Raw genomic sequence first — 64,207 nt, 5'->3', positions numbered from 1 at the left:
TAGGCAACACCCTTATACCCGCCTTATAGAGCGGCTTCGTGAATGAGGCCTACTAACGGTAAGACTAGCATTCTAAATTTTATATATATATATATATATATATATATATATATATATATATATATATATATATATATATATATATATATAGGGTTAAGTTCAAATGAGAACACTATTTAATGTGAGAACGTGAGAACACTACTTTATGTTACTATTCTACTATGAATTTAATATGTATAGTATTGTAGTAATTATAATATGAATATATTCAATTTTATATAACTATTCTACTATAAAAATTATATATATGTGTAGTAATTTAGTAAATTCTAATGTGAATGTTAAATATGTGATTGTTCATATATTCGGTGATGAATAATATCATAAAGTTGTACATATAAAATTTTAATGTGAATATTAATGTGTGATTGTTCGTATATTTGTTGATGAATAATGTCATATCGTCGTATAGACAAAATTCATAGTAGAATAGTAACATAAAGTAGTGTTCTCACATTAAATAGTGTTCTCATTTGAACATAACCCTATATATATTAAGTTCAAAAGAGAACACTATTTAATGTGAGAACGTGAGAACACTACTTTATGTTACTCTTTCACTATGAATTTAATATGTATAGTATTGTAGTAATTATAATATGAATATATTAATTTTATATTGCTATTCTACTATAAAATTTATATATATATATATATATATATATATATATATATATATATATATATATATATATATATATATATGTGTGTGTGTGTAGTAATTTAATAAATTCTAATGTGAATGTTAAATATGTGATTGTTCATATATTCGGTGATGAATAATGTCATAAAGTTGTACATACAAAATTTTAATGTGAATATTAATGTGTGATTGTTCGTATATTCGTTGATGAATAATGTCATATCGTTGTATATACAAAATTCATAGTAGAATAGTAATATAAAGTAGTGTTCTCACATTCTCACACTAAATAGTGTTCTTATTTGAACTTAACCCTATATATATATATATATATATATATATATATATATATATATATATATATATATATATATATATATATATATATATATATATATATAGAGAGAGAGAGAGAGAGAGAGAGAGAGTCAAGATCAAATAAGAAGGAAATTTTTGGTAGGAAGGTAAGAAGCTTTTTTTCTACATATTTTTTTCGCGAACAAACAAAATGAATCATTAGATGATTCACTTGTAAGATGATTCACAAGAAAAAATTCTAAAAAAAACATCTCAATGATTCATTTATACAATGATTTTGTTGTTATTCACTAAAATTATCATAAAAATAAATTTTTTCTTAATTTACTTAAAAATGAATCATAAAGATGTTTTTTTGAGAATTTTTTCTTGTGAATCATCTTACAAATGAATCATCTAGTGATTCATTTATTTTGTTCGTCAAAAAAGTATCTAGAAAAAAAACTTGTTACCTTCCTACCAAAAAAAAATTCTTACCGGATATATATATATATATATATATATATATATATATATATATATATATATATATATATATATATATATATATATATATTAAACTTGTAATAATATAATAGTACAGGGTTGAATTTTAAACTTGTAAAATTCTAAGGCTTTGAAATTTAAATTATTCAAAATTAAACTTTTAATCACAAAATTCAAATTTCAAAACTTATGGGCAAGTTTTGAATATTTCAAAACACAAGGGATCAAATAACAAATAATTTAAAGTAAACAATTAATTTCATAATTATCTATATTTGACCTAATCCTATTTTAGTCATAGGATAATTACCAAAAAGCTTTAAATAGTCCATATTTATCATATAAACAACTAATATTCAAAAGATTTGAAGTTCTCTATTGTTTTGGCAGGGATAATCATTTAAATACAATAAAATTCGGATTTTATCTTCAAAAAACGATTTAGGCATTAATCCCATGACAAAACAGCAACAAAATCTCGAAATATCCTCTGACGCACAGACTCGCCGAGTCCAGATAATAACTCGTGGAGTTGAGTCGGGCAGAGGCAAGAAAAAAGAATTTTAGCAAGCAAATAGTTAAAGCATCACATACAATTGAAACCAATATTTTTCAATAAACATACCTCGAACCCCACCCCTCACCTTACCTTACATATCCCAATATTTTTCTCTATTTAAATAATATTTTTTTAGATAAAACAGAGACCAAATATGTAACAAAAACAAATATTAAGGACCAAAAGTATAACAAAAACAAATAGTAGGAACCTTCCGAATTAAAAAAAAAAATTATAGACCTAACATACAAATTACCTCAAACCATAGGGACCATTCGTGTAATTTACTTATGTTTTTTCCTTGTTTTTATGATTTTATCATTGGTATTAAAAACTTTTTTTTGGTATATCTTCTATTTGTCAAGAGATATTTGAGCATGGTTTTAAAATTTTTATTTTGTTTTTTGTTTTTTGTTATTCATCTTCAATTTTCAGGGTTTTTTTATTATTATTATTATTATTTTTTTTGTATGAGCTCACCAAGCAAAGATGACCTAATATGAGATATCGCCTGAGGTTCGAGATGTCGAGGTGTTAGTGGCTGGAGATCTGGCCATAGGAGGCACGGTCGTTAGAGATGTCACCTGAGGTGCAACTAGAACCCAATAACAGGTTTACGTGAAATAACCTCTATGACAATAATAATAGTGTGCTTAAAAAAAATAAATTAATTAAAGGTTAATCATGCACCAAAAAGAATAAGTGATAAAAAATGTACACAGACTATAATTTGTTATCCTAGCTATAAAATTATTAACCCTATATATTAACATCTTTATTAATGGACAATTTGGGGGATACCAATAATAATAATAATAATAATAATAATAATAATAATAATAATAATACATCGTCAAGTCTAAATTTTCTTGTCTTAACCTGATAACTTACTCTTTTCAAAAAAAAAAAAAAAAAAAAAAAAAAACCTGATAACTTTTTTTTCTTTTTTATGAAAAAGCTCAACTAAAATACACTCCTATAGATTTTCTTACCTTCGTATAAAAACCAATATAAAAACAATAAAAAAAAAAAAAAAAACACCTTAATTTCTCCAATCTCATTTTTATTAGACTTATATTCTGTTATTATTATGTGATCAACATCAATTTAATGATCCTGCCAATCAAAAAATAATAGTAATAACAGTTTAACGATTTATATACCATTATGACTGAGAAGAATACATGATATGATGAACCCCAAATTTGTTAATGTGGAAAGTTTCTACGTGTGGGGCCTAATTATGAAAGAGAACACATATTCGAGAAAAGGGACGTCCATATGCCACCAAAAGTTCACAAATTAATGAAAAAATAATAATAATAAAACATATTTATTAAAAAAATAATGATTTCATCTGCCATGAAACCCTTTGTATTCAAGTAAAAGAAAATGATATATTTGTCATTGTAAATAGACTTAACGCATAGACCCCATGGACGGAAAGTGAAAGAAAAAGTCCTTTGGAGGATGAAAACGTTAGAAATGAAATTGAAATACTGCACCGTGTCCATAAAACATAAGAACCACAGGAATTATTTACACCAATTTAAATAAATAAAGATTTCATCGACGACTTTTGGAAAAGAACTTGCAACTTGAAACACTCGACATTTAAATAAGTAAATAAAAATTGTAATCATCACGAACTTTCGTGTAAATTAGACACCCCACTACCAATGAATTCTTGTGCATTATAAGTAACTCATTCTTGACATCTACATTATTGCGACAACGAATCTTTGAAAGCTTCGTTCAATCGTCTTCAACATCCGAAAGAAACACACCAGAAAGTTTCTTAAAAAGAAACAAGAAAGAAGATGAGCCAAAAGATGTAAGCTAGATTTGCATCGATCTTAATCTCTTTCATCATAAAAATATCGAATCTTGAAAATAAGTTTCATAACAACTTGCAGGTTCAACAGTGAAGTCGAAGTGGGAAAGTTTCTTGGCAGCATACATGTCATTCAAGATGCTTATGGAGCAATTTCTCAAACTTCTTCCACTTATCAACTTCACACGAGTCCTTCTGGGATCAAAGTCTTGGCTTTCAACTGTTTGTCTGATTATACAATTCCTTTTCGTAAGGGAGAAGATCTGGTTTCATCAGATAATCATAAAGTCGTTGACTTCATTTCGACAAAAGTCAACCCCAAAATATCCATTAACAAAGCTGCTGTTGAGTTGTTTGAGCTTCATTTTAAAGAGCTTTCCGAGCTCTCAAATCAGGTATCTTTTCTTTAGCAGATTCAGAACTCAAGATCAAATGTAGTATATGTTCTTAATGGTTTAAATCTTTCTTTTTTCAGCTTATAAATGATCAGTTGGTTGTCACCGGATGTGGTCTTGGTGGATACCTCGCCATTCTTTACACCCTACTACATCAACATTACGCAGATTTGGAAGAATCTAACGGTTCAAAAACCGCCAAACGTCCGATTTGCATAACGTTTGGTTCGCCCCTTATTGGTAACCAACATCTCCAAGGCGCCATCTCTGAACGCCCACAATGGAAATCATCTTTCCTGAATGTGGTCGCGAAGACAGATCTTCTTGCTAGTTTTTTCTCATCGACTAGTCAATACAAGCCTTTCGGCACTTTCCTTTTCTGCACAGAATCACGTGGGCACACAGCTTTTGAAGATCAAGATGCGATCTTGGCAGTTCTTGACGTTATGGTGTCACCAAATGCTGGAAACTACCAAATGCACGATTATAGTAAAGAGTTGGATTCAATCAGAAAGACAGTATTTTATCACGGGGCTTCCGAATCCAACGAATCCAACTTAAGCCCGTTGAGGGCCGGAATTGTATTCCAGTTTCAAGAAATCGGTGCGTTAAATGAGATTTCGAATGATTTGATCGAGAAAATGGAAAAGAAGCAAACAAAGATGATCATCAGAAGTAGGAACGTGTATGAGCCAACAAAGAAGCTAAACGACATGAAGATAATCTTGACGTACATAGAATGGTACATGAAGACCCGAAGACTTACAGGGGGTTACTACGATAGCTACAAGAATGCGGAAAGCACAAACGAACTCAAGGGAAAAAATGAAGCCATCAAACATCAACTAAATTTGAACCATTACTGGAAGAAGACTGTGGAAGAAAATGACCTAGTGCCCCAAAAAGAAGGTGCGAAGTTGCGTAAGCGTTGGCTCTATGCTGGAACCAACTACAGGAGGATTGTCGAGCCACTAGACATAGCCGACCACTACAAAAGACGAAAAACAAACTACATGGCGGTGAGACCAAACCACTATAAGTTATTAGAGAAGTGGTCGGAGGAAGAAAAGAAGGGTCGTAAGCCTAGCGACCCAAAAACGAAGGCTGCTAGTCTTACCGAGGATTCTTGCTTTTGGGCGCATGTAGAGGAGGCATTGATTTCGCTAAGAGACTTAAGGAATGAAGACCCAAATAATATTGCAACTGACATCGAGAATTTTGAGGTATATGTTTGGCATTCGATAAAAGATTTCTCGGTGTCGCCTGAGATTTTCGTGGAGGGGAGTAGTTTCATGAAGTGGTGGAGCGAGTATAAGGGCTATAAAGGAAGTTCGTACGATTCTGAGCTTGCTCGATACATGAACGATAAGAACTACATGTTGTATAATTAACATGTTATTTTAAGTTTAATGTTGTAATACCACCAACTTTAATCATCGGCAATTAGCAACATGACATCATTTGCAATAATGTCTTTGTCGAATGGAAAATGTGGTCCAACTTTTTGCAATATATTATTCAATAATGGTGTCATCATGGGTGTAACAAAACATAAAAGACATAATGAACAATTGTACAATATTATAAGGTCCACTAAAATCATACGCACAAATTAACTAATGTTTCACGCATGCTAATCCTCGGGTCGTCTAATTCTTCACAAAAGGTGCATCGTCACTTCTCATTAAGATTTGTGGAACAATGTCAAGTAAGTTGATACATGAGATAAATAACGTCTCTCTCGTCTCTCTCGTGAGTACATGGATTTTAAGACAACATATATTGTTGTAATGGTTAATGCAATTTTCCCATCAAAACAATTACAACTAATGGTAAATGTGCCATCATTTTTTTTGTGGGTGTCAAGCTTACAATTAGGGACTTTATACCCTTATTAACAAGTTATATCTACAACAAACTATAGTGACTTCCTACCCTTTAGTTCAAGCTATAGGGACTAGATACCATTTACGACAAGTTATAGGGACAATATAGAAGGGTGCATAATCTCATGAATTACTTTCAAATTCAGAAATCATATGTAAGAACTATAAAATTTCGTAATTTATTGGAAAATTCAATTTAATTCTCTATCAACCAGTAATGTGTTATCGTTCACATGGTTAAAACTAAATCGTTTGAAGTCCAGATACAGCATGGTACTCTTTCGACCACTATGTTAGTTTTAATATAAAGATGGTTTCAAAATAAATATTTTATCAATATAGAACACTCGTATCATAAAATGATTTAAACTATTTAATTGGGGATTTTATCCTCTTTTTTAGCCAATACTAAATCGATGACCTATGTATTGTGTAAAATAAATAATAAATAGATAAATAAAACCATACCCTTTACAACAAGTTATATTAATCATATACCCTTAACATTAAACTATAATGATTTAATAGCCTTAATGTCAATCTACATGTCTCATAATAACACATTTCTACACAAATTATCAATTACCGAAGTGTTCCAAACCCAAAACATACAAATGGAATTTTTTACTCCTAATGTCACAATAATGTAATTTTCTACCCTTACTCTAAAATACTTGGTTTTATACCCCTTATACTAGTACATGGATATTAAAACATAATCACATTTTTATAATGTTATTCTATTTTTCCTAACAAAATAATATTACAATAAATAATTTCCAATTGCACAAAGAGCTAGAACTAGAACATCAATGGAGAAGTTTATACCCCTAACAACCAATATAAAGACTTTATTTATACTTCTAATTCTAATATATGGGGACATCTTAGCCCCATGAACCATTCATATATTCCACTACTTTCTGAAGAGGGGTAACATCTCACTAGTGCGGTAGTGCCTTACACTAACTAGAAAATTCATTACATGGCCATGTTTCATTGGAGACTTAATACACTTTTTCTATTGTGTAACGCCTGCAAATTCGGATTATACATTTAAGATATAATAGATAATATTAGCTAAAGATGTAATACTCGTAATGACTATCACGTGGATATAAGGGGCGCTTAAATCCGACTTTGTATAAAGAAGTTATGTTGTTCGAAGTTTTGCGATTAAACCAACACGGCTATGTACGTCGTAAATACTGCATTGGAGATAGGTTGGTTATTAGCTTATGTAATCTAAACGAAATCCGTAGTATTCGTAAAAGCGAACCCGTTCAAATAAATAACGTCCAAATTTGATTGCATATAAGTTACGATTTTTAAAAGATTTAGTGCAGCAGTGTGCGACACAAAAACGGAAATTTGAATCGGTCGATTGTTAGGCAAATCAATCTAAAAAAGAATCAAAGATCTCGTGAACAAGAATTCATCAATATAAAGACAGCCGAACGGAATTCGTATGATAGAGTTATGATTTTAATACGGACTTTAACAGTCTGAGTTTATTAAAAATATAACTTTGAAAACAAAATAATAATTAGTCGACAGAGTCCAAATGAAACTTATAGTACTCATCAATGTAACATCCCAAATATCAAGGTAAAATTTTTCAGTTTCAAAACCAACCAAAAGCCATAATTGTTTACAAAACATGGTTCCAGTTAGGCGTATCAAACCTAACAAATAAAGGGGTACGATATACTCCAAAAGAACACTACTATATTGTACTAAAAGGTAGTACAATGCAAGTAGGCTCGATCCACAGAGACGCAGGACAATCAGTCTATACATCTTTGCACAAGGTACTATGATCACCAATAGTAAAGAAGGGGGGTTATAATGTAATGATTAAAACAAACAATTAAAAATACAAGTGATCAACTAAATAGGTGAATTAAATTCAAAGTTTGTAAGGACTCCAACTATATGTATGACAACTTAGCAATGCATTCAAAGATAACATTATATTTACTCAATTACATCTAAGTTGGTATTTGTAAATGTTAACAAGCTCTAAAACTTCCCATTCACCACATTATTTAACCAAAATAAGCTCTTTGATTAGCCCTAACCTTACTAACCTAGTCTAAACAATCTCTTAGAATTAGATTAAAAGGTTGCATTAAGCTTTATGTGAATGTCCAACACCACCCAATACTCCTCACAAGCTCGGGAGTGTAAAAGTGTGTGAAAAGATTTACACTAAATTCATTCAAGAGAACTCAATTTAATGCTTTTTACTTAGTCCAATTCACAAAACAAATATGGATTTTTCAAAATGAATAACTTGAATGACCTAACCCTAATTCAAATGGCCAATAATAGTCCCAATTAGAATCAAACATTAAATTGAAGAAAAATCAATTTCACTAGATAGAAATCAAAAGCAAACATCAAGTCATATGATTGAAATCACAACCAAGAAGTCAAAATAAGAAGTTGGAGAAACTAGGGTTCTAGCCACACATGGCTAGAACAAAATCACAAGTTGTAAAGATTGAAATGATGTGCAATTACAATTTACAATTAAGGGAAATAATGTTTCCAAATGATAACCGAATAAATCCTTGCAAAAACCTCTGAAATTCCTTCACCCAATGTGCTCTGGTATCATGTGTGTGTCTAAAAATGACTCAATTCCCGTGATATGAAAATAGGAAAAACTGCCAAAAGGCAGTTTTGGGGTCGAACACGGCCCATGTCAAAATAGAAAAAATCAACAAGGGTCGTGTTCAGTGTAGTCAGCAACCCCCTTTTCTGGTCACACGGCTTGTGCTCCTTTTATAATGTAAATCCAACACGCCCCGTGTACCCCTCTAACTCCAATTCCAAACTTCATTTTCAAACTTTTCCGCTATTCGCCCGATCATCCTGAATTCTTCACCAATGCATCCCGACACCTTCCAAAGCACAACCCTGTTGGGTTTTGGTCATAAGACATCCTATGTGCTCATACAAACCCTAATGCTTGGATCTAGGTTTCTCTATTGTACATGCTTTGAATCCAAGACTATAAACCCTAATTCTAGCATACATATAATCATATTAACATGAGAATAAGTTTATAGTGTTACCTTGATTGTTATGTAGCAATAACAATCCCAAATCTCCTTGTATTGACTTTGGAATGCTTAGAGTCACAAGTGTCACTCCTCTAATGGCTCACAAACACCATAAGCAAGTGGAGAAGGTATAAGGAGAGAGGTGAGAGGTTAGAATTCGTATCTAGGACCTCTTGGGAAGGGATTTTCGAATTCATGGCCCTAGGGGTGTTTATATAGGTGTAGAGATAGGGTTTCAGTCATTATCCTTATCTAGTTGATTATCCATTAAGCAACCAATAAGATAATCCTTGAATCCTTATCATACTCGAATTCTAAGGGATTTACACCTCAAATTCGTTCACCATATATATAAGATAATCCTTACCTTATTTTGTAACTATCACATAATTACAATTCAGCCCCTCTAGTTTAATTAATTACATTTGATCACAAAACTAATTCTTAATTAATTATTGACCAATATTAATTAAACAAATATGATTTCTCCTTTAATGATTATTCCTATAACATATTAATAAATCATATTATCCTTTCTCTCTTTATTCATTTCTCCAATCAAGTTGCTTTGGTGAAGGCAACCCAAAAGGACCATGCACCATCGGGTCAAGTACATACCAAAATAGTTATGGACTTAGACACTAATCCAACAGTCTCCCACTTGGATAAGTCTAACAACTATTCTGCGTATGACTTCAGATCCTGATCTGCAATCGTAGCTTTCCAAAGCCGCTGTCAACTCTGATCATATCAGATATGCGTGTCCTTAGATAAGGGATCATATATTCCTCCATTCTAGATATCGTATGAGATATGATTTCAAATCATTCTCTTTGTACTCTATCTCGATTTCCAATTTATGACGACAGACTAATTGAACAAATCAAATTAGCCCTAGCCCGGCCGAGCATTTACGTATGTCATCACTAAACCATCGAGGGGCCTAAAGATATCGCTTTTATCCTACTTTGGATAAAAGGAACGGATAAACTTTGATACAATGCTTGCTTGCACTCACTCACCGAATTACACACAACAATATGTTTTATAACACCAAGTTACTGGTGCGTTTACATATTATCAATGTGCAACCGATTCGCAAGATACAACTCACACATCTCGGTTTCAAGAATATAAGATGTTATCGTCTCACCAATCACTCGTGATACAATTCATGGAGTGATCCAAGTGAGCGTGGGTTTAATCCAATGCTCAAATCATATTCATAAGCACTCATGAACGTTGCAGCAAATATTTGCTTATGTCTAATACTCTTCTAGACAATCCACACACCAATTCACGACAGTCTTCATTCATATCTACTTCCAACATATGAACGACTGTGGCCCGTTTGAATAATTCGATTATTCTTAATAAACTCAATTATTCTGGAAGTCAAAACATGCAAGGTGAAACACAAGAATAATACTAATCCCATATGGCCTCAAACCTTTGAGTATAAACAAAACACGTTTTATTTATCACCATATCGATTACTCATTATTTGTCGTTTCGGGTAATCAACTTCGCATTTTAATTCCAACACTTGTCCCATGCTCCTAGTATGCACACAATGTTTACCTATGGTTCTTTCTTTTGCGAAATAGACAAATTGAACACATTTCCAATCATTCTCATTTTACAACACCAAATCCATTTTCTTAAGTGTAAGAATTTCAAATTCTTGTTATTTATAGAATATACTAGATTCTAACACTTTATGCAACGATCCTTTTGTAATGTCACTGCACCAAAGTCTCAAAGACTATTGCCAATGATATTACAAATTCCTCTATCGGAGATTGTTACAAGACAATTCCTTAGATATGATGTCTCTCACTCAAAGTACATTCCTTTGAACATCCTTTCGCATAAAGTTTCTAATCTAGACATAGATTTTACTTCCCAACATGGACACACTTCCATATTTTCTATATGACAACTCATTCTTAATAGAATCTTATCTATTCGTAATGATGTCGATATCGTCCATCCAATATGGAAACACTTCCATAATTTCCAATACTATACTTCCAACTACTCGCAAGCGACCAATCCTCGTCGAACTTTGGATTGTCCTTTGATAGTTGTTTAATTATTTTAGTCAAAACCAATTCTAGTCCCTTTTCCCTCTAAATGCACTATACATTTGGAAAATTTTAGAATGGTCAAACATTAAAGCATTCGCAATCGATCCTATACCCGAAGCGTATGGGACACAACGCATAATGTTTTATTTGCTATGTTCTCAAAATTCGAATTGCGAAGAGGAATGCCGTAATCACAATCGAAATTTTAAGAACACACTATGTACCTTTGACTAAATTTATCAACATTTCGCAATCTAATCCTTTAGATTTGAAATGAAGCATAATATTCTCTCCCTTAATTATAGCAAAACAACCTTTCAACTCTTACAACTTTGCAAAGTATGACTCTTGTTTTCTATAATTAATATTGCCAACTATGCAATACGTGCCTTAATAATCATACAATCATAACATTTATGCTCCCACTATCATGATGATTATTATAAAACATAACACTTATGCTTCCACTAGCTTCGACATGTATTCATAAACATCTTAACTTCCAGAAAAACAATACTTATTGAATTTCTTAAGTTCATGTTTCTAATACTTAGTGCTTTGATAATCTTTTATCAAGGCTTCTTGAACTTATACACTTTTGCCTTAGATAGTTCATATGTGTGTCTTAACAATTAAGACTAATTGCCAAACCTCACAATTCAAATTATGGAAAGGGATGCCGTAACCATGATCGAATTTGAGAATGCAATTTTACAATCACTATCTTTTAAAATCTTTCTTAGTGAAAGCATTTTCTCACAATCATTTTCATGAAGGAGGAAATCTTATGACACTTAGATTTAAACGGTGTATGTGTTCCTATCCATGCGAATTTGTTAAAACCAAAGTTTACGACAAATTCAAACTCATATGGATCGAACTTTCTTAATCTTGATTTCTTGCCTTATAGTAGCACAGCTGCCCACCACGTCTTCCAAGTAGTTAAGCATCTTACCTTTTTCCTATCAATGTACCTTTCATTGATCAAGGTCCTTGCCTTTTACGCATTCAAATGAGAACTCATAGGACTCACATGCATAATTAACTCGATTGGATTGGCACATAAACAAAATAATGTCTTTACGATAGGTTGTAAACCTCAACTCGTGTGCTAGTGATGATCGATAAGGTTTATTTGATTTGTTCTTGAAACTTTTCGAGACCATTAAGACTCCCACTGACTCCTTGACATATAAGATTCTTTTGTCAATAAACATTTCTTGACAAAAAAATTTTCAAGAGTTAGTGTAGCTTGTATCAAAACACTTCATAAATTGGTCATAGTTGGTCTTTGTCTTATCCAAGACATCACAACGTTCCACATTTGATGAATGTTATAAACCTTTAATACCTTTTACTCATTGTCACAATCTTAACTTTAAGACTTGTTATTGGAACAAAGTATGATTGTCTTCTTGATTTGACCATTTCATCAATCGTTGATTCCTCTTCTTTAACATACAATTGTACCAAGACTCACTTAGAGGATCAATTGAGATATGGTTCTTAATCATTAAGACCTATCATAAAGCATAAAAGCCACTCTCCCTTCTTCTTAGAATGGAGAAACTCTTATCTTTCTGCCTATTTGATTCTTCTTATTCGTTTTGCTATTGATCTAAACCCTTTAATCAATTCAAAATTACACTTAATCTTGTAAGTATAATCATATTTACTAAACCTTTAGTAAATGATGACAAATATCTTTGTTACTCTTATGGTGAACTTGATCAACACACAACTTTGTGTACTCGATCTCCTAGTCCTTCACTTGACACTTTGTCAACGAATTAGTCTAATTATCAAATATGAAATTTCTCATTCATCATGCAACCAAGTTGCATGATTCCAAGTTTCTGTTCAATTGAAACTTGGGCGATGAGAAACTCTCCCTATTTGGTAAATTCTTGACTTTCCATAACACAATAAGAAACAAATCCATTATTGCTAATAATTTTAACATCAATTTTTTCATACATGCCATTGTAAGGATAAATAAAATTTAAAATCAAAATTTATTTTATTGCGGAAAAATTTGTCCTTCACAATGCAACTCATTGAAAAACTTATGCGAATACATCTTTCTTAGCAATCTAATTCTAACTCTAAGTAGTAGCTCAAGAATCTAATCTTCGAGAAACGCAATCGAAATCCATTCCTTCATGGTTAGATTCTGCTCACTTCTTCCCTTAAGCTTCTTTTCTTTTCTTTGATCCTTCTAAACATCAATTGTAATCTTATCACATTATGTATTCAGAACCTAGAATGAAGCTTAAAAGAGTTAGTCAATGGATTTTACCTAAATTAGAGCCATACGTTTCGACTCTCCCATCTCTTAGATCTCTTAGGTAAATAGGGCAGCTTCGTCTCCAATGCCCCTTCTCTTGGCAATAAAAGCAAATTGACTCTTTTTGGAACAACACATGGAACTATTTCAGACATCGCCTTTCTCTTATGATCAAACTTTTCGATCATTGCATGTCTTTCATTGCCATTGTCTATATCCACAGAGGTCTCGAAGGCAGATTCACCAATCAACTTTGCTTTTCTATTGCGCCAAACCATTGCTGATTCAGCAGCAATAAGCATATAGGTGAGATCTATAAGGGTCACGTCGCGGTTCATCATATAGTACTCTCTTACGAACTCACTATAAGAGTTAGGAAGTGATTGAAGAACCCAATCAACAGCCATCTCTTCACCGACAATGGATCCTATCATTCTTAGTCTATCAATGTGTGACTTCATCCCTAGGACGTGTGCACACACCGACTTTCCTTCTTTATGTTCACTTGCCAAAAGGGCTTGAGTGATCTTGAACTTTTCAAGCCTTTGAACTTGTGGGTTAGGGAGAATAATTGGAGGAGGAGGAGGAAGTGAAGCATGATTTCTTGTTCCTTGATCGAATCGTGGAATATCATCTTCATGTGGAATGCTTGTTCCACGGAATTTGCGAAGACCATAGTTGTCGAACTTTGACATCGGGAGAAAAACGAATTCAAGTTAGTTGATTGATTGAGTCCTTGGTAAATCACCCAAATGAAATTCCAAGGCTAGGACCCAACACAATATCCTACAACTCGGGAGAGGGATGCCGTAACCCAAATCGCAGAACATTTGAAGGTAAGTGAATGACGATTCACTAGTTTGTACCATGAGAAACGAAAAAGGAATTTAAGTTTTAAATCTATGAAAACTCCTAGATCCTTTGAGATTCATTGAACATTTCAATTGCATGTTTAAATCTCGATATGCCCCTCTTGTTTGTGACTGGGATGCCGAGGATCACAAAGCGGGTGTGAATAACCATGCAAACTACATGGTGCCCTCACATGTTACAATCACCTATTCGATGTGCCGGTAAACCACACACGCTCCACCGAACTATGACAAACATTGAGTCACCTTTTGCTACCTTTGCTTAGAACCATTTAGTGTGCCGGTAAACCACACACGCTCCACTAACGTCTTCGCAAGGGCACAAAGTGTAATTTCATGGAATTGCATCAATTCACTTTTGCCTAAGTAACTAAGATTGGGAATTTGCGAAACATTTAGTTACTTTGTATTTCATTATACTTATAATGGAAGGTTTCGTCCTATCCTACCCGTTCGGCTAACGACCCTCCACTAGTCAAGAGTGCGGTGGGTAAGAGTGGATACCCATTCAATCGCCATTTTATAGGCAATTTCCTTAAACACCCCTTATAGACCAGCTTCGTGAATGAGGCCTACTAACGGTAAGACTGACTTTTACTTATACATATATAATGTTAGACTTTTAATGTTATATATAGTATAGGGTGTACTTTATACTTTTAAAATACTATATGGTTAACTTTAACAATTACACTTTTAATTCAATTAAAAGGTTAACCTAAACTTTTATGGACTTATTAAACCTCTATTAATTATACTCATTAATTAATTAATAAAACCATAAGGGTGTGATTTGAACTTTTCAAGACATTACTAGAGTTTTAGAATTTAACATTTCTAATTAAACTTTTAATCAACTTTTAAATTCCAAAAACTTGAGGGCAAGTTTTGAAACCTTTTTCAAAACATTAGGGTTTTAACTATTTAAATTTCAAAACAACAAAACTTTTGGGGTTCAAATTTAAACTATAAAACCTAAAGGGATTAATTGAAACTATTTCACAAGATAATTCAAATCTAAATTACAAATAATCAAACTTTATCTAATAAAACAAGTGATTATCTAAATTTTGACAATTATCTTCTATTTAGGTAAGGATAATCACATAATAATGAAAAAATTCGGATTTTATCACAAAAACAAGTTTATGGTAATTATCCAAAGCCAAAACAGGAAGAAAATCGCGAAAACGAGCTGTCAGACACTTTGACTCGTCGAGTCTGGGCTTGGACTCGTCGAGTACAGCTGACTCGGCGAGTTCACCAAGTGACTCGGCGAGTCAAACACTCAGAAACTCAAAAAATCGATTTTCAGTGCTTATTTCGATCAAATATGCATCAATACAATTGAAACCAATCTAGGCTCTGATACCACTGTTGGGTTTTGGTCATAAGACATCCTATGTGCTCATACAAACCCTAATGCTTGGATCTAGGTTTCTCTATTGTACATGCTTTGAATCCAAGACTATAAACCCTAATTCTAGCATACATATAATCATATTAACATGAGAATAAGTTTATAGTGTTACCTTGATTGTTATGTAGCAATAACAATCCCAAATCTCCTTGTATTGACTTTGGAATGCTTAGAGTCACAAGTGTCACTCCTCTAATGGCTCACAAACACCATAAGCAAGTGGAGAAGGTATAAGGAGAGAGGTGAGAGGTTAGAATTCGTATCTAGGACCTCTTGGGAAGGGATTTTCGAATTCATGGCCCTAGGGGTGTTTATATAGGTGTAGAGATAGGGTTTCAGTCATTATCCTTATCTAGTTGATTATCCATTAAGCAACCAATAAGATAATCCTTGAATCCTTATCATACTCGAATTCTAAGGGATTTACACCTCAAATTCGTTCACCATATATATAAGATAATCCTTACCTTATTTTGTAACTATCACATAATTACAATTCAGCCCCTCTAGTTTAATTAATTACATTTGATCACAAAACTAATTCTTAATTAATTATTGACCAATATTAATTAAACAAATATGATTTCTCCTTTAATAATTATTCCTATAACATATTAATAAATCATATTATCCTTTCTCTCTTTATTCATTTCTCCAATCAAGTTGCTTTGGTGAAGGCAACCCAAAAGGACCATGCACCATCGGGTCAAGTACATACCAAAATAGTTATGGACTTAGACACTAATCCAACAAACCCAACCTCCGGTTTACCTGAAAAGGACATGAAAGTTTACAAATAAGGTTGTTCTAAAGACTAACATGAATATGATGACTTTCCAGAAAAAGGAAGAACAATAATGCTAAATAGATGCATGAAAATGGAATAAAATGTGTGCAAAAAAGGTGCATAAATTGCACCTAACAAATCTCCCCAAGCTTAGACCTTTCTTGTCCTCGAGAAAGAGCAAGAACTGGACAAACAGGACGATTTCTAGATGGCAAAAAGAAACATAGAACAAATAGGGACATAAATATCATAAAATCTAATAATGAATGCATGCAATGAAAACCATGAAAAAGAAACATTCGTACAAAAGATACATAAGGAAAAAATGAACCAAAGAAAAAAAAATTAGAACACAAGTAATCTTTTTTATATTTTATAATTATGGACATATACGATCAGACTTTACATCATTGGGGCTCTAATCATTAATACCTAGGTGACCATCATGCTACCTTCCACATATCACAAACTCCCAAAGTGAGGAAGACCATGAAACGATGTAATCTAATAATCCAACCATAGTTTTATTTAAACTTTATACCTTAATTAGCTTTTGCTAAAGAAAATAACACAGTTCGAGATCTCATGTCCTTAAGACTAGATGGTGAAGAATTAGAATCGACGCATTCTTAAGAACCCGTCACGGCGAATCAGCTTTCGCTGAAACAGTAAGCCCAACCGAAGGAGACCAACTCCTATGCTTTCACTTTTTCAAGAGCCACAAGTATCATATCACACAATTCTTCATTCGCCAGATTTGACTTTGAGATGGCTGTTGATTTTGATTAAACTTGTATTTGTATCTTCGTTTTGAGCTTTGAATTCCTCAACCAACTTGTGAATTTCTGAAAGTTTCTGTAACATCCCAAGTCTAGGTATACTTCAAGAGCCTTGATCTATTGAGCTATTGTCTATTTTAGCCCTTATTATAAAAAGAGTAAAAAAACGAGTACGCGGGGCGTACCTGAGGTGTACGCTTAGCGTACGCATGCATGTGACACGGAGACCACCTAGAATGTTGGGTATACCCGTGAGTACGTTGGGCGTACTAGGCCTAGAGTGCAACCCTAATTTGGGGTGAGTCCCCTATATAAGGGATATGATGGCCTCATTTCTGGCCACCATTCCCAGAGAAAAAACCCTAATAGTGCCCTAACCCTCATTCTAAAGCTTGTGTGTGTGTTTGATTGAGCCTTGAGAGTGTTTCTATCATTTTTAAAGAGAATAGAAGGTCTTGAAGAAGAAGGAGTTGGAGTCCAAGCTTCTAGATCCGAGCAAATCTGAGTGGGAAGCTTCTTATTAAGGTATAAAGCTTCAGACTTTGCCTTTCCTTTATCATGAGCATGTTGTTTGAGTATATTAGGGTTTTGTCCCAAAAGATGGAGACTTTATGAGATAATGAACTCCAGAGACCTTGATCTGCCCCCATTTCAGTGTATTATGTGTAGTAGAGTCATAAAAATCCAATCTTGGGCATTAGGAGTGAGCCATGTTTTGAGTGTTTTTGTAATATTCAGCCATGCAAAGGCTTAAAGTCACTAACTTTATGGACTAAGAGACATTAGGGAGCCCAGATCTGAGATATGAGCCTATGTCTTAACTGGTGAAGAACAAAAATGAGAGGAATGTGAAACTGGGGCGTATGTTGGGCGTAATCCTAGTATGTGCGACGTAGGGGTCGAGCATCCACGATGTCTGCATGGCAGCCGAGTACGCACAGCGTAGTACTCCCTATCATTGACTTTTGTTAACTTTTAGGGTTTTGTCAAATTGTGGACTATTAAGCCTATGAAGAGGTAAAATTGTCTTTTTCGCCCTTCTGTGAGTGTAGAAGGGTTAGTCTAGTTCTTGAGTGTCGATATTAATTAGAGATTATTATGTGTTAGGCAGAGGCTAGACCGGTGGGTAGAGTTCGAGGTTTCATTTGCTAGCTTACGAGGTGAGTCTTTTCACTATACTTACCTTGTGTGGTAACTTTATGTGTGACCAGAGGATCTTATGTGAATGAGTTGTGTTTTGAGTATCATGTTATCTGTTTTGTGTTATGCTTACTATATATTATATTGAGCTGCTGAGTTGAGGGACCAGAGGGCCCATCTGAGTTGTATGGCCGGAGGGTCCCACTGAGACACATTGACCGGAGCGTCTTGTTGAGTTTTAGCCTCGAGTGGCTGATGTGTTGTGTGTGGTATTTTGGGGAACTCACTAAGCTTTATGCTTACTGTGTTATGTGATATGTGTTTCAGGTAGTTCTGAGGATCGTGGCAAGGCACCGACATGATTGTACACACTGGCGGAACACTGTTTTTTTTTATGATTCTGGGATTGTGTTTATTTGATGACATTTGAGATATATGTGCTTGTGAGAATTAGGAAATGAGTTTTATTGTGTTTGAAATTGAAAATTTTGTCTGAAAATTTACGTCGTTACAAGTTGGTATCAGAGCCTTGGTTTGAGGGATTCGAATGCACCCTCGGGTGTGTTTGGACTCAAACTGAGGATTTGAGAAAGATTTTCAAAAGAGATAAATTTTTCTAAAAATGAGAAAGAGTTTAAGAAAAGACGAGCCGGAGCAGTGTGTACAATCAGCCAGAGCCCGAGCAGTGATTTCCCAAAATACCCTCATTTTGTGTTACGAGATATTTTATGAAATATATTGCATGCTAGAGAATAGGCTAGGTAAATCATACATTAGGACTAGGGTGGCCTGATTTGTGATGCCTTAGCCTAGGGATTTCTGCTATCAGTGAATTGTTTTAAGTATGAATATCTAGCAGGAGCGAGCCAATGATAGGATTACTGTGAGAGTAGCTTATGAGGCATAGAGTACTTGTTATTGGGATCCGAGGAAGAGGACTTGGGGTGAACACTGATACGGTGTGGAAGGTGGTATTGGGCCCGTACTACTGGAAACTCATGACCAGTGAATGATTCAACTAATAATCCTTAGGATGCTATGGAACAAGTAGGGGTGGGTGATCGAGTGTGAGTATGCTCGAACGAGTCCCTGATGATTTTGTGTTGTGTTTCAGAGACATCATGGTGGGTACACGCCACAACCCTAGAGGTAGTGGGAGTAGTGATGAGGAGATACAAAGGATGATCCACGAGAAGGTAGCTGCAGCTATCCGAGCAGAGATTCCAGATATGTTTGGTTCTATTAATACCACCTTGATACAAACGTTTGATGAGCGATACACTGCTATCATTAAGGCCGCTGCTGTCGCGGCCACTGCAGACGTCACCGCTACTAGGCCTCAGGGAGGTGACTCATTGCTGTTCTGAGAGTTCAGCAACACGAAGCCACCAGAGTTTGATAGGACGCATGATCTGATTGTTGCGATGAGGTAGATCTCCAATATCGAGGGGTGTTTTTACACGTGTTCATGCACCGACCATTTGAGAGTTTGGTTTGCACTGAACCAACTTCGCTTAGGAGCGAAGGGCTGGTGGAAATTTGTGACAACTGGTTTTAGCACTGCAGATCATGCTGCAGTATCATGGGAGAGGTTTGTTCAGATGTTCTGAGATAAGTATGTTCCCCCGGTGGAGAGGGAACGGTTGGCTCAGGAGTTTCTGTCTCTCAAGAAGAAGACAAAATCAGTGATTGAGATTTTGAGGATGTTCCATGAGAGGACGATGTTTTGCCCTGAACACGTGACCACTGAGCAGGCACGTGTGATCTGATACCTAAGCATAACGAGGAGGGAAATATGAGAGTTTGTGGCGAACTCATCATGTAAGATATTGACCAAGCTTCAGGCCAATACCAGGAGAAGAGAGACTGATCTTGAGTTGCAGACCAAGGAGGAGGAGGAGGAGTCCCGAGGGAAGGACCGGAGACCAGTGCATTCACAGTCGGCGACGAAGCGGGCCAAGCCCGCCAATTCTAGAGCTGGGGCTAAAAGGGCCGCACTTGTGGCAAGTGCGGCAAGAGTCACGAGGGTTCTTGCCATACGGGTATCTGCTACAAATGCGGCAAGGAGGAGCACATGGTGAAGGATTTCCCCAAGGGATTCTCGATTTGCTTTCATTGCAACCAGACCGACCACCGGAAGGCCGACTGCCCTCAGCTTGTGTAGGGATCAGCCCAGGGATCTACACCTACTTATGTGCATGCTACTGAGGTTCGGCCAGCGAAGGCTGAGACACCGAGGGTTCGTGGGAGAGCCTTTCAGCTGACAGCAGAGGAGGTCCGTGCAGCACCCGATGTTGTGGCTGGTATGTGTTCTTATTGTATTCCTTTGAGATATTTTGTGCTTATATTGTGATTATGTATAGGTACTTTTCTTATGAGTTTTGTGCATGCCTTGGTGTTACTTGACTCGAGTGCGAGTCGACCCTTTGTATCCTTAGCATTTAGTCGTAACATTAGTACCTGACGAGAGGTGTTGAGTCAAACTCTGAGAGTCTCCATAGCCGATGAGCATGCGGTATTTGTGACTGACGTGATTCGTGGATGTGTGCTCGAGATTTTCGGAGTTGAGTTTCCGATAGATCTGGTTCCGATCGCGATGAGGGATGTCTGTGTCATCGTGGGCATGTATTGGTTAAGTCGATTTGGAGTTATGATTTACTATGAGCGTTAGCTGGTGACCATACGAGACCCTAGTGGGGGAGTGCTTATAGTATATGGCGAGGGTACCCGATCTTGGTTGGCATTTTTTTTGCCGCCAGAGCGAGATAGAGTCTACAGTAGGGTTGTATGGGATTTTTGGTGTATGTGATGGATACGTGGGCTACCGCATATGGATCAAGTTCTATCTCCGAAGTTCCGATAGTGTGCGAGTTTCCAGATGTTTTCCCTGAGGAGTTGTCGGGAGTGCCTCCCGAGAGGCAGGTAGAGTTTCGGATCGATGTAGTGCCGGGAGATGCACCTATTGCCAAGGCACCTTATCACCTTGCGCCTCCGGAGATGCAGGAGTTATCCTCACAGCTACATGAGTTGTTGGGGAAAGGTTTTATTAGGCCGAGTAGTTCGCCGTGGAGAACCCCGATCCTTTTTGTCAAGAAAAATGATGGTTCACACTGAATGTGCATTGATTACCGGGAGTTGAACAAGTTGACGGTCAAGAACCGTTACCCACTTCTGAGGATCAATGATTTGTTCGATCAGTTGCAGGGGGCGTCTTGGTTTTCCAGATCAATCTGAGGTCTGGGTATCATCGAATGAGAGTCCGTGAGGAGGATGTCTAGAAGACGGCCTTCAGGACACGTTATGGGACTATGAGTTCATGGTGATGCCTTTTGGGCTCACCAATGCACTGAGAGCGTTCATGGACCTTATGAACAGGGTGTGTAGGCCCATGTTGGATCATTCGGTGATTGTGTTTATCGATGATATTTTTGTGTATTCGAGGTCCAGAGAGCAACATGAAGAGCACCTGAGAGAGATTCTGGGTGTACTGAGATCGGAGGGGCTCTATGCCAAGTTCTCTAAGTGTGATTTCTGGTTACGAGAGGTCCAGTTACTGGGACACCTCGTTAACCAGAATGGTATTTTGTTCGATCCGGCCAAGATTGAGGCAGTTATGAGATGGCAGGTGCCGAGATCCCTCACCGAGATCAAGAGTTTTTTGGGACTGGCTGGATACTATTGGAGATTTATTAGAGATTTTTCCAAGATTGTCATCCCTCTCACCAGTTTGACTCGGAAGGGTGTTGCGTTTACTTGGGATCCCGAGCAGCAGACCTCATTTGATACCCTTCACCAGAGATTGTGCGAGGCTCCCATGTTGGCCCTTTCGGAGGGAATGGAGGATTTAGTTGAAGAGAGTGCATGTGATAACGTACACATTGAGGCCGTTAAAGCCTCATGAGATGAGATATCCCACCCACGATTTGGAGCCGGGGGCAGTGGTGTTTTCCCTCAATATCTGGTGTCACTATCTATACAGGGTTCGGTGTACCATATACACGGACCACAAGAGTTTGAAGTATCCTATGGATCAGCACAACCTTAACATGAGACATAGGAGATGGTTAGATGTGGTGAAAGATTATGACTGTGAGATCTTGTATCATCCGGGCAAAGCTAATGTGGTAGCCGACGCCCTAAGCCGTAGAGCAAAGAGCACCCCGGTCCAAGACGTGTGTATGAGGATGACATTGATGACTCCAGTCTTAGATATCATTCGAAAGGCCCCGTGAGACCAGAGAACCGCAAGAGGGAGTGGGTGATTGGGCAAGAGTCCGAGTTTGTGACGGACAGTAGAGGAATTATGACCTTCCGAGGAAGGATTTGGTTGCCTTATATGGGCGGAGCTCGACGCACATTGATGGAGGAGGCACATAGATCGAGATTTTCGATCCACTGCAGGGCCACTAAGATGTATTTGGACCTGAAGAGAGATTATTGGTGGCCATGTATGAAGAGATACGTTGCGTGCATAGTCGAGAGGTGCTTGACCTGTCACTGGGTTAAGGCCGAGCACTAGTGTCCTCATAGCAAGTTGCAGCCATTGGAGGTTCCCCAATGGAAATGGGAAAAAATTTCTATGGATTTTATCACCAAGTTGTCGAGGACCACGCGGGGTGTCGACGCGATTTGGGTGATTGTGGATCGGTTGACGAATAGCGCTCACTTTCTTGCTATCAGTGAGAGCTCTTCTGTTGAGAGGCTGGCAGAGATATGTGTGCAAGAGGTGGTAGCTCGACATGGGATGCCGACATCTGTAGTGTCCGATCAGGATGTGCATTATACTTCCAGGTTCTGGAAGAAGTTCCATGAGGAGTTGGGAACGCGATTGCATTTTAGCACAACCTACCACCCACAGACAAACGAACAGAGTGAGTGGAAGATTCAAATGCTCGAGGACATGCTTCGAGCATGTGTTATGGACTTCGGTGGAAGTTGGGATGCATAACTACCCTTGGCTAAGTTTTCTTACAACAACAACCACCATTCCAATATCGACATACCTCATTTTGAGCTTCTTTATGGGAGGAGGTGTCAGACCCCCATCTGTTGGGGAGAGGTAGGGAAGCGAGTGATGGATGGCACTAAGATAGTGATCAAGACAACTGAGCAAATTCAGCAGGTCAGACAGAGATTACTGACGACTTAGAGTTGCCAGAAGAGTTATGTGGACAAACGACGATCTGAACTTAAGTTTCAGGTTGGAGATTTTATTCTCCTGAGGGTATCCCCGTGGAAAGGGGTAATACGATTTAGGAAGAGGGGCAAGTAGGGCCCCTGATACATCGGTCCTTTCAGGGTGGCCACTAGAGTGGGTAAGGTAGCATAACGCTTAGAGCTACCTGCGGAGTTGAGCCAGATCCATAACACCTTCCACGTGTCCCATTTGAGGAAGTGTGTGGTTGATGAGACAACAGTGGTACCACTAGAGGACATTCAGGTGGATGTGATCCTGAATTATATCAAGAGACTGATCGCGATTATGGATCGAAAGGTGAAGGTTTTGAGGAAAAAAGAGGTGCCCCTGGTTCAGGTTCAGTGGCAACACTGGAAAGGGTCCGAGATGACTTGGTAACCGGAGTCCAAGATGTGGGAGCAGCATCCAAAGCTATTTGAAGAGCATGACTTCGAGGGTGAAGTCTGATTATAGTGGGGGAAAATTGTAACATCCCAAGTCCAGGTATACTTCGAGAACCTTGATATATTGAGCTATTGTTTATTTTAGCCCTTATTATAAAAAGAGTAAAAAATGAGTACGATGGACAATCCTGAGGTGTACGCTTAGCGTACTCGTCAGCGTGCATGTGACGTGGAGACCACCTAGTACGCTGGGCGTACTAGGCCCAGAGTGCAACCCTAATTTGCGGTGAGTCCCCTATATAAGGGATATGATGGCCTCATTTATGGCCACCATTCCCAGAGACAAAACCCTAAGAGTGCCTTAACCTTCGTTCTAAAGCTTGTGTGTGTGTGTGTGATTGAGCCTTGAGAGAGTGTGTGTGATTTTTGAAGAGAATAGAAGGTCTTGAAGAAGAAGAAGTTGGAGTCCAAGCTGCTAGATCCGAGCAAATCTGAGTGGGAAGCTTCTTATTAAGGTATAAAGCTTCAGACTTTGTCTTTCCTTTGTCATGAGCATGTTGTTTGAGTATATTAGGGTGTGTCCCAAAAGATGGAGACTTTATGAGATAATGAACTCCAAAGACCTTGATCTGCCCCATTTTAGTGTATTATGTGTAGTAGGGTCATAAAAATCCAATCTTGGGTGTTAGGAGTGAGCCATGCATGAGTTATGAGCTACATAAGGAAAGAGAATGGGTATTTTGAAAATGAGCTTAAAAGCTTCAAGGTGGGTTAAGGTTAATTTTCTAGGGCTAGAGAATGATGGAAGCTAAAGATGGGCAACCTAGCCTCCCCACTTTCCTTTAAATACCCGAAAAATTAGGGTTTTCATGACAGAGAGTCTCCACGTTGTGACTAATAGATGTCACATTGTGGGGATCATTAAATGATCCGGTGAAACTTCCAGCATCACCATGTTGTGGGATACTCTCACTACAACGTACCCACTCCCAAAGATCCAAAATACATTAAAATTAAATAACTCCAACAATCCGGATCTTACAATCGATAGTTATGCATGAATTTAAAGAACATCGAAAACAGAGCTCGTACGATGAAGATATAATTTTTGGAAAAGTCAAAATTTAGTATGCGCATGTACGAGAGGTGTGGCGTGGAACAGGTTGTTGACATTGTGACATAGGCAAATCTGGTGCTAACTTGTGGAAGTATGGTCGCAGGAGCAACGTCACTTGAAGGGTGTAGTGCCCCTCTAGTCGAAAAGCGGCGAATGCATGTTCAAATATAAATACTCCTCGAATTTCCTTCATTTTCTCATCCCAATGCTCATATCTCTCTTTGAAATCTCTCTAGTACTTAAGGTCCGACTTTTTCTGTACTTTTGAGTATTCTAGTAGGCTCTGGAGTAGATTGATGGGTTATGAGCATAACTACATCCTATGTGATCATGCAACCTAAATTGCTTTGGATCTAAGTTTTTCACTAGTTGAACATGCAATTGAATACCAAAGCAATAAACCCTAGATCTAGCATACAATTTCGAAAATTATATAAAAAAAGGGTTTTGATGATTACCTTACTAGTTATGTAGTAATAACTAGAACTCCGTGTAGATCCTTGACTCTTGAAAGCTTAGTGCCTCAAATGTTAAACCTCTAATGGATCACAAACACCTCTAGCTAGAGGAAGCAGATAGAATTTCGGCTAGGGTTTCTTCTTCGCAAGCATTCGCTGAAAATCCTAAGCCTATTGGGTCATTATATAGCTCGGCGATGTTAGGGTTTTCTGGAGGAAACCCTAATTTCCTGCTTAAGGCTTAAGAAACCCATGGACTCTTTACCAATAGTCCTTGGGAGAAATCTATAGGGCCTCCCTATAGAATTTCGTCCACTCCATTCTAAGGAGTCCACCAGCCCAGTTTCACAACTATCAATGATTTTCAAAACAGTCTCTATTCTTTTAATTAGTTCCTTTAATCCCAAAATTAAATCCAAATTAATTTCTGAATAAATACTAATTAAATAACATGAATTCTAATTAATGTATTATTTTCATAATACATTAATAAATCAATTTATTATCCCAAATAATAAATTCAACCTCTCTCTCCAAAAGTCATCATGTCAAGTTGCTCGGTGAAGGCAGCCCAAAAGGACCATGCTACTATCAAATCAAGTACATACCAATTATAGTTATAGCCTTAGACACCTAATCCAATAGTCTCCCACTTGGATAAGTGTAATAACTATAATTGCAAGTATGACTTCAAAATTTGACCAACAATCGTAGCTTTCAAAAGCTGTTGTCGAACTCTGACCCAGTCAGTTGTGTGTCCTTAGATAAAGGATCATATAATCCTTTGTTCTGCAAGATATCATGTGTACAAAGACATGAAACAGAATCATTCTCATTGTCTAACAGTTTGTTTCCTGATTTCTGATTTGTATGACGAAGAACTTAATTGAACACATCAATTCAGTCCTGACTAAGCCCGACACATAAGTCAACACAAAGTCATCGAGGGGCCTAAGATATCGCTATTACCCCTTGGGATAAAAGGAACAAATAAACTTTGACTTATATTTTTGTACTATTTACTCCTCAAATCATACAAAACAATACGTTTTATAACATCAAGTTATTGATGTGTTTACGCATTATCAATGTACAACCAACTCGTTAACAACAACTCATATATCTCGGTTTAAAAACTATACGATATTATCGTCTCATAATTACTCATGATAAATTTCGTGAAGTAATTCAAATGAGTGTGGGTTTAATCTAATTACATATAAGGGCTGTGCATCTTTCCTTTGTTAAGTTTTATATGGGCAAAAAGGAAAATATCAAAATTTTTGGGGAAACCCCCAAAGTATTCTCGGATGATTTGCCCAACTTGTCTCCTAAAAAGAAAATCGAGTTTCGAATCGACTTTATACCGGGTGTGACACCAATTGCATACACACCATACCATTCCCCTCCCACTAAAATATGTGAATTGATGTTTCAACTTCAAAAACTTATCAAAAAAGGTTTTCTTCATCCAAGTTCTTCTTCATTAGGTGAACATATTATATTTGTCAAAAAGAATGATGATTCAATGTGAATGTGTTTTGACTATCGTGAACTTTATAAAGTGACCATCACGAACCACTACCTCTTACCTTGATTTGATGATTTCTTCGATCAACTTGAAGGGGTTGATTATTTTTCAAAGTTGGATCTATGCTCTGGTTATCATCTATGCTGACTAAAAGAAAGCGATATCAAAAAGATGACATTTCGAACTCGTTATAGACATTACAAGTTTTTGATGATGTAATTCGGTATCACCAATGCACCAATCGCTTTTATGGATTTAATGAATCAAGTATTCAAACCATTTATTGACAACTCGGTCATTGTTTTCATCGACAACATCATTTACTCAAAACAAAAAAATACCACGAACAACACTTACAAAAAAAATTGCAAGTCTTGAAGAAAGAATGTCATTATGCTAAATTACCAAAATATGAAGTTTGTTTACAACTTATAAGAAGTTCAATTCTTAGGACGTATTGTGCTTAAAGAAGGTATAAAATTCTATCAATAAAAAATCAAGGCAATGATTAAATTAGAGCCCCCAAAGACTCCAACAAAGCAAATTAAGTTATAATGTAGGGAAAATAGTACAAAAATAGTAGAGTTTACATCAAAATTCTAATTTCACAATGTTTTTTTTGTCTTAAATTTTACATTGAGTTTTCCAGTTTGTTACAATTCTGATAATTTGATCGGTCAAATAGTCAAAATTATAACAAATTGGAAAACACAGTGTCAAATATAAGACAAAAAATTGTGTTAATTTAAAATTTTGGTGTAAAGTTGGTAATTTTTGTGTTATTTCAGAATTGTAACAATTTAGAAAACTTAGTATCAAATTTGAAACATAAAAAACACAATATCAAATTAAAATTTTGATGTAAACTTGTTAGCTTTTGTGCTATTTTCCTTAGAATGGTTTCATAATTGCGAAACAAAATTAAGTTAGAATATATTCATAATTAAGTTAGAGACTCATCTTTTAAAAATCATTTCAACTTAAGTTACAACTAAACAAATTAAGTTAGAATATATATTCATAATTGTTAAATATTTCAAACATAAGATGATCAATGGATTTAAGTCTTTTATCCACACGTTTTCAACAAGTTGGATATTGTTTCCTTTAGAAACCGTGATGCCATTGACTATATCTCATCAAATAGCAACCAAAAACTTTTGTTGTCCAAAGTTGGTGCTCGCTTATATGAGCGTTTATTTATCAACATTTGGATCGGCCCACCGAACTAATGAAGCCTAGGTTGTTATGTCACCAGACCCAATTAGATTTAGGAAGAGTTGCAACTCGTACAGGTAAACCTTTGAGATTGTTGTTTGGTTACTGGTTTTAGTCCAGTTCTCCAGTTTAACTTCCAACTTTTGGTGTCTGAGTATAATTTTTTTTTCAATTTTAATTATTTTTTGGTTTTATCTTTTTTTGTAAATGTAAAATGCTGGAAGATTTAGAATTTTCATTGTACAATCTTAGATAGAGAACTTTTAATATTGTAATCATAGTTTAAAATTTTGATACCGAATATAACATCATTCGAACTCATTATTATTTGTTTTTTTTTTTGGAACAGACAAATTTTATAAAAAAAAAAATTAAAAATTAAAAAAAAAATAGTCACTAGAAAGTAGCTAGAGCAAAAAACAAAACAGTTACATCAAAATGGGGTTAGGGAGCAAAGCATTCCAAATATTGACAACAATATTACTAAAAACTGTATCCTTTCTAGGTTGCGTACTATCGACACAAATTTGTCCATGAAATTTCATAGATACCACCACATTGTTGCCACAGTTGCATCAAGAACGCGATTGCAGGCTAACAAAAACAACAAAGATTCCGACAAAGTCGAGAAATCACCAAGCAAAGTAATAGCAGACAAATCCACGCAACACTTCATAGTAATAGGGCTAGCAACCTCGCACTAAAGAAGACCATGATTCAAAGCTTCCAACTTAGTGTTGCAAATCGAAAATAAAGAGCATGAGACACCGAGACCACGACTTACTAGATTATCCTTAGTGGGAATGTTCACCTTGATGGGAATCAAAGTATTCCAAATTGTGTGTCAGTAATAAAAGGCAAAGAGTTATAATCAAAGAAAACCTGAGCATCCCTAACAACAAACTCTATGAAATTTCAAACCTAATTATCATAACACTCGAAGAACTTCAGATCAAGCAATAAATCACTTGGGTGCAAAAATTGATTCAAATTTGGACATCTCCACTACTGATGACGCCACCTCCATTTCCAAACATTATTCTCTCTCTCTCATCAATAAAACAATCAATATCAATTTCTAAGCTTGCTTCTAGAGTTGCAAGCTATGAAACATCTACTTTAAAAAAAGAATTTCCCACCTACACTTCCTTCCAAAATAAAGTATTTTTCTATCACAAACTGCTTTGTTTAAGACTTCAAAATCGAGTCAACAATTTGTGACCACGCACCTTTAACCCCGACAAATACCAAGATCAAACGCCTCTAGAGCCACCGTGGATCAATTTGACTAATCTAACCCATGAAGCATTCAGATTTTTAACAAAATGACATCATTAGAAGCCGAAAGATTACCGATGCTCAGGCCCATGCAATTTAGAGGCCAAAACCAAAGACCACTTAACCCAACGAATATAAACCCAAAAATAAAAAAATTATAGTCTAAAATCATGTAAAAACTATAAACTACACTTTTGAAAAAAAATCTCATGCCAATAACACTTCAAACGAATGAGATATTCATGTTTTAAACTTTTCACAGAAACCGGTTCCAGCCCTTAAAACTTGTTTCGGTTCCTAACATGGATCCGGTTCCTAAACCCGATTTACACGGACCTGAAGGGCCCGAAACCAGATTACCCGAAAACTAGAGAGAGTCATTCTTTATTTACATATTTCAGTTCTAAGGGTTCCGATTTCGGTCCATTTTCCAGTACTAAATCTCAAAATCTCATGCTACACAACACCAGTATCTCACTTACCTGGTTGGTAGGGGTAGCACGTGCTACCCCTCAACTATTTAATAGAAGTGCTATTTTTTTTACATACCATGCATATATAAATAAATGTGATGATGCAACTTAACATAATGAGTCCATCTATTATCGGTAAATACCTTAGCCCAAGTAGCGTAAACAGCCCAACTAATGTAAATAAAAAGGGTTTGGACGCTGTTTGTTTGCAACATGAAAGAAAAAAAACAGCCGCCCCTTCTTAGTGACGAGTAGGCGACTTTGTTTGGAAAACTCACTCACGGAATCATCATCCTACTAGCAAGAATAGAAACAAGTAATCTTTACTTTTTCAACTTTAATGTTTTATCCTTTAGTTTAAGTTAGTTAGTTATTGAAATTGAAAACCTAATTAGCCAATTAGTTATTCACTTGTTATGATGTGGATAAAATTAAGTTTAGATCTTCAAATGTGATTAAATTTTTAATTACATTAGTAGGGTTTTATTGGATTGTCTTTGATAAATTTAATTTGTTAGACTATAGCATAAGATAGAACAAAATTTATTGTTTTGATTGTTACTTGTTTGGAGATATGTGGGTCAACAAGGAGGAGATATGTATTTGTGATAGAAGGCTTTAATATTTGGAGTAAAAAGATATCATTGAATAAAGGAAGACATCAATTTAAAATGTAATATATATATATATATATATATATATATATATATATATATATATATATATATATATATATATATATATATGAAAAGTAAATATACCTTAAGGTATATAAGCTTAAGTATCTAAACAACAATAGTTGTTTAATATATTCATTATAATGTTCTTAAACTATATATATATATATATATATATATATATATATATATATATATATATATATATATATATATATATATATATATACTAAATGTTTTTTCCTACCTTTTTATAGAGTAAATTACACGAATGGTCCATGTGGTTTAGGGTAATTTCTACGTTTGGTTCCTAATTTATTTTTGTAACTCGGAAGTTTCCTACTGTTTGTTTTTGTTACGCATTTGGTCCCTATGTTATCTAAAAAGACTATATTCCCCTTGATTTTTTAATTTATTTAAATAAACACACATCTTATCTTACCTACTCCAATGTTTTTCTTATTTAAATAATAATCTTTTTAGGTAAGATAGAGACCAAACACGTAACAAAAACAAATAGTAAGAACCAAGTGTGTAAGAAAAGCAAATAGTAGGAACATTCCAAGTTAAAAAATAAGTTAGAGACCAAACGCGCAAATTACCCCAAACCATAGAGATCATTTTTGTAATTTACTCTTTTTATATTTATTGAGATTTTTTGGTGCTACCCGTTACATAAGTTCTTGGATCTGCCCTGCACAACACCTAGCACATATGTAACCAAAGTATACCACCGACAACCAATTGATAACATTTTCATATTGGAACTACTTAACTTGTTCTTGAACTTTTCGAAAGAGAATCTCAACTTTTAATTCGAGACATGTTACTACCAATCGGTACCCATATGTAAATGACTCATTATTTGCCTAAAAGAATATTTAAAATTATATATCAAACATGGTACATTTATTAAGTTTTCCAAAGAAAACTCGGAACTTTGTCACATTAGCTTCAAATTATTAACAGATAAATATGAACAAATTAAACTAAATGCTTAACACTATCAAACTAGACCCTTCTATTACAACTTGTATCATTGACAATTAGGATTGTAAACGAACCGAACGAGCGTTGTTGATAATCGTTTATTTAAGTTAACCGAACAAATGAACGAACACGAACGTTTAAACGAACGAGTTTTATGGTTCATGTTTGTTCGTTTAAGAAACTACATTGCTCATGTTCGTTCGTTTATGTTCGTGATGTTAAACGAATATAAACAAATGGACATAAACGAACAAAGATAAACAAACATATATGAACATAAATGAACATATAATATAGTAATATAATCAAACACAATTAAAAATATATAAAGATATAATAAACTTATATGAACAATCATAAACAAACATTCATGAACATAATTGAACGAAAGATACCATTGTTCATGTTCGTTTGTTTAACTAAACGGATGAGAATTTGTGTTCATGTTCGTTCATTTACTAAATAAACGAACTTTCCGCCGAACGGTTCACAAACAATTCGTTGAACGTTCAGTTCGTTTACAGCCCTACTGACAATTATAACTCAATCACATATTCAAATACCACTTCTTGGTGTTTCCATCACCCAGCCACACAACCAACACAAAGAAATAAATTAGAATATCCCAAAAGCAAGAAGTTGATGCTTGGACTTGAACATAAGACACAACACTGATGAATTTCCTTATACGACTATACCCTGAACATCATCATACCTCACTTGTGAATTTTCAATTCTTCTTTACAACTATAACCTAAGACCTCAATTATGAATTCTCCATACACCTTATAACCGAAAATATGAGACCTCACTTGTGAATTCTCATTCAGAATGCATGCATGCAGTCTTACGACGCTTTGGAGACCCCAAGCACCACCACATTCAAACGGGTGGGCAACAATCCGAATCCATTTGAAAATCTTTATTTACACCACTATGTTTTTTTTTTCTATGCACACATAAACAAAAGGGTTCCCCAAATTACATAAAAATGATCACAAAAACACAAAACCCAAAAACTGCCCACAAAAACATATGTCCAATTATGAAACGAGTTTACCCTTTCCCATAAACAAGTTCATATCGTGACCGAGTCAACTCGTCGGAATTGAGCAACGCCTCCCAATCCACCGTCTCTTCCTCCTCGTATTTCTGTCTCATCACCTCCAAGATTTTCTTTGCCTTCTCTTTACACCGTTCAGTCCCTGTCTCCTCTTCTTTGATTAGCAATTCTTCTGCTCCGGCCTCTTTTGCAAGCCCTTTGAACCTCAACCCGCCTTGACTCAGCCCATATAACGCTCCCAAACAACATTCCCGAGTCGACTCAGAGTCAAATTCCGCCTGACTCAATAACCGGAGTAAGCATTCCACCGCGCCTCCGTCCAACATTGCCGCCCGGCCCTCGATGCTGGTAGCTAAATTGCCGAGAACCAACATGACCCGACCAGTCATATGACCGGATTTCACCATGTTTAGAAATAATTGAACTGACCCGAGTTTCACCAGCTTTGCGCGGTTGCTTTGAACGAGAGATAAGTGGTATAGAGCTAAGGCGGAGTCATGGCGGGACCTGTCGGAGCCGGAGCGGAGGGCGTGGAGTAATGGGGGTAAAGCGCCAAGAACGCCGATGGCGGTTTTGTTCTGATCGTCGAGAGCTAAGCTGAATAACGCGCCGGCGGCATGGTCTTGTGCCTCCGGGAATCCGCCTCTTAATACGTCAATTAACGGTGGGACGATTCCTGATCTTACGATTTTCACTTTGTTCGCGTTTTCTAATGATAAGTTTACCAACGCCGCGACGGAGTTCACTTGAACGGAAGAGTATTTTGACACGATTAGATGCCGGAGCGCCGAGAGTAATCTCGGCGTACAGAGATGGATCCGGGATTCCTGTTTCATTCGTGTGATTTTTCTCAAGGAATCCACTGCTTCTTCCTGATTCGACGTCAACCCGCTTCTGAGCTTACAAAAAATTTCTTCATCTTCTTCAATGGAGTTGTCGATTTCAGAGGATGAAGAAGATGAGTAACAAAAAGGACGAGTTGTTAACAACGGCAGAGGAGTAGTGGAACACGAGTCAGCTGCAGCCGCAACCACCGAATCCTCCGATGTCGACGACAAGCAACTGGATAAACGAATTAACGGGAAATCAGGGGAATCCTTCATTAACGCTTGCACGATTTTCAAAGCCGAACGGATATCAATCGGCTGAGGGATTGGTAAGAAGGAATTAGTCCGACACCAATTAACGATGGCGGATTTGAGAGCGAGATTAGGGATGATGGTGGTGAAATCGACGGTGGCGAGGAAGGTGGTGGGTTTGAAGGAGAGGGAAATACACGCGAGGACGCAATTCCGCTCGAATGTTTGGCCGGAGGAAACTATAACAGGGTCTGCCATTAGCTCACCGGATATGGGACAGATGAATTCCGGAGGTGGTGATGGTTTTCTGTGATTGGTGGGTGATCGGAGGAGAGTAAATCTCCATCTGTTCTTGCTACTACCCATCTGAAACACAATTGATTCGCAGAAACGGCGCAGATTCCGAAGTTGATTAGATTGAAGAACGGCATGGAATCGGAACAGCAGGGAAGAACATATTGGAGAAAGGAAAATGAGAGTAAAGGGAATCGAGGAGATTGTGCTTCTGATTTATGGTCGTATACACACCCTTAAAGCTAAAAGCGGATACCATTTCAAACAGTTCAGATTATTATTGATGTTCTTTTTATTTTCACCATTTTGTATTCTTTTTTAAGTTATTATACTCAACCTAAGAAATTTTTTATTTCTAACACTTTAAATAAGATTTAAAATACTCTATCCTCAAAAAATTATAAATCACTTTGTAAGCCTAAATATTTGTCTACTCAATTTGAAATCATATATATCACATACCGTAAAAAATTTCATAAAGCATCAAAACTTCATACATTCATCTATAATCATGTCTTTTGTTCCATATGTTCACGGCAATCTTGTTCTTTTTTTACTTAAAGATGTGTTCTTTATTATCATTGTGGTTTGCATGTACAATTTTATGTTTACTGCTTAAGAAATTACAATTTCTTCCACTGTATGGGTATATACTAACGAGATCTTAAAAGCAAATTTGAAGACTCTATATCGATCTTGCAAAAAATATAACGATTATAAATAAAATTTCAATATTAACAACTTTGTCCAAAACAATAATCAAACTTTGATCTTAGTATGTAAAATCATGTTAGATTCTCACTAATCCACTATTAAAGAAAAACCCAAAGGGGATGTATTTCTTATACGTATATTGTATAATTTGGAAGACCTTGAAAGATAAAAGAATTTTTCGGGAGTTATGTTCAAACTATTCGCAATATGTATTGTCGGTCTACTACTTGCATGTGAAGTTTGAAGTATAGTTGACTACACTAAGGCTTTCCCAGTAGAAATCAGATTTTGTTAAGCATCAACTCTTAATATGTATATATTAACTTTGATTATAGATAAAATCTATTCCAACACCCATTGATGTACGCTTTTTTCCAATGATATATGTAACGTCCTAAAAACCACAGTAAAAATCATTTTCAAAAGTCATTTTTATAAAATCCATATAATAATCAAACATTGCTTCCAAAATAAAACCATAAAAGTCAAAGCATCAATATTATCTCTCAAGACATATATCAACAGGGGGAGTTTATTTGAACGCCTCGAAACTCTAAGCCAAAGCTTAATGAGTTCCCCAAAAATATCTCACACATAAGTACACATACAATGCATGCACTCATGAGCCTACAGTTTATTTGACCGCCTCGCAAGTCCTACAGTAGTTGGACCGCTCTTTTGGGCATACAATCTGACTGGACCGCCTCACAAGGCCTACAGTACACTGGAGCACCTGGGTATCCTACAACACAAAGCAAGACTGCCTCAACTCAACCACAAAATATGATAAAAATAATATTTACCAAAGCATTTCATAAAGAGATGTATTTTCATTATATAATCAAAACTCGGGATGTCATGTTTCGATACAGACACAAAAGCATAAACAACAAAAGATAGATCATACAACAGTTACATATAACAAATGGTCTAATAAACAAAATAACTTGATGATTCATCTATCTTATGCCCTCGCGCCACTACCTGTAATACAAATAAACTGAGTGGGTCATGTTTGGGATCCTGGTGAGCATATAGGGTTTTCAACCCATAATAAATAATAATTTTAATTTCACCAACCAAAAATAACCTAATTACTCATTCCCGTTATCCTCACTTTACGTCCCTAAAACAACATCTATTACCAGGAACCTAATCTAGGATTTTCATCAGGACGGACATTATCGCAAAGGGGTTTCCTCAACAATAGATGTCCTAAAGGCAACCATGAGGGGGATAGAGTACACCGGTGAACATATCGTTCACAACATCGGTGAACACATCTATGGTCGTTATCCATACTCCGCTGAATAACTAGATCAACAAAATAACATCGAGACATCTCATCTGTTTATCACACATCAACTATCTACTCATGTTCTACCCAACATATTAGTAGATAAAAATATATATTTTTATACATAGTTTAAAACATGTATAGCATTCTCATTCAATACATATTCCAAACAACAGATGAAACACATACACATAACACGTATTTCATAGAGAACGAATCATATGTACGAGATAGAAGAAAGTGAATATACATTCACACATATAACAACAAAATATACACATAACACGTATTTTATATAAAATACTTCATAATGATGCGTTAGAAGAAAGTAACTACACACTCACTTGATCAGAAGATGATCGGACATCACTACGACTTGTAGAAGTAGTATTCTTCGATAGATCTGGAAGATCTTCACAAAAACCGGGCTTCTCGCGAGCAGAGCTTCGGCTCGGGAATTGCACTTCTCGGGATCTTCGGGGCTTCGGGACTTGCTTCTGGGCTCAGGAATGATACCGGGGCTTCGGGGTATAAGTTGCACGCAAAACGAGGTAAAAACTTGAGAGAAAGGAAGAAATGAGCAATAGAACTCGGCTGCACTCGACATCTATTTATAGGGGGCTGAAACCCCGAATTACACTGGGCGTAAATTAAGTTACGTTGGGCGTAATGTGGATAAGGTCGCTAACTCCCCCCCCCCCTTTGGATAATATGTAACGACCCAAAATTTAGGACCAAAAATTTCTTTTAATAAATCATTACTTAAAGTAAAGTCATAATTCCAAAACATAATATGAGTATAAGTTTTCAAAACACATGTTCATTATCAGAGTAAACATTCCCAGGCTATCTAATCTATGGTGTGTGTGTCATGCGATCACCCCGAGCTCTTCCCTCCGCTACCGGAAGTACCTGAAACCAAAACTGAAAACCGTAAGCACGAAGCTTAGTGAGTTCCCCACCCTACCACATACCACGCATAACCACATACTGCACATACTGGGCCATGCCCACTATCTTGGGCCTCGCCCCTACCTCGGGCCTCGCCCGCTACAACGGCCCCGCCGCTCTAGGCCCCGCCTGGCTTCGAGCCCCGCTCGGATACAGATATGTTTTACTTAGGCCTCGCCTGTCACAGGGCCTCGCCCGTCAACAAATAATAACACATAAACATTTCACAACACATAACTAACACATACAACTGGTTCTGTCCTAAGGCCTCGTCTATCCTGGGCCTCGCCCATGTCCTGCTACTGATGAGTCATGGGATCCCGTCCACGCTCCTAATGGTAGTGATGTACGGGCCTAGCCCACTCTCACTCCTATTCTAGTTTGGGCCTCGCCCCTATTCTGCTACTAATGAGATATGGAACCCCATCCACACTCTGCTATTGGTGAGATACGGGACCTCGCCCACACTCACCTCCCTACCAGGCACATACATGTATCACACAGACAACAAGTATAACTATCATATAAACAATTCCTTGGGTACCCGCCCGCTATTACTGAACCTCGTCCTGAAAATAATACTAGCATACTGTGCCTAGGGCTAACCCCCAGGTCTTCTACTCATAACTACATGGGCCGGCATTGTGGCCTTAGACCCATTCACACAAAGGTAAACTCACCTGCACTGGCTGAACTTGCTGATGATCTCACTAGTTGCTGCCCGACAACTCACGGAACTCCTGCTCCCCTTGCTCCCCGAACTACCAATATCAATGAAACACTGAGTCTAACTGACCCCCGAAAGACAACCAAGTCCACCCTGGTCCAAGGTCAAAGTCCTGGTCAAAGTCAACCTTCCAGGTCAACCCTACTCGCCGAGTCACCCTACTGACTCATCGAGTTCATAACGTTCAGATTCCTTCCATTCGCGACTCGACTCGCCGAGTCAGTCCATGACTCGCCGAGTCTACCGATTTCTGAGTCCAGACCTGTCCAACTCACTGAGTCTTCACCCGACTCACTGATTCGAGTCTCAACTCGAAGGGTTTGGGGTTTCGCGACCTGACTCGCCGAGTCCAAGAACAGACTCGCCGAGTACAAGGCAATCTTCATACGACTCGACGAGTTGTTCATCCCACTCGTCGAGTTTCTCCACAACTTCATGCTACTCGCTGAGTCCACCCAAAGGACTCGCCGAGTCCCTTCAGATCTCCTTACATGTAGAGGACATTTGAGTCATGCATGAACTCCAAACTGTAGATCCACCCTTCCCAAGCCTTTTCCCCACGTAAAGTTGCAAACTTTACGTGTAGAGAAGGAGATCTAGGCAAAATATGCTATAAACTAGGGCTTAAGGCAAAAAGGCTCCATGATCCACTCAAGGGCTGATACTTTACGGAATTTTAGACCAAAATAAGCATGGATCTGAGGTAGCAACCTCAGATCTGAACCTCTAGCTCAAAGGTTACTCTTAAGCCAAGAATGCCCAAAACACACATAAAGATCTAGGTGCAAATGAGGGGAGATAGCAGCTTGTTACCTCCAAGATGAACACCACTGAAGTAGATCTCGGATCTACACCTCCTCCTTGAAGCAACCTACTTGCCCTTCAAGTTCCTTTCCCCAAAGTTCCTTCCTCCAAGCTTTAACTCTCAAAATGATGGAAGCTCTCACGAATTCAAGGGTGCATTGGCTCTCTAGGGTGATATGGGGGCTGAGGGAGGGACATAACACCCTTTAAATAGGATACAACTCCCGGGATTAGGGTTTTCCTCGTTCAGACCAGACTCGCCAAGTCACCTTGGCCGACTCGCTGAGTTGGTTGCTTACTCCTCGACTCGGATCCCGCTCGGACTCGCCGAGTCCCTCCTTGGACTCGTCGAGTCTACCCTTAAATTAGGGCTTTTCTTTCCTTTCTTGGCCTTCGAAACTTTGTGTGTTACATATATCGGGTATTTATAATTAAATTTAATATTTTAATTATTTAATAAATTTCAAAAATTCACATCTTCCTCATACTAACTCCATTTTCGACATTCTTTATATCCCCACGTAGGTGAGACTACTCTCTACAACTTTCTTTTAGACTCCGTCGATTAATTTTGAATTTATTTATATTATTTATTTTTAGTAGGTCGGGACAGGAAAACTCCGTTATAAATTCGTAACTTCTTCATCCGACATCCGTTTTCGCCTGTATTTTTTATCGTTTCACTACAATTAACGTGATCTTCAATTATCGTTTAGATTGTTTCGGCTAAAAACTGCTCGGTCTCAAATCGAGTATTCGGGCTGTCTACTGCTAAGTCGAAACTTCGAAAAATCATAACTTCCTCATACGAAGTCAGATTTGGGCGTTCTTTTTATGCACGCTCTCAGTTTAACGTATTCTACGACTTTCGTTTACATTACTAAGGCTAAATATTTCTCTATCGTAAATTCACTATTTACGTCATTCAACATTGTCGGTTCTGTCGCGAAACTTCGACAGGTCATAACTTCTTCGTTATAACTCGGATTTCGACATTCTTTATATCTTCGGAATCCTTGTTTCAACTACTACATCTTCATGCAAAGATATCGGGCTTATCTCACATTTTAATTTTGATGCTTATTTTATTCTTAATTCATTAAATTATAATAATTAAGAAAATAAACACATAAATCACATAATACTCAAATATTTCATCATTAATACTTCAAAAAGGGTTACAAGGGTTAACCTAGACTATTACTTCAACAATAATGCATAGTCTGGAAACGTGGGCGTTATAATTCTCTCCCCCTTAGGATGATTTCGTCCCCGGAATCACACATTAACAAACAAATGCAGATAGCGACTCAACATGTCACTCTCCATTTCCCAGGTGAGATTTGGCCCATTCGTATGTTTCCAACGGACAAGCACTAATTTGACCATTTGCATCGAAGCTTTTTAGTCTTTCGGTCAATAATTGCCTCTGGTTCTTCAATTAACCTCTTGCTTTCATCAATTCTCAATTCAGAAATTGGAATTATATCGAGAACTTCTCCCGTGAAATTCCTCAAATAACACACATGGAAAGTGTTATGAATTCCATTCAATTCTTCGGGTAATTCGAGCTTGTAAGCTTGGTTCCCAACCTTCTGAAGAACTTTAAACGGTCCAATAAACCTTTGACTTAACTTTCCCTTTTTACCAAATCTTATAAGTCCCTTCCACGAAGAGACTTTAAGCAAAACCGAATCTCCAACTTCAAAAGTCATCGGTCTTCGCTTTTAGTCAGCATAGCTCTTTCGACGATCCTGAGTGGCTAACATTCTTTCCCTAATTATCTTCAACTTTTCAGCGGTTTGATGAACCATCTCGGGTCCCATAAACTGATTTTCCCTAGCCCTAAGCCAACAAGACGGCGTACGACACTTTTGTCCGTACAGATCTTGATAAGGTGTCATCTTTATGCTCGAGTGGAAACTATTATTGTAAGAAAATTCTACCAAAGGTAAATGTTCATCCCAGTTACCTAGGAATTCCAGAGTACATGCTCTTAACATATCTTCAAGTGTTTGTATCATTCTTTCGCTCTGACCATCAGTCTGTGGATGGTAAGTTGTACTCAAACACAACTTGGTACCCAATTCCTCTTGTAGACTTCTCCAAAAATTGCAAGGTGAAACGGCTGTCACGATCTGACACAATCGTTAACAGAACACCGTGAAGCCTCACAATTTCCTTCACGTAAGAATTCGCAAGCTTTTCCATAGACCATTTCTCATTGGCTGCTATGAAATGCGCACTCTTAGTGAATCGATCAACGACCACCCAAATCATGTCGTGACCACTTTTCGTTCTGGGCAGTTTAGTGACAAAATCCATAGCAATGTCTTCCCACTTTCCTATAGGCACAGGTAAAGGTTCTAAACTCCCATACAGTTTCTAATGTTGTGTCTTTACTCTCACACAAGTCACACATTCGGCCACATATTTTGCAACATCAAGCTTCATCATCGGCCACCAGTAGTAGGGTTTCAGGTCCCTATACATTTTAGTGCTACCGGGATGAATTGAGTACATGGTCTTATGAGCTTCTTCCATCAGAAGATCTCTGACTCCTCCTGTCTTAGGTATCCAAATCCGATCTAGGAACACCTTCAGTCCATGACTGTTTATACCGAACACCAATGTTTTGCCCAAACGTTCTTCTTTTCAATCATTCTTCATAGAAGCTTCCTCTTGAGCTTTCTTTATACTCTCCACAATTTTCGAGACAACTTCTATTCTCAATGCTCTTGGCCTTTTTCTTTCAAGATTGACTTTCCGACTAAGAGCATCAGCAACAACATTAGCCTTACCGGGGTGGTAAAGTATCTCGCAGTCGTAGTCCTTAAGTAACTCTAGCCAACATCGTTGCCTCATATTCAATTCCTTCTGACTAAAGAGATATTGGAGACTCTTATGATCAGTGAAAAGTTTGCACTTCGTGCCATAGAGGTAATGGCTCCATATTTTCAGAGCGAAAACTACCGTTGCCAACTCCAAATCATGAGTCAGGTAGTTATTTTCATGCTCTTTCAGCTGTTGAGATGCATATGCGATCACCGTATCTCTTTGGGTCAAAACACAACCCAATCTAACCCTAGACGCATCACTATAAACAGCGAAGTATTCAACTCCATCGGGTAGAGATAGAATCGGTGCCTCACATAGCTTCTTCTTTAGCTTCTCGAATGCTTCTTTATGCTTATCATTCCAAGCATAAGTAGCTCCTTTGTGGGTCAAAGCTGTTAATCGAGTAGAAATCGAAAAAAAGCCTTGGATAAACCTTCGGTAATATCTGGCTAATCCCAAAAAGCTTCGGATCTCCATGGGACTTTTCGGTTGCTCCCACTTCATCACAGCTTCGATCTTTGATGGATCAATTGACTACATGACCTAAGAATTGGACTTTTCGAATCTAAAAATCACATTTGGAGAACTTTGCATACATCTTCTCCTTCTTCAACACTTCCAACACTTCTCGCAAGTGTCTTCCATGCTCCTATTGGCTTTTCGAGTAAATCAGAATGTCATCTATGAACACTATCAAAGGTTTATCTAGGAACGGATTACAAACCCAATTCATTAAATCCATGAATGTTGTTGGAGCATTGGTTAGTCCAAATGACATAACCAAAAACTCGTAGTGTCCATATCGCGTTCTGAATGCAGTCTTCTCGATATCCTGCTCTCTTACTTTCAGCTGATGATATCCTTACCTTAGGTCGATCTTTGAAAAATAACTTGAGCATTGAAGCTGATCGAACAGGTCATTAATCCTTGGTAATGGATATTTATTCTTTATCGTTGCCTTATTCAACTCTCTATAATCATTGCACGTTCTCATACTTCCATCTTTCTTCTTCACGAATAACACCAGAGCTCCCCAGGGTGATGAACTAGGTATAATGAAACCGTTATCCAACAACTCATGAAGTTGCATCATCAGCTCCTTCATCTCCGTTGGTGCTAATCGATAAGGTGCTTTTACTATTAGCGTGGTTCCTGGTAACAAGTCAATACGGAATTCTACTTGCCGATCAAGCGGTAATCCAGGAAGATCTTCGGGAAACACTTCTGGATAATCACACACCGCAGGAATGCTCTGCATCTCCTTTTCTCCTTCTTTGCATCAATCACAAATACCAAATATGATGTGCATCTCCTTTTCTCCTTTTTTGCATCAATCACAAATACCAAATATGATGTACATCCTTTGGCCAAACACTTTCTAGCTTTCATTAGAGAAATGATCCCAGAACTTACTCTGCGTTTGTCCCCATACACCATAAATGACTCTTTCCCTGGTGGGTTTACTTTGACTATCTTCTTTCTGCACAATATCTCGATGTCATTGGAGCTAAGCCAATCCATTTCCAACACGATGTCGAAACCGTTTAGTTCGATAGGCAATAATTCCTCGTGAAACTTATTCTCATTCAAGTTAATTAAGATGTTTTTCATACGATGGCTAAAAGGTACAAACTTTCCACTAGCAACTTCGACTAATAAAGCATTATCTAGTCTATCGACAGGCAAAGCTAGTTTTCTACCAAATTCATGCGAAATAAAGGAGTAGTTGGCTCCAAAATCAAATAAAATTTAGGCAGGCAATTTGTTTACGAGAAAGGTACCTGAAGCGACATCATCTTTATCTATAGTAGCTTCCAGTGTCATCTGGAATGTTATTGCCTTTGTCTTTGGCGGAATGTTGGATCTTTTTGCATCCTTCTTTTTCGGACAATCCCTCGAGATGTGACCCTCCTCACCGCAACCATAGCAAACTTTCTTGGTGAGAGTGCATTCATTGGCATAGTGCCCTGGCTTTCCACATTTAAAACATGTGGCCACTACCTCAAATTTTCCATGATGCTTCTTCTTACATTTGTCAAACCATTTCGCTTCGCCTCCTCTTCCTCTCGAACTAGACTTCGAGAACTTGTTTTTCTTGTTGGATCCCAAGGGTCCATCGAACTTCCTTTTCTCACCAACCTATATCCTTTCCAGACCCTTTTACTTCTGTTGGGCCTCCACATTCTTAGCTGCACGAATAGTTGTTTTCAGAGTGGTTGTCGTCTTGACTGTCGGGCCAAAGTCGGCAGACAGTCCATTAGCGAACCTCTCAATCTTGGAGAGTTGTGTTGGCACTAGGTATGGAAATAACTTCATTTTCTCAGTGAATGCAGTAGCATAGTCATCTATGCTCATTCTCCCCTTTCTTTAAGTTTTGGAACTCAGTGTTCAGATCAATCAGATCTATCTCTGAACAATACTACACCCTTAATTGTTCCAAGAACTCTTCCCATGACATTTTCAGGGCGTCTCCTCGTGGTATAGTATCTGCCAACAACTTCCACCAGCTCAAAACTCTAGTCTTCATTTGTCTAACTGCAAAGACAGTCTTCTGTTTGTTGCTAGAGTCGCAACTTTCAAACACCATCTCTATTTTGGAGATCCAATCCATAATCTCAACATGCTTTGGGCTTCTAAAAAGACTTGGCGGCTTGGCGCCCAAGAAATTCTTGTACATTCTCCCATCCTTTTTGTTTCCCCTTTCCGGGTCGTTCCTTCGTTCTCCTTGAGTCCCAACTTGACTCACAGCGCGACTATTGTTTCCTTCCTCCGCTTGCTCGGGAATCAGTTCAGGTTCCTCAATGGGTATGATTCGTTCATCCCTATTTTCATGTAACATTTATCGCATTTCTTCCCTTTGTCCGACTAACATAGCCCTAATCATGGCTTGCACTCTAGCCATGGTGATCTGCTCTGGTGCAATAGCTTCAACAGCTACTTGTTCAATTACAGGCGGTTGATTCCTGTTCTCGTTTGCTTTTCCAACACCACTTCTTGCTCTTGCCATTCTTGATCTATACACCGAATAAGGTGAAATTCAGATCTTCAATCGTGATAGATATTACGATCTTCCATATCACTCCGAAACGTTTACATGCTAGTTCTAATACCGTAGACATACGCTTAGAATCCTAAACACATAAGGTCTCCAGATCCGGTTGGCAACAAACCGTAGATCCGAACAAATAATATCATATATGGCAACATATAACATTTAGCACATAAAATCATTTTAGACATCTTCCTAAAATAAACTAGTGCTCGTATCTATAATATAACAGACACACATCTCACAATCTCCACTTAGCATTCTAAGTTTAAGTCTAAAAATCCTATAAATTCCTAGTTCGCTTAAACTAATGCTCTGATACCAACTGTGACATCCCTAAAACCATGACCAGAAAAGACTGATTTCATTTATGTTTTTAAAATAATTTCAGACTAAATCCATTGATTTAAAAGAGTTGCGGAATTTGTTCCCAAAAACAAAATATGATAAAAATAATATTTACCAAAGCATTTCATAAAGAAATGTATTTTCATTATATAATCAAAACTCGAGATGTCATGTTCCGATGCAGACGCAAAAGCATAAACAGCAAAAGATAGACCATACAACAATTACATATAACAACTAGTCTAATAAACAAAATAACTTGATGATTCATCCATCTTATGCCCTCGCGCCACTACCTGTAATACAAATAAACCGAGTGGATCAGGTGTGACATCCCCAAAATCACGGCCAGAAAAGACCGATTTTGTTTATGCTTTATGAAAATCAGAGTACTTCATTTTATAAAAAGGTTGCGGAATTTGTTCCCAGAAAAACACGATAAATACGTTATTAAAACGTTTTCGAAGAAACATATTTTTATTCATCTTAAAACGTTTGGGATGTCATCGTTAATACAGAAACATAAGCATAAACAGAACTTACAATTATTTACACTAGTGATCTACATCTCTTTAAATCTCTCAGTGTAATGTCACTTCATATCACCACCTGTGATGTAAATAAACTGAGTGGGTCAGGTTGGGAAACCTGGTGAGTACATAGGGTTTTCAACCCACAATAATATAATTATTATGTTTAATCAAACAATCAACCCAATTACCCATCCCCATTATCTTCTTTACTCTTTAAGGTTTTAACCTAAGAGTCATCTATCCTTCATTCGTTTATTCCAAAGTCCCTTACTTCCAGGGTTATAGGACTGGCACTAAATCCATAGCTGCCGATGTTAGTTCATAAAGCACTAATTCCATAGCTGCTATATCCTACTCATCGGGTACTAAATACATAGCTACCAGCGTTCAACAGGTACTAAGTCCATAGCTACCAATTCCTACAGGTACTAAATCCATAGCTACCGGTGTCTAACTAATAGGTACTAAGTCCATAGCTACCAATTCCCAACAGGTACTAAATCCATAGCTACCAACATCTAACTAATAGGTACTAAGTCCATAGCTACCAATTCCCAACAGGTACTAAATCCATAGCTACCAACGTCTAACAGGTACTAAGTCCATAGCTACCGGTGTTTGTCCCATAGGCACTAAGTCTATAGCTGCCAATGTATACTCACGTCATCTTCTATCTCTCATCATTCATCTAACCATCATCATACCCAACATATTCGTATATATAAAATACGTATACAGTTTAAATCCTTTAAAACATGTATAAAACGTTCATCCAACATAGACAACAAGTATTCAGATAATATGCACACATAGCACGTAGTTTATATAAAATACTTCATATCTATGTGTAAGATGAAAGGGACTATGCACTCACCTGAGTAGGTGGTGACTCAGCACTCGGACAGCGCTTCGATACTCTCAAAACGATATTCCTTCGATAAAACCTAGTACCAGTACCACTAGGGTTTAGTCTAACGATAACTGTGACTAATTAATAGTCTGACTATTATTATTATTATATAAGCGTTAAATAACACTCAATATAACTCATAATAATAGCCCAAATTCTCATTATAAGTTCCTAATAATGTTACTATATTAAAACATAAGCTATACTAAAGATAGCGTAGGCATAGCTCACTTACAGCGGGTTTTTCGCAAAACCGGGCTTCGCTGGAGCAGCATTTCCAAGCCGAAAGACCCTTTTTCTCGGGACTCCGGGAGCCTCGGGGCTTCCTTCGGGTGCTAGGGGGTTTACCTAGGCTTTAGGGAGGGTTTGGGAGGCTAGAGAGAGAAACTAGAGAGAGAAAGAATGTTGGAGAGGTGTGAAGAGAAGTGAATGCCCGACACCTCTATTTATAGGGGTGCTGACTGGCCTACTCGCCGAGTAGGGGGGACCTACTCGCCGAGTTGGTCCATGTGGTGGCCTTCTGGTGGTGCCACGTGTCCAATTCTGGTGGTGCCACGTCACCCCCTATCGCGTATCAGCCTTCAAACTTAGAAAAATCATAACTTTTGCATACGAGCTCCGTTTTCGACGTTCCTTATATCCACGCGTAGGTAAAATCAAGATCTACAACTTTCGTTTAGACTCCGTCAGCTAGTTCTCGACCGATCTCAAATTTTACAGTAGGAGGTGTTTAGACTGTTAAATGACCGCGAAGAGTTCATAACTCCTTCATCCGGACTCCGTTTTCGTCTGTCTTTTTACCGTTGAGTTCCTATTAATGAGACCTTCAACTCTCATTTAGGTCGCGTAAGCCAAAAACCGCTCGAACTAAAATTCGAGTTTCGGGCCGTGCACTGCTAAGCCGAATCTTAGAAAAATCATAACTTCTTCATACGAAGTCAGATTTGGGCGTTCTTTTTATCGATGTTCTTAGTTTAACATATTATACGACTTTTGTTTAGATTGCTAAGGCTAAAAAGTCTTCTATCGTAAATTCACTATTTACATCTCCCGGTGCCGTGCCGGTTTTGCCGTAAAACTTCGGCGGGCCATAACTTCTTCGTTATAACTCAGATTTCGGCGTTCTTTATATGTACGGAAACCTTGTGACATATTCTACAACTTGGTTAAGATTATTTATTCTAAATAATCTTTTATTGAAATGTCATTTTCGACCCCTATTGCCTCTAAATTGACTAGCCCGGATCTACGGGCGTTACATCAGGCTTGGGAGCCTGGTGAGTATATAGGGTTTTCAACCCACAATAAATAATTATATTTAATTTCACCAACCAATAATAACTCGATTACCCATTCCCGTTATCCTCATTTTACGTCCCTAAAACAACATCTATTACCAGGGACCTAATCTAGGATTTTCATCGGGACGAACATTACTGCAAAGGGGTTTTCTCAATAATGGATGAACTAAAGGCAACCATGAGGGGGATAGAGTACACCGGTGAGCACATCGTTCACAACACCTATAGGTTTTGAGCCTGCTAGCGTTCCACAGGACTGTCTAAAAAGAGTTTGTGGTCGTTATCGAGCCCTAGATGCCATGCATGGACGTAAAGCTTACAGCTTTATGTAATACTACCGCCTTAGAAGGCTAGATCTAGAGTATGAGGCCTAATTTTACTTAAAAACATCTGAATGAGAGAATGGTCTGAAGGGACTTGACAAGTTGACAAGCCAACTCGACGAGTTGGCTAGGATTTTCCCCGATAGTCTGGACGCGTTACAACACGGCGAGTTGGTGAGACAACTCGATGAGTTGAGTTGGATTTTCCAGATACTTTAGAGAACATGAAGGAACTCAACGAGTCGCATAGATGCACTCGACGAGTAGGGTCAACATGAACTATTGACTCAAGTGTTGACTTTCGTTGACTTTTAGGGTTTGGTCAATACATGGATTATAGAAACCATAGAGGGGTAAAATGGTCTTTCACCCTTTCCGAGAGTTAGAAAAGGGGTTAGCCTAACATATTTAGAGTTGTTGTTATAAAGTGTTAATTAGAGATGATTATAATGTGTAGGAGGTGTCTAGACCGATTGTTGAGTGTGAGACCTACATACTTATATACAAGGTGAGTCTTCTCACTGTACTTACCTCAGTGGTAATATTGTGTAACCGGAGGGTCTTATTTGAGTTATTAAACAGAGGGTTTTATGTGCTTATACTGAGTTATGTGATATTATGCATTTTGACTTTGTGATTTATGCTATATGTTATTATGTGCCTTACCGAGTTAGAACCGGAGGGTCCAAACCGAGTTGTGAGACCGGAGGGTCTTCACTGAGATACAAGACAGGAGGGTCCGACCCGAGCTATGAGATTGGAGGGTCTTCACTGAGACACATGACTAAAGGGTCCATACTGAGCAGTGAGATTGGAGGGTCCTCACCGAGACGCATGACCGGAGGGTGCATGCCAAGCTATTGAAATGAGAGGCTTATTATTTGTGTATGTGGTATTTTAGGGAACTCACTAAGCTTTGTTCTTATGGTGTTGTGTGAAACGTGTTTCAGGTACCTCTTAGGATTGCAGGAAGGCGTCAGCTTGATTGTACACACCATCTGGAGATTATGTTTTGAGGATTCTAGGATATCATTAAACATTTTGTTGTTTTGTGTTTTGAACAACTTATACATTTGGTGTTTTTGAGAAATGTGAGAATGTGTTTATTGTGCTTTTAAAAATGAAAAAATTTATTTGGAAATTTAGAGTGTTACATTTGTTATGCTAGTTGTCTTTTTGACTCTTGCACGGTATGTTGGGCTAATCCCATTGTATGTCGGGATAGACCCATTTATATGTTGGGCTAGGCTGATGGATCAGGAAGGGATAGGCCCATTGCATGTTATGCAGGTGCTAACTGTCTTTGTTACTTTTGCATTTGTATGATCGGACTAGGCCATTATATTGGCAGGGCTAGGCCCATTAAGGTTAGATGGGCCTAATATACGGGTTGGGCCCAATGTGAGGCGTAGGACCAATGGTATGTATGATATGTGGTATTTTGGGGAACTCACTAAGCTTTATGCTTACGGTTTTTATCGTTATGGTTTCAGGTACTTCCAGTTCGAAAGGGAAGAGCCTGATTTGAGTGCAGCACATCCACCCATGTTTTCACATTGTGATAATTTTGGGATTGTACTCTGATAACTATTTTCTTATAAAGTACTTTTGACTATTTAGAAAAAGAATAGTAAAAGTTGACTTAAACATAATTAATGTTTTGGTTGAATTAACAATGAAAAGTTTACCTCAGAATTTTGGGATGTTACAGATTAGACATATATAAACTCCAAGGCATATCATTCAACTAAAGCAATGTACTTTCAACTTGAAAAAAATTACAAACAATTAAAAGTAACAATAACCAAGTTTACATCTAAAGAAACTCCAAGTCATATCATTCAATTAAAGCAATGTATATTCAACTTGAAATAAACTGCAAACAATTAAAAGTAATAATTACCAAGTTTACCCCTAAAGAAACACCAAGTCATATCAATCAATTAAAGCAATGTACTTTCAACTTGAAAAAATATATCAACAAATAACAACCTACTTTTAACCTGAAAATATATCAACTAATAGCAACCTAGTTTCAACCTGAAAATATATATATCAACAAATGGCAATTTACTTTCAACCTGAAAATATATATCAACAAATAGAAACCTACTTTCAACCTGAAAATATATCAACAAATAGCAACCTACTTTCAACTTGGAAATATATATCAACAACTAGCAACTTACAAATAACAATGTACTAACAAATTGAATTCCAACAGGTAGAGGTGTTTATAGTAAAGTAGCTAGATAGTGAAAAAGTAAAAACAAAGCTCTACATTTTCTGGACTTGTACTTGTACTTAGGGATGCTTGAGAAGGCGCCATAAACTTGTGTCGATCAGAAACAAAACCAAATCAAAGTACTCTTCCTTTCTTGACACCTCCAGTAACTTTAACCCAAAGTTCATGATCATATAGAGGATGGATATCAATATCATCACCATATTTAGCCACCATACCATCCGTTTATACATCTTATTTTATCATAAACCCAATAGTGTCAATTAAGATTAAATATATAACATCATACTTAATTAATTGCTTTATTAAAGAGTAAAAAAAATACCACACTCATCATAGCTTTAGGTGTAACATAGTCATTATTTGAAGTGCTTTCTTTCAGTTTTTTAGTGCGATGTGTTCTATCAAACAGTTCATGGCGAGAAGGTGGGCGCTTCTGCTCTGATTCCAACAAAAATTTTAAAAAAAATGAAACAAATAACAAAACATATGTTGAGAATTCGAAATATAATGGAAACCAACACAGTTTACAAATATCTTACCAATTTGTCCTTATGATGAGAAATTGGAATAGAACCACCGTGTGATACCATATGAAACCCTGAAAAAGAGCACTATCAATGGCTGATTTATATATGTTTCCAAAACAATACACATTTACATCACAAAACAATACACATTGAAGTCTGACTTCCATTTTAACAACTTTGATGCTGCTTGTAACTTTGAATAATTTTCGCACACTTCCCATAAAGGTTCATCAGCATCAAGGCTCATATCATCAGTCACTACTAGAAAAACAGCCTTTTACGACGCTCATTGCGCATCGTAAAAGGCTCAGACGACGCGCAAATGCGGGTCAAGGAAGGCCCTGTCATAAAGAGAGACGACGCGCATTTACGACGCTCATTTACGACGCGCAATTATGACGCGCATTTACGACACGCAATGCGTATCAAGAAAGGCCCTGACATAAACGAAGACGACACGCATTCGCGTGTCGTAACCTTACGACGCGCGTGTTAATGACACACATTGCGTATCAAGAAAGCCCCTGTCAAGAAAGGCCATGTCATAAATGAAGATGACACACATTTTTGCGTATCGTAATTGTAAATGTTAAAAAAAAATATTATTTATGGATTTACTTATTTTCAAATTAAATTTGTATTTAATGTTTCATAATAAAAAATAAAATATCATATACAAAAAGTAGAATCCATTGCATAAATTTAATGCCATACAAATAATCGTTCGAACGACTAAGGGGATCCGATTGTACATTGTTATTAAGAAAATGGAAGTATATTGTTATAGTTAGAAAATAAATGAGAGTACAATGCGCTACGTTTGGTTCCTCTCATATAGTTTCCATCTTCAAGATTGCTATCCAATAAGCTTTTAGTATTCGCATGTAGAAATTCCATTGCAAAATGCACACCTGAGAGCTCACGTCCAAGAACAGGGAGGTCTCGTGGCTTTGTTGCCCCAACTGCTAAAATAACCGCATCATTCTCTTCGCGAAGGCGTTCAATTGAGTACACCGGATCGCTTCCTAATTCCAGAATAGAGGAACTGCAAATATTATTACAACTCATTGTTTACCAACAAAACAAAATATATGATTATGATTACCTACCTACAAAAGTGGGCCCTAGCAATCCAGAATTGGGATTTTGTTCCTTCTCCAGTTAGATTTAAGCCAAGTGTGGGACTACTGCTTGCAAGAATGCAATGTTGAGGGCAATCACAAGGACTGGACCATGGTGTTTGGATCACAACAACAAACCTACATACACAAAACACAATTTTAGTCTTTTTGGAACCTATTAAGGATATCACTCATTGTAAGAACTAGAAAAGGATGGAAAGTTTTTAGGAAATCATAGGGACTTACCGAGCTGCAAGGGTCATCCATGTGCTGTTCTTTCTGCAAACTACACCACACATTTTCGAATTAAATCTGACAGTAAGGTGACTGACTATGCTACAAAAAAATGCAAAATTAACTCCTTTTTATCTTTATCACAAACTATTATGTGAATCCGATATGGTTGTATTTTTTTATTCCATATGCAAGTACCCAACAAAGATTCACATAACAGCCATGCATGGCAACAAGCAGGGAAGCACAACGGTATTGCTTTTTCAACAAAACCTACAAGTATATGCACAACTAAGAAACCAATAAGTTAAATAAACCTAATCTTTTCAGAAAGTTTTATGTGAAACTGGCATGAGGCTTTTACCTTTTACCATGAAAAGATAATTGAATAAAGGATTTGCAAAAGAAGTCACAAAGGGCTTACAGGGTAGTATAATGCACTTACAGTTGTGTTGGTCAACGGCTTAACAATGTGGTAGTATAATGCAGTCAGTGTGTCCCCCTTGTCATTCCTGTTACAATATTTAATTAATTAATCATCAACATAATTACTTTAAAAGATTAATTTTTTATATAACAAAATAAACATAGGTTCATCCGGAGTGTAAGTCACGTCCAGATAGTGGCCTTTCAGCTATCACAGAACTTGACCCATGTTATATAACAGGTAACATTCTTTTCATCTCTCCATCTGTATATACATAAACACACACACACACACTTATACGTTATATGTAAGTTGTAACGGTAGTCCCTGAAAGTGAATTCTTGATTATCAGGTCCTCTTTCATCAGTATGGAAAGAATGGTGCATTGAATTTGGGATTGAGGCAAATGATATTCTTGTTGTTCCATATGATTGGAGATTATCACCATCAAAGCTTGAAGAATGGGATTTGTACTTCCACAAGCTAAAGTTTGTATTCAGTTATTATGTGATCTGAATCATAATAATTTTAAAACCCACATATTAATTTTTTTTTAATTTCTTTGCAGACTTACCTTTGAAACAACTCTGAAGAATGTCCCATTTAATTATTTATTAAGGTCATTTTATGGACACAAGACTTGAAATCAAGAATAAGGTTCCCTCACCACTTTACAATCACACACTCGCCACAATTCTGGTGGAATATGCTTCTGCAGTAAGATGAACATGATATCGTGAGACATTATGGAGTAATTAAGTTAAGTAGAAGAATTAATAATAAACTATGTAGGTTTACATGTCAAATTTAACATTTTTACTTGGACTTGTTAAGGATGTGATGCCCTTACCACAATACTTGGCACAGTTTATATGAAAACTGAAAAACAGTATTTTTCAAATTATGCTGATTTTGTTGTTATCTTGAATCAGGGTTTTGAAGTATTAGAGCTAATTGTTGATGTTGAGAACTGTCTTCAGGCCTTTGTTGGGGTTGCAGATGATCTGGATGCAATTGTTATTGCATTCAGAACTGTTCCCTAACACCCTGAGTTTAGTTTCATCACCATCATCTAGTTTAGATACATCAAGACAGTTTGCAAAAATCTGAAAATACAACAAATTATGAGGTTACATACACTAGTAATTTTTACACTTAGAAGGACGATTTATAGGTCTCAGGCACATCAAAAACTTGCTTGAATCACCAACAATGCAAATACATACCAAGAACAATCATTTGTTTAGACTCTTCCATTGGTCCTTGCAACCGTTGAAATGATTTTCTTGCACTGCCCTGTATCAACATACAAAAACCAACAATCATACTCATACATATATATATATATATATATATATATATATATATATATATATATATATATATTAACATGTATATTGTATATATATATAAAAAGAAACTGAATATTGCCTCTGGAATGCCGAGTAAAGTAGAGGGATAAGGCTGAGATTTCCCTGAATCTTTAGCACTATCCGCCCCATCAACATTATTTCAATCCATTAATATTTTATGCCACTCTTTGCATTCTTTTGACTTGCGAAAATGCACTGCACAAACATGTAACAAGCCAAACTTTTAAAATATATTTAAAAAAATAAATAAAAAGTTCTCCTTTAACAATTTCCTTTCTAAAGGAATAGCCTGATGCAGGAACTTTGATTATTCATCATTGATGTATTTGAGGTTGTGGGAACATAAAAGTTTCCGGTTCAAGAAGAATCAGTGGTGCTACTCCCATAACCATCACCTGCAAAGTATACGTATTAAGTACCCCATCAACATTAAAGAGGATACTACAGTGACAAAAGCAGAGAGAGAGAGAGAGAGAGAGAGAGAGAGAGTACCCTGTGATATCTGTTGTTGATGGATATTCAGAACAGTCCCATAATGAGAAGGTGTCTCATTTTCTCTGTGACATTTGAAAATCCATAAGCTTTGTGTTGTAAAGTAGACCTGATTCCCCCACCCATATGGCTCCTAAGGCTATGTAATATGCGACTGTTCTGGCCACCAACTTGGTGCTTCTGGTTTAGTGGCTAAGATACCATTGTTGAGTCAATAGTCGATAGCCCAACAACATTGTTGGACATATCTGTTTTCATGTAAAACTGATTAGTATTACTATTATTAAATCCAGGAGTAGGCATCATTCACCATTCATAGTCCATAACAAAGAGATCAAAACCCTAACTTATCAATGAAAATAGACAGAAAGAATCAAAATAGTAAACATGTGGATGTGTGTGTGGTGTTGTGTGAGACTGTGAACAACTATCATAATGGGATTAAGAAGCAAAAAAGTAGGGGAGATGGATGTCTCACCTGAGACATAAAAAAAAGAGAATAAGGGAGATGGAATGGAGCATACCTGAGATGCTTAGAGTGTAGAATTGGGGATCAAGGAAAGAGGAGGAAATCACGATTAATATCTGTATCGATTTTCCAGTTAGAGTTTTACAAAGGAGAATACAAGAAGAATCAAAATCGAAATCAGAGGCATGAATAAAGGAGAAAGAAGAGCAATTTTTACAATACAGAGGAGTGCACCTTACCAAATAATCCTTCGATTGACTGCAATTTGGAGTCAAATCGATATCGATTCAGCTAGATAATACCAATTTCGATTTCAATTTCATCTACTCCAAGTCTTTGTGGCCTATAAAACACGGTGTGTGGCTGATGATGGACAACCTGCGAGCTGCTGGTTTGTACCCAACGCTTTACCAGCAATACCTTCTCCCGATACGAGCTGCTGGGTTGAGGTCGCCTCAAAGAACCCTAAATCTCTGGATCAAACACATACGAAGCGGATTCAATCACATAAATGGGCCCAGATCTTCCTTCACATGGGCCCCATGTTTGCCTTGTCTAATTACTGGAAACCATAGTTGAACAAGAAGGTCTGTGTCCATTATGCATTTTTCATTCAATAGTCAAAGTCTTGAACCAATCGATCATCAAAGAATTCTTGATAGTCATCAAGAGGGTTCAAATCTGTTTCCTCTGGGGAAACGATTAGATCAAATATGTTTCCTTTGGGGAAACGATTGGGAACCATATACGGATTAGGGTTTACAGAGAAAATGAGAAGGAGAGATTGAAGGTTGTCGGCTGGTGGCGTGCTTTCCTTGATCGACGTCGACGATCGGGAATGGCAAGTAACGATGGTCGAAGTGTGAGGGAAGAAGTAGGTGGCAGTCAATGTCGGCAAGGGGAAGGAAGGAGCGTCTATAATTAGGGCAAGAGGGAAAGGAACAAAAAGGAAGGCAGGGATTTTAATTTTTTAGGATTTCATTTTCCCCCTCAGCTACTAAAGGATGGAAGGCGCGTTTCCATTAAAATTTATAAAGTGACATCCTCAGACGACACACGTTTTATTATAGGCGCCCTCCGTGTTTTTTTTAGACACTAATTTAAGGGTACGCAAAAATGCGCGCCCTAAATCCTTAAAATTTATAGAGAGATGACATTATTTTTAGATGACACTCGTTTGCGTATCGTGAATCAATACGTATCATAAATTGCACGTCGTAAAAGGCTGTTTTCTAGTAGTGAGTAGAATCCACTTCATCCATCACTATATGTAAGCACCCATCAAAATCATCATCTTCCATAGGATTAGGCAGTTGCACCTCATGCTAAAGTGTTCTAGTTTTTTCACCATGTGCCCACTAAGTTGTATAATTGGAGATGAACTCGTATTGTAACAAGTGGAGCTTTACATCATCTCTTGTTTTGTAGGGCATATGTAAGAACCCATAAAAAACATATGTATAATTCTTGAGCTAAAATTGAAGAAGAAGAAAATGTGATGCTTTTGTAACACCGTAAATTTTCAAACAAAATTTTCATTTAAAATCACATTAATCTCATTAACACAATCACAAAAATTCCCAAAAATATCAAGTTACCAAAAACACATGTTTATAAATTGTTTAAAACACAATCCAGGATCCTCCAAAACATATCTCCAACTCATGTGTGTACAATCAAGCTGGTGCCTTCCCGTGATCCTGAGAAGTACCTGAAACACATAACACATAATACGGTAAGCACGAAGCTTAGTGAGTTTCCTAAAATATCACACATATCTCATTAGCTGCTCATTGCTATGCTCGAATAAGACCCTCAGGTCAATGTATCTCAGTGGGACCCTCCGGTCCCACAACTCGGGTGGACCCTCTGGTCCTAACTCAGTAAGCTCATAATAATACACATCGTAAATCACAAAGACATAATGCAATATATCACAATACTCAATATAAGCACATAAGACCCTCCGGTCACACAAAGATTACCACTCTAGGTAAGTATAGTGAGAAGACTCTACTCGTAAGCTAGAAAGCAAATAAACCTCATACACGAATCTCCGAACTAGCCTTTGCCTAACACATAGGATAATTGTCTCTAAATAACACTTAATCACGACTCTACATAAACTAAGTTATTTTCTCTCTCAAACTCTTGGAATGACTAAAAGACCATTTTATCCCTCCGTGGTCCCCATAATCCCTGTATGGACCATAGCCTAAAGTCAACAGTAGTCAACACTCGCGTCAACAGTCCATGTTGACCCGACTCGCCGAGTGCATCTATATGACTTGGCAAGTCCCCTTGTTCCTTAAAAAATGTTGCGAAAACCCAACTTAACTCGTCGAGTTGTCTCATAAATTCGTTGAGTTACCCATTTACAAACTCTCGAGGAAAACCCTAGCCGACTCGTTAAGCCAGCTCATTGACTCAGCGAGTCCATTCAGTTAAATTCTCATCCAAACATTTTAAGTCATATCTATAACCCCAAACTCTAGATCTATCCTCCCAAGGCTCGAATGTCACGTAAAGCTACAAGCTTTTACGTTCATGCATGTCATATTAGGCTCATAATGCCAATACAAACTCCAACAAGGGTTAGATGCACAAAAGCTTATCTCTAGCTCAATAAAGTTCGGGTCTTTGGACTCACCAGACCACCCATAGAACAGATCTGAGGTTTCAACCTTAATACATGCTAAAGTGACTCAATATCACCAAAATAGATGGGAGAAAACTCTAAAAACTCCCTAACCCAAGATCTCACAAAGAAATCATCAAGTTAGCATCTTTTTACCTCCAAATGAAGCAAATCCCTAAAGAATCTCTAGATCTAAAGCCTCTGCTCGATCCAAGCTTTGATGCTCTCCACTTCTCCTCCAAAAGTGCACTAAAATCACAAGATTAGCTTCTCTTTTGCACACACAAGGCTAAGGCTCGATTAGGGTTCTTCTCAGAGTGGTGGGATGATAAAGGGAGGCGGAAATGAGGGCTTAAGGACCTTTAAATAGGACACAAACCCAGAAGATTAGGGTTTCCACTCACAGCGCCAACTCGCCGAGTTGGTCTCTCCAACTCGTCGAGTTGGCCTCTCCGACTCACCGAGTTGGTTGTAAAACTCACGTGGCCAAATTGAATCTACTCGAGGAGTTGGGGCACCCACTCGTCGAGTTACTCAATTAACTCGTAAATAAATATGTAAATATTGTACCTGAGAGTCGGGATGTTACATCTTTATTTCCCTTCCCGTTGTCATTTTGTTCCAGTGGTTAGAGCATCCTACCATTTACATTCATTAGTTATTCATCCTTAAATTTTAACATTGAAAACAACTCATTAATAGCAGTACATGGAACTAGTAGGTGTAGGGTTAAGAGAAATATATAAAAACTACCAAATTTTAGCAACCATTTTCGAAATATTCACATCAATTTTTGAGTATTCACATCCATGTTTGAAGTAGTCAGCAGTTATTCTCGAGGCATTCAAAATATCCAAGAAATCAAAGAGAACTAATTCTAAGAAATCAACCACACATATTACAGGAAATAACCAGGTCCAAGAAATCGGAATAACTTAGGGTTACGTGACCGAATCAACTATGGAGTGGCGGAGACGGTACTGTTGAAGACGGACCGGAGACGAATGGACCTACCGACGACGAATGGACTGTCGGCGATTAGAGTGGCGTAGCTTCTTCGTGGTGCAATTTTAGTTTATTATTTCAAGTACTTCAGATGATCATAGGAAAGCGAATGCCTGATCGTGCACATCTTCCTATTTTCATGATATTGATTTTTGGAATACTCTATATGACTTTACCTTGGAAATAATGATTCTTTTTGTAAACAATGATGATTAATGGTTGTGAAAATTCTAAATTTTTATAATTTTTGGAGTGTTACATTGTTACTGTTGTAAATTGTCCAATTAAATAATTGAATTTATCCAAATAATAAACAACCAATAAATATTAATATCCATCCATCTTTTATTCGGCAAAACTAGCTGATAGCAGGTAGCTGGTAGCAATTAGCGGGTAACGGGTAACTTTTGATTTTAGAGCTTTTTGTTGATAGCTACTCTATGTTGCTTTTGATTTTAGAGTTTTTTGTTTAAGCTAAAAGCTAAACGTTCCTGTTGCCGAACAAAATTTTTCTTTTTAACTAGTTTTTTCTTAAAAGCTAGAAGCTCCCAAAAGATGCATGCCGAACACGCTCTTAGTCTTTCGTGTTTAGGTTAAATATTTGAAAGTTTTGTTGGTTAAAAAATTACTAGTTTTGGATCAAATTATAATAAGATAAATTTCAAACATTGTTATCATACATAAATATGTTTATTATCAAATTCCTTCAAAAATTTTCAAACATTGTTATCATACATAAATAAATATGTTTATTATCAAATTCCTTAAAAAAAAAAAAAAAAAAAGTAAAATGTAGTCTTTTAAGATGACGAGTTAAACTCAATCCGCATCAATTATGTATTAAACAATAATGAATATAATTTTAAAATTACCACAAAATAAAGATTCCAAAACGACTAAAGTAACACGATTATAAAACCCGAGTCGGATCAAAGTAAAACATGTAACTTCACAAAAACATCAAGAAAAACAATTTCAATGCACGTTTACTTCATGTATTTATTTATGGTAATTTTTGTTTTTTCCTTGCACCAATTGGGGAAGAGTTGACCACTTTTGCATGGAGACTAATAAAAAGCAAACAAAACATCATGGATGTATGCATGCATATGTATATGACATTATTATTATGTATCCTTTGCTTGCTTGCTAAGAATATTGATTGCATAAATGAGTAAGGTTTTTTAATCATTGCATTAGTTTGAAGTTTTAATGTTTAATATTAAACCTTAAGCTTGCTCCACAATCTTGTCTTTTATACATATTATTAATTCAAACACAATTATTAACAATTATATCACTAACTATTGTATTGTTTCTTTTGATGATTATCGTAACTTGTTAAAAAAACATCTTTACTCACAACTTGGAGTACATGTTTATACTCATTGATGCGAGTTAAAGGAGGGAGGGATAGTAATCTTGAAAACGAAAGAACTAAAGCTTTCGAGATTCTAATGTTGACATTTGAGGAATTGGGACTACATTTCCAAAGGGTTAAACTAAAAAGGCAAAATATTTTGAAATTAGCGACTGAACTGGGGCCCTTTTGAATATGTAATGTCTCCTGGCATCCACTTGATCTTGTTTTGTATTGTTTGATTAGTTTTCACGTACTTTTTTTCCCTTGTTTATGACCCCTCTTTAATCTTTTCTTTCTGGAAAGCGCCAAACTTAACATCTAAAAAGATCACTATTCCAATCTCTCTCTCTCTCTCTCTCTCTCTCTCTCTCTCTCTCTCTCTCTCTCTCTCTCTCTCTCTCTCTCTCTCTCTCTCTCTCTCTCTCTCTCTCTCTCTCAACAACATAAAAAAATAAATTAAAGTCTACAATCTAATTTTTAATAACTTCGAAAATAAATTTCAATAGAAGACGGTTGAATTCAGCAGACAATGGATGAAGCTCTATGATTTTTAGAGTGATTTTGTTTCAAAAATTCCTATTCTTTCAACAATGTTGTTATAATAATAGCACATTCATATTGTATAGTTAGTGGACAATACGTAATTTTTCAAAATGGTTTTTCCTTAAATCAATCTAAAAAATAGGTCTAGTGTTGGGTATATCTTTCGGATTTCAGATTATTTGGGTAATTATCGACTAAAACTAAATGATATCTGAAACAGAATTAAATATTAGGTACTAGGTTACAACCCGTGAAACCCATGATTAAACAAAAAATATTGATAATTAAAAATGATAATGAAAAAACAAATATTTATAAACTTATATTAATTTAATTAGATATATGTTTTGTTTAGACTTTTATATTGATTATTTAAATTTTCGTTAAAATTATGATTTTATGCTTTTAATGAATATTGATTATTTATAATTATTAAATGTCTACAACGTAAGAATAGTCAAAGAGTTAGATAAGGTGATAGTTAGTATTGTTTTTACCACCCAAGTCATGCAAGTATAAATATAATCTGATTTTTTATGCACTACTTTTGTTTATAAAATTTTACTACATTTTATTTAGTTATTTAATCAACAAAGATGCTTAATATGGAATGGAAATAACTTTAGCGTTCCATGTTGATGGAGTTGTAGGATTATCCAATTTACCAATATACTGTTGGATAGTTATAGATCCAAACATGATGTATGTTTTTTTTTGCAACTATCCCTTTATCAATTGATCACAAGCCTGAAAAAAGTGATGAACGCGAATGTATTGAGCATGCTGGTGGCTTCATCATTTGGGCAATTAATAGCAATGAAAGTACCATCTTTTTAATTATAACAGCATAATGTAACTGATATTTGCAAATGTGGAAAATGATTTAGAAATAAGTTATATTTGTTTATCTTTGTCTCGATCTATTTAAGAATGACTAAAATCACAAATCTAAACTATATTCACAAATCCAAACTACACCTACCTGTGATTCAAAAACAAACAATAAAATGGGTTAAATGAGAAAATCAGAGAAAGAAATTTCCAAAAAAAAAAAAAAAAAAAATACTAATAACTATACGGGGATTTCTGGGTGAATAAAAAAGGAAATTACACTAAATTTTTAATCTCAGAGTTCCTCTATGCATTCTTGTGTAATATATAATAGACATACTTGTTGCTTCATTATTTTATTTAGAAAACCGATATTCATAAATGTATTTAACATTAGTATGTAGTAAAAACTCATGTGACAGAAATAACACAAACCACATCCAATTTCGTTAATCATTTTATTAATAGCTCAAAATACATCAAAAAGAAACTATCAAATGAAATCGTTCCATAGGGACGAGCTTTACATTCAACCCAATCTTTCTTCACCATTCGATAAGTTAGGACCATGTAAATGGTTTAGAATTCAATTAAAATATGTAAAGAACATCAAGTTCCACTTGCAAACTCAATTACTGAAATAAATCAACGATTTCTTAAATCGATAAGCAGTCAAGTGTTATTAAAAAGAGAGTGACATTTACCATTCATTCTTAAAGATCGTAACATATATTTCAACTTCATCTTCTGATTTCTCTTCCATTTCACACTTTACTCGAACATAATTATCACGAGCTCTTGTTAATGAATTTAAGCTCATCCTACTCCAGGTTAAAAATCCTTGTGATGAATAATGATAATATGTATAATAATCATAATAATGAATATTGTGAAAAAATAAAATTCCAGTTACTTCTTCCCGTGGTTTATCTTTTTATTCTTAGTCATCAGCAATCAAAGGGTCTCATACCTCTATAGAATTAACAACTTATTAGTACCTTCTATTGTTCACCATAAATTCATAAGAGAATATAATAAATATCTGTTGAGTGTATTAATCTATTCAAATTTGGTTATCAATTTAACTATTTTGTCAAAAAGGTTGTGTTCCATCATGATCTGAGGCATGATTGATAACCATGAAAAACCTGTATTCAAAAGACCATAAAATAAGACATAAACTTCTAAGATCACCCAAATTTACCCACAGATTAATCACAGCTGCAATGTTATAAGATTCAAAATCTTCATTTTAGGTAGATTTGTAGCTTCACACTCACAAAACAGAATAATCAAAAATATTATCTTTATTTTCTTAAGGCACCATTCCGAGATCTTCATATTCTAACAACATCACTTTAAGAAAATGTTACATTCGTATGAACAAATAGAACCATATAGAAAAGGGATGATGATGGTTGGGTAACATATAGAAAATGGATGCTCATGGTTTAGGAATATTTCGAGAGAGGAAAACAACTTTAATTGGTCATTGGTGGCATCTCTTGGTAGTATCAACGATTGTGATGAAATTATCAACACCTTCATTATATGGTCGAAGAACCATATCACATACACACAATCAAAGAGATGGTATAAAAATAAACATGGTTGTACTCCGGGTGTGGAGAGAGAGAGAGAGCGCTTAGTCTGATGCGATTGGTGTTTGGTGGAGCAATTCAACTAAGAAGTAAGCAGAAGAATAGAACCCTAAACAGTGAAAAAGAAGGATTCAAAAATTGTGGCCGAAGATAGTCCTAATCGAGAATATCAAATGGAGAAGTTTCGACTTCATAAATCAAAGAGATTTAGAAAGGCAGCATCAACAAAATCCTTGATTTTTTTGCTAATATATCGGCTTTAATGTTGAATGTTTGATGTATGATCTGAAAGGAAAAAATGGAATCAATTTCCTCCTGATGTCACGGGATTGTATTCAAATGGGTTGTTAATATATGCATGATCTATGTAATTGTTAAAAATAAGATGAGGGTATTATAGAAATTTAACTTTGGAAAAATAATGTGCTGAAGAGATGACAGGTGGCATAATATGGATTCTTTTATTAGGGTACTAGTTTATAACCCGTGAGAACCACGGTTATAAAATTAACTAAACTTTTATAATAAAAATTTAAAATTATTAATCAATTATTTTAAATAACTTATTAATTAGGAAATTTTTTAGTTATATAAAATTATAATCATTGATTTAAATAAATATGTGAAATTATATCATTTTATAATTTGTATTAATTTTATTTTAATGTTATTAATTTAATTTACTTAGAGAGAGAAATTTGAAATTTAAAATGAAAAATTCATAGGTTGACTAGTGATATGTATTAATTAGGAGACATAATAGGGTGTTACATGGCGAAAGAAGAATAAAATATATATTAATTAAAATGTATAATAGGATGATACATGTCACAAGGAGAATAAAACTATTCTTTTATTAGAATAGGAAGATTCTGATTTTGGGTTTCGGTTCAAGTCGGGTAAATAGATATATACCCTTTTTTTTTTAATAATTTTTGTTTTTCTTGAATATGAAATATATTGGTATCAAACGATGAATATGACTTATGAGTCGACTAAAATTATTGAGGTTGGTGAGGATATTTTCCTTCGAATATCCTTGTTGAAAAATAGCAAACTTAGTTATGATCTAAAATGGTAAATAGATAAATAAGATCGTTGAATCTATTAAAATTTTATATGTAACAATCACTAAAACATTGTCACAAAAGCTAT

The 64,207-nt window shown here is 36.4% G+C and overlaps 2 protein-coding genes across 2 annotated transcripts; one reads left to right on the top strand and one right to left on the bottom strand.

Annotated features, from left to right (window-relative positions):
• Positions 1-3,734: 3,734 nt before the first annotated feature.
• On the top strand, positions 3,735-5,765 carry LOC145044135 (senescence-associated carboxylesterase 101-like). Its single transcript, XM_078992964.1, has 3 exons — positions 3,735-3,900; positions 3,983-4,295; positions 4,376-5,765. Exons 1-3 carry the CDS (start codon positions 3,887-3,889, stop codon positions 5,684-5,686), a joined length of 1,638 nt encoding a protein of 545 aa, XP_078849090.1. The 5' UTR covers positions 3,735-3,886; the 3' UTR covers positions 5,687-5,765.
• A 26,970-nt stretch (positions 5,766-32,735) lies between these two features.
• LOC145044134 (RING/U-box superfamily protein with ARM repeat domain-containing protein) lies at positions 32,736-34,613 on the bottom strand. The gene has a single exon (XM_078992963.1). The coding sequence runs from the start codon at positions 34,455-34,457 to the stop codon at positions 33,006-33,008; it is 1,452 nt and encodes a 483-aa protein (XP_078849089.1). The 5' UTR covers positions 34,458-34,613; the 3' UTR covers positions 32,736-33,005.
• Between the last annotated feature and the right edge of the window lie 29,594 nt (positions 34,614-64,207).

The sequence above is a fragment of the Lactuca saligna genome, chromosome 4, assembly GCF_052625555.1.
Source record: "Lactuca saligna cultivar CGN05327 chromosome 4, ASM5262555v1, whole genome shotgun sequence".
NCBI lineage: Eukaryota > Viridiplantae > Streptophyta > Magnoliopsida > Asterales > Asteraceae > Lactuca > Lactuca saligna.
The sequence above is the reverse complement of the archived record's forward strand: the minus strand, read 5'-3'. Positions and strand labels throughout refer to the sequence as shown.

Coding starts and splice junctions, on each gene's coding strand:
- LOC145044135 (XM_078992964.1), top strand. Junction 4,296..4,375: donor TTTCCGAGCTCTCAAATCAG/GTATCTTTTCTT, acceptor TTCTTTTTTCAG/CTTATAAATGATCAGTTGGT.
- LOC145044134 (XM_078992963.1), bottom strand. CDS start 34,457: ATGGGTAGTAGCAAGAACAGATGGAGATTTACTCTCCTCCGATCACCC.